Here is a 71,669-nt window from a genome sequence, read left to right on the forward strand (position 1 = left end):
TGATCTTCTGTGTGTACCAACAGAGCCTTGAACCTGAGTCATCAAATAAGAAGAAGTGCATTAACAGTCCCGAAATCCATTTTCTCTGTAACAAAAGCCAGGCATCTGTTTTCCTCCCTGTTTCCTGCTCATCTTAGTTTCATCTAAATGATCTCTTTCCAGCAGGCCTAAAGGGTTTTGATTCACTAAGTTGCTTCTATCTGACTGTTTTTTCTTTCCTTTTTCTTTTCTTTTTTCAGGTGTTCAGCATCTCAAGCCAGGAAAACGTCTCACTCTTTTTCCCTTGAGATCACGTGCGAGGAGGCCAGTTGATCTTTAGCCCTCTTTCCGCTCCGCTCCACATCCTGAAGCGAGGCCTGTTGGACTTTGGAGCTTGTAAACTGAGTCAGAGCATTTTCCCTTGTGGGACTGAGAGAACATACTGTATTACCCTTTTCACAATGTTGAAAATGGGGTCCAGTTTATTTTCCTGGACAGCACTGTGAGCAAGCGGTGAGAAGGGCTCTGCTGAGTTGCCTTATCAAATGTGAGCAGGTTCCCTGGTACCTGAATAGAAGCCTGTCTCCACAGCAACCTGTTTCCATACTGGTTAGTTACAGTTTTACGTGGCTTTTCCGATAATAATAAAACATGGATAAATGTGGCTAAAACAGAGCTGGAGTAGAAACGAATGATCAGATAATGGCACTCCAGTATACAGGATGATTTTATGCAGGTACTGTAATACCGCTCTAACTGGTTTTAACTCACATCTTTTCTTCCTTATGAGATCTCACTGTCTCAGGAAATTATATAACCAAGAAATTATATCTTATCTATGCCATAACTTTTCAAACTAACCTCCAGTGCTTGTCCTTTCCATTTTCCACAAGGAAGCAGTTTTTGGCCCAAACTACAAAATTTCACAAGTAGTCAAACATGCCCCTGTTCACACCCTTGAACTAAGAAATTTATGTCAGCTTGTGGTTATGACAAAAAAAAAAGTAAGTACATGCAAATCAAAGTGAGCACCTTAGGAGACAAATTAGTTTCATCCCTAGTCTTATTTTTACTGCTCTTTCTTTCCTTGTCTTATGAGTCCATTTTCATCCAATCCCCACGACATCATCCAATCCACAGCATCTCTCCTTGCATATTTGTGAAAAATATTTGCTACACTGAAGTGCACTCCAAACCAATTAGTGAGGAGAGTGCAGACGTCACTACCCTCTTCTAGGATGGAAATTCAATGCTAAGCAAGGAAGAAAGAAAGCAGCTTACAAATGAGTTCTCTGAGGACTTTCATGAGCCTGTTCCTCATCCTTAATAACCTGGTTTTCGAAAGGAAGTATTTTGGTCCCATTATAATTTTAATCATATAGCCTTTATGTTCCTCTGGCCTTTTTTGTCCATAGATATGAGATGATGGAGAAAAGTTTGGTGGCATGCATCGGTGGGGTTTACACGGAGAGCTGAAAAGACGGCAAATAACTGCATGAATTCAGTTCAGTTCAATTCAATTCAATTTAATTACATTTTATTTATATAGTGATAAATCACAACAAAAATCACCTCAAGCCGCTTTATATTTAAGGTAAAGACCCTACAATAATATAAAGAAAGCTCCAACAATCATATGATCTCATATAAACAAGCACTTGGAGACAGTGGGAAGAAAAAACTCCCTTTTAACAGGAAGAAACCTCCAGCAGAACCAGGCTCAGGTAGTGGCTGCTGTGACTGGTTGTGGATGAGGGCGTCAGCAACTAGTCTACTGATAGCCATGTCATCATTCTTACTGCCAAGGTTGGTTTTTCCTCTCTCTTTCTTCTTTCACTATCTGTTATTGTTTGCTTTTGTCTGTGTTCTGGGGCGGTACTTATTGTGGGTTCCCACCTTTGGCTCCACACATGTGGCTGCAATCAACCACCTGTGGTTCATGAGCTATCTGTTAGTCCTTGCTGGATTGCTGGACTACCCAGTTAGTGAAGCCTGTGCTTAAATGGCTATTTGTGTTATTGTGCCTTTGGAATCTGACCTTCCCTGGATTCCCCTACCTGGAGTGTGGTGAGTCGACTCGTTTGAGGGTGTGTGTGTGTGCTGAAGAGAGTTGGTTTTTTGGATGCCTGTTGGGGATTACAGTTATCAATATTTAATGTTTCCCTCCATTTCCTGATAGTTACAATAACTGTAAAGAAAAGCTTTAAAAAGAATTTGATCTTCCTGCCAGTGTCTAAACTGTGTATTTACCATCAGAGCTGGCTGTATGGAAGCAGCAGCGTGGGGAAAAACATTTAAGCACACTTTGATATTTAGTTGCCAGTTTAAAAGCTGGTGGAATTTATAGAGAACTTCTTGCTGTTGTAAATACCAGCCAGCGTGTAAGGGCCTTCCATCTGTGAGTAAAGCGTTTCATATTAAATGGGTAAATAGGCACAGAATGAAGCTCAGAAGTTTCTGATTAAAGGCCCAAGAATTCCACCTGCAAAACTTTTTGTATGAATTGCATTTAAGTGAACAGCTGTTTTTAGCTTGGATGTCGCCCTTGTGGAGAAGTGTATATATTTTATTTCATTTTTATTGAAATGGTAAAATAAAGCTTCCCCTTTTGGCAGGATTAAAGAGCTGGATTGTTGACCTTGAACCATCCATTAGTTATGCTGTTATAGGCTCAGGCTGCTGGGAGACATCTCTCCTCCTCTGTTTTTACTCCCTGTGTGTTGATATATGACTAGAGCATGTCATTTTCTCTCTCTCACATAGATTGTATTTTCTCTTGTTTGTGTCCTTGTACTCGTCTTTTGGTGTCTTCTCATTCTCGTCATTCTCAAGCAGGTACAATAGATGGTTTGGTAGCAGAACTAGCTTCTGGTGGATTTCTTACACTTCAAAAAAATCTCTTCCTCCCCACCATCACGTTCTGAGTGCTTGTTCACAAGAATCATGACTGGTGTTCTCTTAGAAAAAGAAGCACATTGGGGATTATGTTTGTGAACTGGTGCCACATAAATAAAGTTAAATAGAACTGAATTGAAAGCATTAGTGATTTGTACTGATAAAGCAACGGAGACTTAAACAGAAACATTACTATGTCTGTATTGACTGGCTGTTAAATTTCTTCCCCTCCCAAATGCAACGAGATGCTTGGTGTTAAGTTTCCGTATTTTCCCTGAACGCCCCATCGGCAAGTGTCACGTGTGTCAAAGAGACTGTTTTATGTGCCCTCGGAGGTGAGACTCAGGCAGTGTGCATATTCATTGAACTAAGTTAATTCCTCGGGTCACTCAATAAATATTTTTTTTAGTTTATTTTGAGTTTTTCACAATTTAATTGCACATTTAAAAAGTCGTAAATATCACATGTGAATATCAAGGGTTTAATGAGACGTAACAACATAGCTTAGATATACAGACATCAATATCTCGAACTTTAATGTTAGCATATTATTGAACATGGTATCGATTAATTTGGAAATTCACATAAGAGGAAAACTGCTTTCTTTTTTTCGATTCGAAAGTAAGATTTATTTATATTTCGGCTTCCTTTAGCGTTGTGATGAGCCTGTAAGGCAAAACTCGGGGTCAAATCTATAACGTATACCTGTTCATTTCAGTAAGGCGAGCTAGCTACCTAACGGCTGTCGGCGCTGTTGCTAACACATGCTAACTACACCCGCTCTCCAGCTTGATGTGACTGAGAGCTGGTAGCCAGCGCACTGGTTTGCTTTGTATGATGCCGACTTCAGTGTAACTGTCCATGCTAGCGAGCTAAGTGTGTGAGGAACGTGAAAGAGGAGAGGCTTGGCAGCACCCTCTAACACCACCACCACCGGCAGCATCCGCGGGTAATCTTGACTACGGCTGTCTATTGTCGCTAGCTGAAGTTCCTCCTCCGTTTGTGGATGAGGTAGTTTAGCTAGCTTAGACGCACCGGGGAGGCAGTGGATACATGTCTATCTCTCGACCACGAGGCGAGCTGCGAAAGGCAAATCTTGCAGTTCATGTTTCGCCAAGAGGTCGGTGTGGCGTCTTTTATTCCATCCTGTTCGTATCTTTTCCAACACGAGAAGAGGAATATGTCCAGATATAACATATACAGCCTGCTGGACTGGATCTACGGCGGGGTGGACCCCAAGTTTGAGGGCAACGGGGGCCCCGAGTGTGCTGCCTTCCTCGCTCCACAGCAGCGCATCAGCGAGAGTCTGGTCATCGTCCTCATCTCCCTGGTGGAGATTCTGGTGGCACTGAAGAAAATAAACCTCTCCAAAGAGCTCAGAGTAGCCGGGAAAGACTGCATAAGGGCAAAGGAGGATAGTCTAGGCAAGAACCTGTTGCTGGTTGCCCTGTGCATGACTTTCGGAGTGGAGGTTGGCTTCAAGTTTGCAACCAAGACTTTGATATATCTGCTGAATCCTTGCCATGTCGTCACCATGGTGCAGGTAAGCATGACACAGGAGGGAAAGAGCTGATGTGTGCCTGTTAGGATTACGAGTATAACTAGTGGGGATTTATTAGAAGACGTCATCTTCTCTTCCGAGCTGTCCTGTCAGAGCTGATGGGTTGATGGGGTATAAATTGTAGTGTGCTGGCTGGACTTCGAAGGCCTGGTTTTCATTAACTGGTTATTGACCTGATCTCACCCATCTCCAGCTCTGGTGGAGCACCGTGATCGATATTTTGCAATCACTGTCTCCTAATGGCTTTATGGCGCCTTGAGATACACGAGCATGCTTTTTATTGAGCCATGCGAGGCTTAGAACAGGGGAAGAAATTATGAACTAATGTATGTAGCACATTTAAATCTTTTTAATAAAGTAATAGAAGCAAATTGATTCTAAAAACCTCAGTGAATTCGGTGGGAAAGTACAAGTTTGAGCCTCGTTTAGGAGTCTTGTTTGGACATCATTGTCCCGTGTGTTAGGGAGTTGGTCCAGTGCTGCCATGAAAGAAGACATCTCAAGTTCAGCCCTTGGCTGTGAAACCAGAGCTGTGCCCCCTCTTTGTCTCCAAATATTATTTTATGAAGCTGTTGTATCAACAGCCTGTAACCCAGCCTGAGGTCGATGTCAAACTCTTCACATGGCTTTTTGACATTTTTTTTTCTTTTTTTCTTTTTCTTTTTTGAATCCGCCAGTATAGGGAGCTGTGTCTTTGCTTTTATGTGTTAAATAACACTTAGATCATAAGTCAAACTATGCAGTACCTGCATGTTTACACATGCAGGCTACTTGATCTTCATGGTGCATGACTGCCATGTGACAAGTCGCTGCAAACTATTCATCATGAAAATTGAAGAGTAGAGCAAATTTGATGTGCTCAAAGATGATGGATTTTTCAGGTTACAGGGAGGTAGCATGACAACCAGTGGACACTGAAGAATTGCTGGCTGTGATGAAAAATTGACTGACTGTAGTAAAATGTCCTTGATGTAAGGGCAAGATCGACAGCAGTGTATGTATTGTTGGTGTTAAAATGGGCGTGATCAAATGAGGAAATGGGTTTTAAAAGGAAGTTGTACAGCTTTCACAACTTGTGAAAATCATCTACATATAGATTTTTTTTTTTTTTTTTTTTTTTTTTTTTTTTTTTTTCCCCCCCCATCCAGAGGAGGAGTGGGTGAGGGAGTGTTGGTGTTGGCACCGGCACCAACTGATTATTTGTAGCAGGTGCTTGCTGGAGCTTGAATCTGATGTGGGGAGAAAAAAAGCTGGAAAAGAGAAGGCATCATGCATTCCTGCATTCTTGCTTTATTAAAGGTAGTGCCTGGGGGCTCGGCTATCTTTGTTGAACACTCTTCTAAAGAAATAGTGGCTTATTAATTTTTTTTATTTTTATTTTTTTTGTTTCATGCATGCATGAGCGCCTATCATGATCACACATTCCTCATGTTGCATCTCTAGTGTATGGGTGTGGTTTTAATCCCTTTCAGGCCTGATGGAAACCTCAGATAAAAACATCTAAAGAGCAATGCGGAGCTCTCCAAGCGCCCATTTATTTCCTGTCTCATTTGAGCTTCTTAAAGCTGTGCATCTGGAAACAATAGTGAGTTTCAGTTCACTCTTAAGTCCACTCATTGAGGAATGAACACCACCTCTGTGCTGTTGCAAAGAACATATCCTCTCGTCGCTACACTGCGTCAGTTTGCGTGCCTTTCAGTGTTGTTATGCAGCAGCTGGTTTTCATGACTGTTAACCAAATCCACATTCTGAAGAGGACTGGCGTTATTCTTGAAAGCACAAATTTGGTGTGCTAGTGAGTTTGATATTTTTATTCACCGAGCACAAAGCAATGCGACTTTGGGAAAATGTGCCGCTTGTTGGCACAGTCATAGTATCTGTAGGTGGATGAATAGAGGCGGTGTCAGTAGGAGCGTTTACAGAGCAGCAAGTATGAGCAAATATCAAGGTGAGAAAGCCCCACAGGGGATGGAGTTTAGTTTGTGATGACTGAGTGCTTCACATCCAGCAGCACGGGGTTTTAGTACGTTTTCCACCACATAGTACCACAGCAGTCATCGTGGCACGCTGAGGGTCTTCCAACTGATCAGTTTACTGTCGTGTATTTCCGTTTGAGGCCAGCGGATATGGGTGTGGCTCCATAAACAACTAAATCAAATAATGGGTATATCAAGTTGGAGAAATCGATATATGGAGGGGCACGCGCTTTCTGTTTCTCCTACGGCTTGTGATTGGTGCTAATACGAAGACAATATGAACTTCCCCTGCCGTTTTATAGATTTCTAGTCAGAACTAGCTTGCAGAAAGATGAAGAACAAAGAGCTTGAACATAACAGCCAGTTTCTGTTTTTGTTTTTGCTTTTGTTGCAGTTGTTGTTTTAGGGGACCTATTACACAAATTTCCAGGTTCACAGTTGTTCCATGTTCTGCTTATGATGGACCTCTGTGCAAACTGTTCATCGGTCCCACCTTACTGGGGATTTACACTTCAATGGGGAATCAAAAAGGTCCACAAACACCGTGTTTGTTTCCATCACGTATAAAACACCAGGACACGACCACCTGGTAGTTAATGCATAATGCAACACACAAGCATAAATGGCAGCACTGACATTTATGCTTGTAACCGCTTATGTAGGTTAGGTTGTATGTTCTACATAGATTCCGTGTAGAAGTCTAAACTGAAACAAGCCATTCTGTTATTATCAACATAATGACATTTTTTCATTGGATATGTCTCATGAATATGTCTGTATGTGAGCCACCTGCAGCCCACTATCCCCTTAAGTGAATCAAACCAGTGAAACTTTAAGAGTGAAAGTGTTTACACAGCAAGTCCCACAAATATCTTCATATAAAAAGAGGAGGTTTCAATAACAAGTCTGTTTTTCTACATAATTGAGAAATTCTGCTGTAGTAAATGAAAGAAATCTATCAGCATTTCTGAGCTGTAGCTCTAAGGTGTCCAAAATCTATACACTCCTTCCAGTGGGCCAGATTGGAGTCTTTTGCAGGCCAGTTCTGGCCCCTGGGCCTTATATTTGACACCCCTGGCGTAGAGCCTTGGATTCAGTCTGAGCTCTTTGCTTGTCATCTTGAGTCTTCGGGGTTAAAGGAATTTACATCCATACAGTGTAACGTTTATACACTGTCCAAATGAGGCATCGCCTGCCACTGGCTTCTCCTTTTTTCTTTTTCTTTTTTTTTTTCATAAGTTAAAGACGCATGACCTTCTTTTATCAAGTGAACTTTCTTCCCTTGTAGATCTCGCCAGGCACAGCTCGCAGCTAACAGATATCACGTGGGCATGTGATAAATGTTGCTGTAGGCTGCAGGAAACGTCAAGTCATCTGTCTGCAAAGCAGGTATCTTGCAATTCTGCAGCAGCTTTGAATGGATGCGTGTAGGTTGCCGATAAATTGATGTACTGCACTATTAACAATCTGTGTATGGCAAAAATAATCAGCACCATTATAACAGATCATCGGCCTCATCATTAGGTATAGCCACATTTAATGTAGCAGCTGTCGCAATAACCCTGAGCATCACAGTATGTTTACTCACGTGCATTACACTCGAAACCCCGCAGCATATCACTCTATGGTTGCACTCGTTAAAAGGAAGTCTGAAAGACTTCATTGCTGATAAGTCAATCTATAAATAAGTCCTTTATCTTTCTATGCTAACAACTTTCAGCTGTACCCTTACCTTGACACAAGTTGGTACACACTGTGAAGGTAGTTTAAATTTCCCCATCGTATTCACCCATGCTGAACTATATTTGTCTCTAAGGTCGTGTTCTCAAATTTTTTTTGTTCATTTATTTTGTCTTGTTGAATGACTGCTTTCCCTTTTTCTCCCTGTAATTCCAGAAAATACTTTGAGTCAACACTACTTAATTATTGTTATATTTTTTTCTGGCCTTTTCCTGCTCCATTGCTAGTAGAAGGGCAACAGGAACCTGGCAATATTCGGGGCACAATGTTCCAGCAAGCTGTACCTTGAGATAAAATTGTATTTCAGCTGTAAAATTAATAGGGAGAAGCAGCAGTTAGACTTAACAGTGTCTTTATTAGTACAACAAGAGCATCAAGGCTGGTTTGACTCATTACTGTGATTAGACATGTGGAGATAATTCTATTAACTGTTTTTTTTGGGGGGGGGGGGGGGTATTATTGGTGCTATCTGAGCTTTCTTTGCAGTCTAGACAAAGGTGGCTGACCACTGACCTGGTCAGTGAGCACTCTAGTGCTTGTTATGGCTTCAGTTTTTTTCCCTGGCATTTATTTACATAGTCATATTTATTTCCTCATATTAGTTCTCCACATTGTGGACACTCTGCTCCCTTTAGCCATGGGTGCACCACTGCTCTGCACAGCCAACAGCAACATGCCTGGTTCTCCGCTCATCCACTTAAATATAAAATATTAAATATGGAGTTAACTATAGTTCCCTGTATGTAATCCTATCAATTGCTTCATCTAGCTAGTTCTGGCTAACTTTACGGCCTTAATATCAAAATATGTTTAAGCAAATAACCTGTTGCTAGGTTTTTTTCATTGATTTCTATGGGTGTCAAAATGACTCTTTTAGCAGTTCTGTTTCCCGCACACCCTGAAATTCACTATATGATGAATGAACCCATTTTAGAGAGTGAAATCTGACATGCTGGTATTTTTATTTCTAACAGAATTACTTGGATTTGAAAATTACAAGGTTTCTATGATATCGGATCATTTTGATGCACTTGGTCAGCTACTCAGCACACCCAGCAAGACGATTATAAAACACAATAGCGCCATACTTGTTTAGAAAGGTAGACAGTGGGTGTGGTTGACGACTACAAAAACAACCACTTGCAATGCGTTGCTTATGGAGCACATGAAGCACTGTGTCATGTGTTCCCTACAGAGAAATCCTACAGCTGTAAACTGTGTAATAGACCCCAAAGAACAAACTGGACTTATTACAGATTAGCTTCACCAACTTTAGCTTCAGTGCATCTGAGGAGTGGGACCAGTTCCAGTGTTGTTAATCCATCCTACAGCTCAGGTAACAAAACAGGCTCTCGTATTAATTATGAAAAACTTGCTTCACACAATTCCGTCAGCACACTAAATAGTTAACCAGCCCAGTTTGTTTCCTTTCAGCGGCAGAGCGAAATTCACACTGCATACCAATCTTTCTTTTGTCACTGAAGTCGCCTCCTGGAAGGTTCATGGTCACAGCTCTGTCAATGTTCACAGCAATCAGCAAGTCATTTCCTGTCAGTGCCAATTAACTCAATGAGCATCAAAGAACACGCCAGTGACGACGCCCGGGAGAGAACTGCGTTTCCCATTTGGACCCATCAGACACCTGAACCAGGAAATAAAAAATATCTAGTACCTACTTGTTAATTGATGGCCTTTCTCAGAGAGCGCAAATATGATTCATTTCTGTAGCTTTTAGTTTGTTCAGTGAATAAATGAACATCAGATCTGGCATTAACTGACACTTAATTTTTACTGTGCATACCTGATTTGCATGTTTTTGTACTTCCAACACAGCAGATTTTTAAAAAAAAAAAAAAAAAAAAAAAAAAAAGTATAATCTATTTAATAGAAGCCCAGGACTACTTTGAAAATACACAGCACTCACTGGATTACACTTAAGTAGTCCTTCTCACCTATAAATAGGATCATGACTTCTTGGGCCAGTGTTCCACGCAGGGATCAATCCTAGTTGTAGGCTTAAGTGGGATTTTGAATTCGATTAATCAGAACGTCTTTCCCTGAATACTTCTTGGATCAGACCCAACCTTAGCATAGTTTCAAATGAACTCAACTTATTTTGATTGAGGAATATTGGTGTCCATCCAAGGTTGGAGTGCCAGCATGACCACATGATTTTTCTTTTTTTGATTTTTTTTTTTTTTCTTTTCTTTTCTTTTTGCATGCATAAAGTCAACAATCAGAGAAGTGTTTATGGGCTAAATCTTCTTGCTCAGTAATTTGCATGAAATCCATTTCTGAGTCTATTCTCTTGTGTGCCGTTAAAATAGAGCTAATGGCACCGCTGGAGCCAAGACCTTTATTGCTGCCACATACAGAAAAGCATCCACTTACTTCTCTTAAAAATGTGTGCAAATACAACAGTTTATAACATTTGACATTTTATAATATTATGTTAATGTTATTTGCTGAACGTTGACTGTCAGTTTTTTTTTCTTAGTTGGCTCGTACTGAAAAACTATGGGAGTTGTCGTTATAAGAAAAATACTTCAGCGAATGTTGTGAATCATATACTTATTATTTTATCCTTCACGGCATTAGTGTTCAAATAAAACAATACTTTGCAGTGAAGGCTACCCTAAGGCTCTGGCTAACAGTCAAACAATGAGAAGCGACAAACATAAGAGAGACAAATTTAATGTTCTCCTCTGATTCTCTCATGCAAAAAGTGAACACGATCAAGCCATTACAAATAAGTAAAGGATCAAAGGGTAAAGTGACACTAACGCCCAAAGGTTAGCGTTACGCTAGCAATTAACATGTGCCATAAACTGGTGATTGGCTGAAAGGTGATGGAGAAAATGACGGCATCACTGCCACGTTCAGGCAAAATATTAAATCGTCACATAATATCAATTATGATTGACACAGAAGTGTTCATATGAGACTGAATGGGCTAAAGAACCCTTACATAATCTGTACAACCAATTATATGCAACATTTATTTGATAATAGCTCGCAACTCTATGGCATGTTTATTTTATAACGACTTCTTATTCATTTAAAATGAGAGACTTGAGGGCTCCAAGTTGGAGAACGTTGTCTAATTGCTTTGATAGCTCAGACATGAGACAAATTATCAAAGTGACAACGTTTAACTGCCAGCAACGTATCGCCAACCCCTGTTTACAATGGAGGCTGACAGTAATAACATCTGCAGGAACCAACAAACTGTCAGCTTTGGCAAGCACGTTTTATCCAAGGCAAAACATTTTCATGCATTGTTTCTCTTTAATGTGACTTTAATGTGGTGTTTTACAACGCGAAACATGTCTCACGTGTTAGAATGAGAGGAAAAGATGTAGAAAAGACTGAAGATGTAAATATAACTGTGAAAGTCTGAGTGTTTTTTTTCATAATCCCACACACGCTGCAAATAAAGTTGATAGACATGCCGCAGATCAATCCCGAAGACACATTTAAAACAAAAAACAAACCAAATATAACAACTGTGTGTTTGGAGAATGAATCTCGGGTCAGTTTCTTTTCTGTAATTCTGTTTCCAGCCTTCAGGCAAACCAAGTTTTTCTCGTGTCAGATGGTGTTTTGAACAAATTCCTGTTTGAACTATTCTCGGGGCCCAGTAGCCCAATCACCAAGGACAGATTGCAGGCTGTCTTTTGATCCACTCTCCTTTACAAGAATAAAGTCAGATTGTTGGTAGAAATCATTTTTGGCAATGGAAATATATCAGGAAGTCACTTCTCCCTGGCTTCACCTTTGTTTTCAAATGCTGCCTACCTTTTCTTGTGAAAGCTGACTTCCAAGCAGTGAGCTGTAAACTGAGATTGTTTAGCATGAAATCAGGTCATTAATGCACCAAACACCCAGCAGCTCTAATGCCTCAAATTCCATTCTAATTGTGGACCTATCCTCTTGTCTGAACCTCTTCTATGTATTTTTTTTTTTTTTCTTCTTGATTTGGACTAAGGAGACCTCACAGTTGCCTTTGGGATGTTCTGTTCAATGCTTCTGCTTTTATGTTAGCACAAACTTGTTAAAGCAGTTCATTTTCTCTTGCAGAACACGGAGCTGGAAGCTCTTAAAAGCCTTCGAGCTGTTCCATAACAACCATATGAGCTTAATGCAATAATGTCGTTGCTCATTTCTCTCTGCTTTCCTCAACAGATCTTCCTGCTGGCCTGCCCGCCATGTAAAACAGCTATGGTTGTGTTCAGGTGAGTGTACGTGTACTCCTGGGTTCTTCCTGTTTAGTGTTTTCAACTTGTCGTCTACATTTAAATTAAACTGTATAGATCTGAATTGGCAAAATATAGAGTTTTTAGTGCAGACAGTAGAAAGGCCACGACTGCCATATGAGCCACTTGTCCTGCTGAATGTAATGTCTAGTGACTGGGCAGACAAAGCTCATGGTTTTTGTTTTCATATAATCTGAATTGTGGTTGACGTTGATTGTAATTACTTGTTGGTTTCCCCCATAGTAAGCAGTTGTATAGTAATGTATTTGTTTGGGTTTATAGTCTCCTCTTCAACAACTCATCCGGACTGAGCGGTTAATTATTCAGGAGAAATGACTCTGGTTTTGCCGGTGGGGAACACGATGTGGGATTTACTCAGAAATAAATACAAGCAGGGTCACTTTCTGTTCCAGTAGCCTACGGGAGCCTCACAGTGAAGACAGTGTACCGAGTCATAGCAACTTTATGAAACCACAAAAAGCTGGTTCTTACATGGAATAGAAATATGAAACATTCCCCAATAAATATCCGATCGTTTGAAGAATTACTGAACTGCCAACATTATTTATCCACCAGGTCAAGATGTTCTTTCAGATAGTAAGCTAGTTCATTTGTTGTCGTAACAACATGTATTAATTTGTTTCATTTATGTAAGAGATACAGTCATAACCTTTATTCAAGACGTTTGTCTTTTGTTTGTGTAAACATGGCATTTTACTCTGGTGGTGGTTTGGAATCAGGGCAAACCTCAAGTTCATTTCACCACATTTAGAGTTTCAAAGTAACTGCTGTGTAAAATCCCCTAATTCTGCTGCCCACCAAAGAGGGTTTGTTATATGCTGTGCAATGAGCACAGCATATAACAAACAAGTTTCAAATATATCCTTTTTTATTATTTATTTATTATTTTTACATTTGACATTTTTGATGTCCTGCATTTCCTGTGACTGCTTCACAGTAACAGTCACCATGGCTTTCTGTATGATAGTGTAATAGTTACTACATAAAGTAGAAGTTTACGCTACAACAGTATCAGAGGTTCAGGTCTTGGCCCATGTATTAATATGACATGGAGTGACATGCAATTAATTACAGTGGTGGAAAAATATAAGGTCGCTAATGCTCGTTACGCTTTGTAAATTTTGAATTTGAATGAACTGCTTTTCAGAAGCATGCAGCAGCCCCCGAGAGTGACAGCCGGACTTATTTGAAGCGGCATTACTTCGGCACTGCTGTTTTCCCGGCGACCTTGTCTGTCACAACAGTTATTTTGGCTCATTTGACAAAAAGAGCAGTCACAGGAGATAGATGGAGCTCCACACTCTGACACACAAGCTCCTTGGCTTCTGTTCTGTATGTGGAGCCTCTTAACGTCAATGTTAGTTCAAAAGACACATTTTTCCTTATGCTGAGTTTATTTATACAGGTTTACTAAATAAGCATCGCAGCTCCCACTAGGAGCAGATAGGCTATATGTGTGCACTGGATGGTGCAACTAAAAGCTTAAAACCAAATTATACTAATTAGTCTGAATGAGTCACATCAAAGCATATGTTCAGAGAGTGATCGCCTGAAACTTTACTGACCTGACTTTACACAATAAGCGCTCCCACAAGAAACTGACCCTGACAAAGAGTAAGAGACAGCTGCTGCTAACAGCATCAGGGAGGAGTCTGATTGGTTTTCTGCAGCATGGGATAGAATCTAAACTGTCCTCCACCTGTTCCTCTGTCCCTTATATCAGCTGTAATTGATTCATATGTCAGTAGTGGCAGAGTTTTCTATGGGTTGAATGCTTTGGGGAGGGCAAATGGCCTGCAGAAGTCAAGAGGGGAGAGTGGTAATAACAGCACTTTTTTCCCCTCTCCTATTCTGTTTTTTCCTCTATTCTTTCATTGATGATAAATCTGAAAGAGAGTCAGTCTGCCCTGATGCTTTAGACAGATTCACACTTGTTAGAAAGCCTTTATTGTTTTAACCGTAGCTCAACCCCGGTAACATCTCTCCTCTGCGCTGCTCTGTCTCTGGAGAGGGAAGAGAGCAAAGTGAAACCAGAAGGGCAGGAGAGAAACTAACATGACTCAGAAAGGTTTACACAGATTAGGTAAATAGTGAGTGACCTTGTTGATAATTTTTAATGTCTTTCATTTTTATTGTTTTCAGGCTGCAGGTCCACATGTTGAATGGCGCATTACTGGCCTTAATGTTCCCTGTAGTCAACACCAGACTCGTAAGTAGACCATGATCTTCAGATCTCATTTATGAGAAGCCCTCTTCTAGCCTTTGTTAGGTCTCCGAGATGAACAAGGTTAAGTGTCGCACTCATTGAGCAGCTAAACAAGTGTTATCACTTACCTCTGAAACGGCAATGTTGTGTTGAAAAAGACTACACTGTGTCTGTGCAGGTATCATTGGTTTTCTCTATAATATTGTAAGCTCGGGAACTTACTGTGTAAAGAGACCTATGATGATTATGTTATGATTTGGCGCCGTATAAAACAATTGAATTAAAATTGAACGCTCTGACTCACTCAAGCTGAACATCTCATGCAGGAGATATTTCACAAATTGAAACTTGATCTGTTTGAATGAAGTCACTTTGGTAAGTTTTAAACTTTAAAAAACACAGCATAGCCATTAAGACTAAGTGCTTTTCCTTTTATAACAGTTCTCACAGAAATAAGGCTGAGCTGTTCTGCCATATCCGCAATTCCCTATCAGATAAACTTGTTTTTCTCAAGCAGGGAATGAAGGCTTACACAACAGTCTTGCATTTTATAACATCAGTAAACTTTATGTCAGTATTTCTTACTGAGCACAGTAAACTATGATTGCACCCTGAACATTATATGCCTGCCAACCAATGGGAAAAGAGGCAGTTTACATCAGTCACTTGTAAATTAAAAAAACACTGTGGACAAAGATCTCATGTGTTTCTTACGTTATACCATTAAAGGGAACCCATATTATGCTTTTCTTTATTTTATGTCTCATATTAAACCTAGCACCTGTTCCCTTTCGTGGTCGACACAGTGGATCATCTGTCTCCATCTAACCCTGTCCCTACCATTCTCCTCGGTCACACCAACCCTTTACATGTCCTCCTGCTTTACATCCATAAATCTTCTCTGTTGCCTTTTCCTGCTGCCTGACAGCAGGACAAACAAAGGGTGTTGCCATATTCAACATCTGTTGTTCAATATTTGTACTATCTGTCCTCTGCACATATCCAAACCATCTCAGCCTTCCCTCTCTAACTTTTGTTTCTAAAATGTCCATAAGATTCACTTGTTTCTAAACTCTGCCCACTCCCAGTGAAATTAATTTTAAAGTCTTGGGCTCTGTGGCTCTTCCTGCTGTCTTTTTGGTTGTGCTACAGTTTCTAAACCAGACATCATAGCAAGTCTGACTGCAATCTTGTAAATCTTCCCTTTCACGTTTGCTGCCATTCTTCTTTCACAAATCACCGTGACACTCGTCTCCACCCACTCCACCCAGAGTTTTTAAAATAACAAAAAAAACAAGGTCAACATATGTATCCCTGAGAAATGAAAGCTCTAACTTCAGACTGCTGTAAACACTGTTCCATACATTTATTTTTTATTTTTATAGATTTTGTATGACAACAGTGATCATTAACAAGGTCATACATTGTTAGAAGAAAGGTGCCTTATAAAGGGAGCTAAAATAGACAGATGGTGTACCTGCTGTTCTTCCATCTCTTTATTCTCTTGAGTAATGTTGTCTGTCATGGTTGCTTGTTAAGCAGTAGCATAGCTGGTGACCGTGAGGCCACAGGTCTTTAAGATTTCTCCTCAGGGCTCAGAGCAAGTTGGGGGCTGTTCTGCTGTATCTGGGTGCTGTAAAAGAATTAAAATGGTTTGTTTGCTTTTCATTTTCTCAGCTGCCATTTGAGAAAGAGATCTATTACATCCAGCACTCCATGATGTACCTGGTGCCTGTTTATCTTTTCAGGAAAGGAGGTAGGTGTTTCTTCATTCTGACTTTTCACATGTCAGCAGAGCAAAGTGATAATATCTCCATGGATGGATTCACTTTTTGTCTGTGGCATTTGAGATGCTGTGGATGCCAGCTTTTTGTTTTGTCTGTTCAGTGTCTGTTACTGAAAAGATTGTTTGGTCATTTCAACTTACATAGATGATACTGAAGAGCAACTATAAAACCAGTTTAACTAAAAGGAGTTATCTAAAGAGCTTGGAAAGAAAAGCGTCTGGACTTGAAGTTGCTTGAAGACGTTTCACCTCTCATCTGAGAAGCATCTTCAGTTCTAAGGTCAAATGGTGTCGAATCCCAGATTTAACATGTGTCCCCCCCAAGGGGGTCATGAACCCCCTTTTGATCCTCTACCTAATCACACGAGCCAAGATGTAAAAACAGGTGTAGGTCACAATCAGCCAAGGTTTCGGGTGAACCCACTATGAAAACCTAGCTCTTTAGACTACAGTGACCTGGATGACATAAAAGGAGTCATATACAACCATATACAGGGGACCCTTTAATACAGCTAACTTTCAAACAGCACTACTAAATTGCTTGATCTCCATATAGCAGATTTCATACTGCTTATGGTTGAAAGTACTGCACCTCTTACACACTACATCTATAGGAACTGCCATTGGTGCTTAATGTCAGAGAAACCCATACTACGAAGCACCAACTGCAGTTTCTGTGCTGATGATAATGTCAGAGGTGCTTTGGGACTATCGTGTCAGCCAGCAGTAATTTTGACAGCAAATTTTGATTTAGTTAGGACCTATTTGGACCATTAAAACACACACACACGCACATAGTTGTACAATTTCCCAGGGGCAGATCAAATGTGCTCATCCAACCTTACAGTACAAGGAGAGCACTTCCAAATTGTCCTTCCTTTCAACACAACTTGATTGTCTGATTGGATTGCATCTCTCCAGAATATTTTCGTAAAATTTTTAATCACTGAAGTCAGTACAGTACATTTCATCATAGTTTTTGCTCTCGTACATTTGTTTTCATTTAGTTATCCTCTTATTTTGGCTTGATGATAAAATTCATAGACAAAACTTAATGGTCAACAAAATTAACACTTGTGTCAGCAGAGCGTTGGTGAATTTAACAGTTGTGAACCCCACTCTGTAACTTGGCATGGGCTGAAGTTTCTGTCGCTCCTAGATGCAATAAGACCTTTTACGGGTAACTGTGAAATTTCATCCCTCCCAGACATTTCAAACGCTAACTTGTTGCAACGGTGGCTTCCTATTACAACAGAGGGAGTACAGAGCTCTTTACAACAACCTATTTTTCTACAAGTGTTTGTAAAGGTAGGCATGTGGTAATGGGCGCCAAAACACCTGAATTTCAAAGATTAGGAGACTGTGTCCCCCTTGTCCATGTGGTGTCCAGACTGACGATGTCTATGGTAAAATTTCTTGCTTACTTGTTATTGAGCCAAGGCGCTTTATTTTGTCTGAATAGACCTACTTAAAGGGGGGAAAAAACAGTGTGTCCAATCCATGTGACTGCACAACTTTGAAAAAATTTCACTGACAGTTATTTTGTTCACATACCATCACTTGAACCTAACCATCAATCCCCATCCCAACCCGTCATGGCAGATGCCTACCCCTCCCTGAGCCGCCTTCTGCCAGAAGTTTCTTCGAGTTTTTCCTTCCCACTGTCGCCAAGTGCTTGCTCTTTTTTTTTCTTTCTCTCATTATTAGGCTTTTCTCTGTTTTTATTGTAGGGTCTTTACTTTACAACGTAAAGCTTGAGGCCACTATTGTTATGATTTGATACTGTATTAGTTAAAGTTCAACTGAATTATTGGACTAATTTTGTGATTATTTGGCAACAGTAGGTCTATTATGCATTAGACATTATTGAAAGCTCAATAAAGCACAATAGAGAGCCTTTGAAAGCTGGATATGGACTTGGGTATAATAAAGCTACCAGGTTATAGTTTCTGATTCTGGACTTGGTGGGTGATGCCTTTGTTTTTTTTGTAGCTCGTGGTGATCCACATTCAGAAACACTCAGTTATGTTTACACTCTGGAAGTTTCACTTCTAGTTTGTTAACTAGTCTTATTTTATTGTTGTGTGCTTCTTTTTGATTTTGCCAATCTCAGTAAACTAGTTAACATGGTTCCTAAAAATTATTTATGCAACGTGTTGTGAATGCAGACAGATTTGAACATGAGCAGAGCTCTTACTGAAGACATCTGAGCTGTTAAAGCCCAGGGGTTGATAAAAGGAACTAAATGAGTGAGTATGAAGCAGAACATCAGTGGGAGCAACGTTTATTCAACTTTATGCAAACCTTGATCTGTAAGCACAGATGACAGTTCATCTTGTTTAGCTGGTAAAACTGACATCGATGCAAATTTTCAAGCTTGTAACCCAGTAATAGAATAGAAGTGCCTGATCATGTTTATTAGTAATGTAACAGTAGAGCTCAAAAGATGCAAATCCAATTCCAGAAAAGTTGGGATGCTGTTTAGCATATAAATAAATTCAGAATGCAATGGTTTGCAGACCTCAAAGCTGTAATTTCTTCACAGTAGAACACATTTTAAATTCACACATTTTACATGTGAAAAATATTAGCTCGTTTTGACTTTGATGGCAACAACAAAAAGTGAAAATGGGCAGTGGTTCTCCATTCTGCGATAAACTTTACAAATTGTGGAAGAATTTCAGAGTAATAGTCCTCATCTACAGTACATCTCTATCATCAAAAATTCAGGAAATCTGGAGAAATCTCTGTGTGCAAAGACACACAGAAAACCAATATTGGAAGCCTGTGATCGTCATTCTCTCAGTCTGCATTTCATTATAAGCAGGAATGATCCTGTCAGACTGTAATTTCTGTCCCATTCACAAATGCAGCTTAAAGCATTAAATTGCATTACATTTACAGCATGCCAATATCTTCAGAATTAAGGTTGTACAATTAGAGCACATTTGATGCGACTTCCTGGTACTTGACCTCCGAATGCCAGCAATGAGGAAACAGGAAAAGCCAGTTTGACACCATATCCTGTTTCTTGTTTTTTCTGTGGTTCCACTTTCTCTCTATAAACTCTGCTGACGTGTTAAGGACACATAAAAGAGGAAGTGTATAGAAATGGCTTTTGGTTCTTCCCTAGTTTACATGTCTTTATCAAACAGGTGGCCAGAACTGGCACATAGGACACATTTTGTGTGCTTGCTGTCTCTTTAACTCAAAGTGTTTCTTTTTGCAGGTGTATACAAGCCTGAGCCTCTGGGAGATATGTGGTGGGCTGTGCTCTCTACAGGCATCCTGTTCTTCTATCACTTCACCTTCCTGCAGTTCCTTGGCCTGGTAAGATAGAGCCCTCTGCTGGACACTGTGTGCTATTTCACTATATTTTTATTACACCATCACTGCCTTAGACAAAAAGTTGTGGTAAACAGGAATATTTTACCATCTTTACAATTTAAAAAAACAAACTTAAATTGCAGGGGTTTATCTTTAAAAAAATAATAACATAAACCTAAAAAATAGTAGTTACACAGGTACAGAGGAAAAAAATATTTCAGCATTGGCCTAGACGGTTAAGGTCTAAGCTTAATGAGCAAGCCCTTGTGAAAATACTACATATTTTTGTTTAGAGTCCACAGTGTAGCTAGAGCTGTTCATCCATTCACCCATCCACTCTGTCATGGGAGGGGTTGGAACCTGTCTCAGCTGACATTAGGCGAGGTACACCCTGAGCAGGTCAACACTATCACAACCATTTACTCTCGTATCCAACGTAAAATGACCAACAAGCATAACTTTGAACTATGGGTGAAAACCCACATGAGGAGAACATGCATAAAAGCTGAAATGCTGACAACTCCATACCTCTGCAAATCAGGGCTATTGGTCAATTTAAAAATTAAGAAAAAATTTATATTTAGATGTAAAATTATGGCCTTTATCTAGAGCTGAAAAACATTAAACACACCGCAGTTGATAAAATAGAGCTTAGTTAAGTACTCTGGGTGATTTCTCATTGAGAAACATGCATTCTTTTCCCCCAGTATGTCCTGGATAGTTAATCATCTGTCCATTTTTGGATTGGTCTGCAGCAGACAGCTAAACAGAGACAGCAGGTATAATCATTGTCATGTTTTTAATCCATGTGTGCCTATAAGGAGTGCCATCAGGCTCATGCATGCCTGAACTGGTCCCCACAGTGATGCACACATGTTAGGTCTGTTTCTGAACATGCGACGTGCTTATGAACACCAACAAACAACCTCTTTTTCCCATTTTACAAAGTTAACACTTAAATTTTTGACATAAATAATTTACAATAACTACATATTAAAACCAAAAGAGCTGATTCAGATCATTTTATGCCAACTTGTATGAGGAAACTGTAGGTGCATTTCCTTTATACTACTCATAAAAAATAATAAGTGAGTAATAAAAATAAAATAAACAGGGTGTCACTGGGGTAGAAGGGGAAGAGTGAGGTTTATTTGTAATAGAAGCAGGAAAATTTGGCAGGCGTAGGCTTCTGAGCGATGAGGGCCAAACTGTGACAGCACAGGCTCAGAGCTTCATGTGGACTGTTGTCAGGACGCTGCTGGTAATACTTATCAAAATTCTTCAAGGAAGGACAACCTGTCTACGAGACGGTTTCATGACAATAAGAGCAACATAGGTAGTGTGAACTCTTCCCATATAAATTACTCATTTTCACTCACATACAGACAGGTATGCGCTCACTGGTCACTTTGTTAATTACACCTTACTAGTACCGGGGCAGACACCCTTTTGCCTTCAGAACTGACTTAATTTTTCATGGCACAGCTTAAAAAAGGAGCTGGAAACATTCCTTAGAGAATTTAGTCCATATTGACAGGATGGCGTCACACAGTTGCTGCAGATGATACAAATATTCTTTTGTATCAAATCCCAAAGGTTCTCTATTAAACTGAGATCTGGTGACTGTGGAGGCCAGTGAGTACAGTGAGCTCATTGTTGAAGAAAGCAGATTACGGGGTACGCTGTGATTATAGAAGGATGGACACGGTCGGCTCCCTGTTTGGCTTGTTCATGTAGGCTGTGGTGTTTGAATCATGCTCACTTTGGTACTAAGGGGCCCGACCTGTGCCAAGAAAATATCCACACCATTACAGCACCAGCAGCCTGAACCACAGAGTCTACCAAAGTCTGACTCTGACTCTACCATCTGAATGACACAGCAAAAATCAAGAGATCAGACCGGGCAGCGTTTTTCTAATCTTCTGTCCAATTTTGTTGTGCCTGTGAGAACTGTAGCTTCAGTTTCCTGTTCTTGGCTGACAGCAGTAGTAGCCCATCCGGTTAAAGGTTTGACATGCTGTGCGTTGAGAGATGCTCTGCTGAATACCTACAGTCCAGCCATTCCCCTCTGACCTCTGGCATCAATGACACATTTTCACCAACAGAGCTGCTGCTCACTGGGTATTTCCTTCTTTTCAGACCATTCTCTGTAAACCCTAGAGATGGCTGCGTGGGAAAATTCCCAGTTAGGTCAGCAGTTAATGAAATACTCAGACCAACCAGTCTGGCACCAACAACCACATTCAAAGCCACTTAAATCACCTTTCTTCCTCATTCTGATGCAACGTTTGAACTCAGGTTGTCTCTACCATGTCTACATGCCTAAATGGTATAAAGCTGCTGCCACGTGATTGGCTGAGATATTTGCATTAATGAGAGGTTTAACAGTTGTACCTAACAAAGTGGCCGGTGAGTGTGTGTGCATTTATATATCTGATATTGTTAGTCATAAATCCTGAGATATTAACACCCAATTATTGGTGATCCACTGCTGCGTATTCAGTCTCCCTGTTTTGATTGTTCACGACTTTACAGTTTATACTCAAAGTTATGCATGACGATCTCCTATTTTGGACCAACATTCAATTTATTTTCTGCTGGATGCAAATCAGAATTATTCCCTAACAGCAAAGCAATTAATCAGCTTTAAGTTACAGGGTGTTTCTGGCACAAAGAGGGCAGAGAGTAGCCGCTTGATTGAAAAGTGATAGCACAGAGTAATCAATGAATTCTGATTGTATTGTCCACAGTGCTGATATTTGTCTTTTCTAGCATGTGCCTAATAAATGATTTTTAAAACCACTGAAAATCTTTAGTAATTACAATGATATGACTCATTCAACAGCCGGTTAATAAGTTATGGAGGATTTCCAGGCAATGAAGTCTGACATCAGGCAATTAAGTGTCTGCTTTTTGGAGCTGAAATCTATTGGAAGATAATGATTGTAAAGATATGTACAGAAAAGTCAACCATAATGTTTCCTTAAAAAAAATAAAATAATGAATTATCCACTGGATAAATTTGGATTCATATTGGCATCAAATTAGGTCTTACTCTGTCTCATCTCTGCTCTCCTCCAGGCGACTGAGGTCAACTTGAATAACATGCTCTGCCCGGCTGTGTCCGATCCATTTTACGGCCCTTGGTACCGGGTTTGGGCGACGGGCCACCAGACCTTGCTGACGCTCATCCACGGGAAGCTCCTCACACTCCTCTCGCAGCACAGCGGCACCGCCTGCAGATACCTGCTGGACACACTCAGACTGCGCAGCAAGAAAGTTGACTGAATGTCCACGAAGGTGTATTCAGACCTAGCCTTTCACTCCTTTTACTCCAAATGCCTGCTTTTAGTGGCGATTTTTTTTTTTTTTTCTTTCTTTTTAAATCAATATTTTAATGCATCTTTTAAGACTTGTTTCACAGAAACAAGCGAGCATTTCAGGGCCAGTGAATCTTCGTGTCATTCTTTTAGCGTTGTAGTTGGCTTGCATGCACAAACGTACCGGGCATTTTAAAGCTGGCACTTAGAATTGGCCAGATTTTAGCCCTCGTTCTATTTTTTGTTTTTTTTTTATTTTCAGAAATATGTCAGCGAATTTGTGGCGATTACTCCAGCTGCTTCTCTTTAAGCTTTGAGGACAGAATAGGGGTCACCCAAATGTCACTACTGATCTCCAGCTGTTACACTTTTCTGATTGTCGTTTTTGGTTGGGTTTTTTTGTTTTTGTTTTTATTAAAGTTGCACTAGGTCATATGTTAGCCAGTTTATTTGCTTCAAACTTGAATTTTGGAGCTGAATGAAAATCTGAGCTGTTGTAAAAGTTACTGCCTGTGTATAGCGTGAGGATTTCTGTTTGACATGTATGAGCACCTCTCAGTGTTGTCACGACTGAAAACTTTCTGGCGTTCTTCTGTTCTCACTTGACTCCACGGCTGTGCAGGTTATGAAAGCGTTGCCGTTGAGGTTTCTTTTGCCTTTCTGTCTCCAGCTTGTTCAGATCATTCCAGTTGTGATAATCAGGGGACAGGAGGGTGTATTACATGCTGCGACTCAAAGCAATGAAAGAGGATCCAGAAAGCTACACTGGGATGTTAATATTATCTCTGTGAAGGAGTTTTTTTGTTTTTTAGTCTGTTTTATTGTGCTGTTAGACCATAATAAGAGAGGTATAATCTTGAGTGGGATGAATTCGGTGTTTCCCAAGATAAAGTGTCTTTCTGGGTTGGATTAATGTATCTTACAAAACATCCGTTCTCTCCACTGCAACTGTAACGAGCCACACTCCAGTTTGTATTTTAAGAAATGCATCTGATGTTCTGCATGAAGTCACTGTGGGTCATTTATTCATGGCCTGTTTGAAAGGAAGTATTAACTGATAAGTTAGAAGATGTCAGTCTTGGTATGTATCATTTCAAATATGAGGGATGTGTGTGTATATTACTGTAGCATATTCTAAACTTCACTGCAAAGAAGGGATAAGAGGAACTTTTGTATTTCTATCAGTTTGAGTGTATGTGCTGTATTGAAAATAAAGGTGATTCTAGCTGATCACAATTCTCGTTGTGTGTATGTTTAAGCATGTATTTTTTGCCTTTTTACCATGTTGCTTGCGTTAGTATTAAATCTGACTTTATTCTGTCGACTACCAACAGATATTACCACTTTGTGTCTCCGTTAATACTGTGATCATGAATTGGAGCTCACCAAATAGACTGGCATTGTGGGAAATGTGCATATTGTTACAAAGAGCTGAGAAGATTAAGAGGATTTGCCATGCAGCTAGCATGGAAGTAAAAAGGTATCTAAGCTCTACACTGCAGAAAATGCCCTGCTTCAAACAATATAAATTATAATTCAGGATTTCACACCACAGCGCTCATGCTGATAATTAGGGCCGTTGTTTTTTGTGTGGGTTTTTTGGACTGTAATGCATATTTTTAAAAGTTTTGCCTCTGTGCACCATCACAGTGGATTTTAAATCAAATGTAATGGAAGGAGAGACTTTCAGCTTTAATTTAAGCTGGGCTAACACAAAATTTGCATCAGTTGTTGAGGAATTTTTGCAGAACTGTGCAGACTCTTTTTGTTGTCTGCCACATTCTAATCTGACTTTATTTTGGAGCGGTTTACACCTTGTTTTTACATTTATGGGGCAGGACGGTGGTTGGCACAGTTGCCTCACACCAAGAAGGTCCTGAGTTCAATTCCACCATCACGCCAGGGCCTTTTTGTGTGGAGTTTGCATGTTCTTCCCGTGCTTGCGTGGGTTCTCTCCGGGTACTCTGGCTTCATCCCACAGTCCAAAGACATGCAGGTGTGAGTGCGAATGTGTGTGTGTGTGTGTGTGTGTGTGTGTGTGTGTGTATATGTGTTAGCCCTGCGACAGACTGGCGACCGGCGACCTGTCCAGGGTGTACCCTGCCTCTCGCCCTAAGACAGCTGGGATAGGCTCCAGCGCCCCCGCGACCCTGAAAAAGGATAAGTGAATGAATGAATCAGGCATGTCTTGATTCTACACTTAGACAATTTTAAAGTCTAAAGAGTGTCCTCATTGGTTCATGATTTGGTTGTTGTTTTTCTGAACCAATGAAAGAATACTGCAGTTGTGTACTTTAGTTGTCTTCTGTGGCCTTACGGTGAGCTGCTCACTGCTTTTCTTCTTTTCAAGAATGTTCCAGATTGTTGATTTGGCCACTCCTACATTATTTTTTTTATATATGAGGGCCTCCCTCATTTGTACTCGTATCTCTTCGGACCTCATTTTGAGAGTTTCAATGAAAAGTTACAAATTACACATTTATCACTTGGATCAACTCTATTATCTGCTTAATTTCTCATGGAATAACAAGGGAACCGGCCTGAACCTGCCCAAGAAATACTTGCTCATCAATTATCCAATTGCTTTTGTCTGACAATGGGAGACTGTATAAAAATGGATGTAATACTCAAGTTAAATATCTTGAATTTATTTATTTTTAGAAAAATTTACCCAGAATGACGTACTAAGTTCATTATTTTTATGAATTGACTTAAAACTCAGACAGAACAGAGAGACCACAAAGATAATGAAGTTTAAGAGCTGATCTAATTAAGCTCAATAGAAATGTGGAATAAATGTCAGTACTTCTATGAATGTGTGTATTTAGGAATGCGATGGAGGTGGCAAAGACCTTGAATCAATCTTAGATTGATTCAAGGTCTTTGCCACCACCTTGACAACCACCGTAGGCCTATTTAAAAACAAGTTTTCTCCCAGGCCCACCAGTATTGTCCGTTACTCTCTCTGCAACCTTGATATCCGTAGGAGCATATTTAACAGGCAGCAAGCACAACTCGACAACAAACAGTGACATGCTAGATTAAATTTGGACAGCCATCCACCAAACATCCTGCCCCTATTACTGTTAATAGGGGCAACCTTTTAATAAGGGTTACACACACGTTTCCTACACTGAGCACAAACTGTAGTAACATAGCCAGTATAAAAGGGAACACCACAGCCACAAACCAGCTGGATTATTCAAACCAAATATCAAACAACGTTGAGAGAGAATCCTAAACAGTGAGCTTGTCAGAGACGGTGGTGCTATGCTACAAGTTACTAACAAAGTGTTCAGCAATCTGTATTGCAAAAAATGGTCTTTTGAGCACAGAGAACAAGCCCAATCAACACACTTCCACCCCTGTCCTTGTCAGTTGGTGTGAAGTGTTTGTACTCCAAACACTGTGCTGAAACATCTCCACTGGTCTCAATTCATGTAGCTACAAACTAGGCAATAAATTTTTTTTTAAAAAGCCATCATCACAAACCAACTGAAGGCTAAGATTAAATAGGGAGACCACAAAATTCATTTTCTTCTCATTTTACATCTCTGCAAGAAGGGAATGAATTTGTCCCAAATTGTCAAACTGTTCTTCAGATAATAAGGCCTTCAGATATACTGCAAAATCCGTTTGCTGCCAAGTTGCAGCATGACTCATGAGCACTCAAGCCTCAGCACTGTACGTTACGGTTGGCTGTTCTCTCTGAGGCCAGACAGGGTAAAAACCTTTAAGTGCAGCATATTGACTGAAGTGAGCTGCAGAGAGTCTTCACAGGCCCGTAGCACCTCATGATTCCAGACAGTCAAGAGTGGAGGTTGATCTAAAACCACCGCAGTGGCTGCGAAGAGACGCTGGATTAAAATACACGTTGCTCTCCTTGAAATACTTGTAAGCAAAGTAACATACTGCTCAGCCAAGGAGGGAACTTTTTGTTTTGTTACGGTGGATTACAGAACTCACACATTTTGTAACTGGCACTGAGATATAATAATTGCTCTGAATTAAATAAAATGAATCCATGAGAAATTGAAAGAGGTGGTGTTTATTGCATTTACAGCACCACCATTAATTTCCCTCACTCACCGATATCATTTGTTCTGGCAGATGGAAGCCCGGAGGCAGACTCAGGAGAGAATGTGATGTGTCGGACAGATTTAATCTCACGCCAGGGTTCATGTGTGCTTACATGCAGGCAGCAGACTGAGCCACTCAACTGTCTCTGAGCACTTAGCCCCAAAGTGTCATGTAACAAGTATTTTCAGATACACCTGCCCAGACTGTGATGGGAGTGGAGCTCAGTCATTTCGGTGGGAGAAATGGCAGAAAGGTATGTGAAAACTCTTATGTTGACAGCTCCACACAAGCCGTGTTGAGCATCAAGCTCAACCCCTAACCCACACATATTTGCTTTTTTTTTTTTTTATGAGAACACAAATATAGAAATCTGTCATGCATTAATAATGATATCCAGTTTCTAAATATAGTGTAGATTCTACATGCATTTTACAACAGTTAGAGAGAACCGCATAGCGCTGCTTTTATGTCTCATTGCAGAGATGCATGACAATAGCAATCGTTCTTTAGTTTGACTTGTATTTTCTCTATATAATTAGTATAAATTATAGCATATGCAGTGCTATGCAAAAGTCTTGACCCGTATTTCTTTATAGTTTGCAAGGAAAATGGGAAATCGGTGCAGCGATTTGTTGAAATGTGCCAACATACTTGGAAATACAAAAAAATGAGTTTGTATAACTCTGACAAGTTTGAAAGTCAATATGTAGTGTGACCGCCTTTATTGTTAAACACAACCTGAACTCTCATTTAGGCAAGATCTCTTGTAATTTCTTTAGGTAGCCTTCAGGAATAGTTCTCCTGGCTTCTCGAAGGACATTCAAAGATACAAAGGAGTATTATGGCCAGATTAAGGAAAAATAATATTATTGTTCATTTTGAGAAAAAGTCAGAGTCAAACTTTAGAATTTAAAGTTTTCGTTTCAAGTCAAACTACTGCCACGGCTGCTCTACGCATGTGACCAGCTCACATGTGGCTTCAACAAACCGTAGATGGATCAGCTGAATTGCCAGAGGCGATTGCTGTTTTGAATTGGAGCTATGTAAATAAAATTGAATTAAACTGGATTGATGCTGCCACTTCTTCTTTTTTCCTGTAATGTCTAGTTTCCTCAGGTTCTAGGGAGACATTGCACACCATGCTCAGAATCAACTTGGTGTAAAAATACAATTTTGTGCCTGTCAAAAGTGTTTTTGTGACAGGTTACTGGTACCTAAAGATAAAATTAAAGCTGGTTCTTTGCTAAGCTATCACTTAGGTTTAGGCACAACACTGGTTCATCCCTTGAATTTTTTATGCTTGAGGGATTCATGGGTCAGCAAAACATTCCTCTGGAAATGGTCAGATACAAAGAAAAGCTGTGTCCAAAAAAAGACAATCAGAAAGCCAGGGGAACTACTGCTCTAGGCCACTTTAAAAAATTGAAAGTGTGGCCTTTGGAGCAAAATATAGAGAAATGAGAGGGGCTCCAGACATTTGCACTGTACTGGATCCTGTTAAAAATAATTGAACTAAAAGGCTAGTTATGCTAGCTGTACTGACCTAACTGCTAAACAGGTGCGTTCTGACTTATTGTAAACTGATAGCTTGTTATAGAGCAATAAGAGTGCAACCAAAGCTAATGTGGATGCCAATCATTTTGTTGGTATTTCATCATAATGTATTGAACAAATGGAGAAAAGTGAAAATTTTGCCACGCTATTTCAATAAATTCTAGTGGAGAATTAGTTATTTCTAGTTACATGTTACATGTCCAAGTTGAAGTTGAAGTGTCGGATAGATCAAAATTGTTACTAGCTATGCATGCTTCAGCCCTTCATCCCATAGGGTGCAGACCATCAACAAGATCTGTAGTTGGGTGTTATTTGGAGTCTTTGCCTTTAGCTGGCTACAAGTAAGGCCCACTTTCTGGGAGTCTGCCTGGAGGTGTAGCTTGACCTTTCTTTCTTTCTTTTCCCTTGAGGAGTTCTATGTCAGGGCCTCTATGTTAATGCTCTAGATTCCATAGCATGTGCCCAATCCAACCTCATCATCTTCTCACTCATTCCAAGCAGGGTCATGTTGTACTTTTGCATTTCTACTCCTGTTGGTGTAGTCTTCCCACTCTTGTACACAGTCTTCCATATCCCACGAATTGGGAGAGTGTCAGAGAAAGAGTGCTTGGTCCAAGAACTCCTGGCTTTCATTACACAACATCATATTCTTCAGATGCCCATTTTAGAGTCTTGGAGTTTTCTACCATTGATGTTTCGGTTTCAAAATATTTTTTTATAGGATAAGGGTCCTGACCTGGAATCAATCCTTGCTCCGAGCTCCAAGCTTCTGCCCTTTAACCTGTCCATCATGGGTGACCATACAAGGCATAGCTCTTGGTGTCCCTATGGCACGCAAGCTCCCTGACCATGACAAGGTGGCAACCCAGAGAATGCAGAGAATCACTGGCTGTTAGCATGAAGAAAACATGATTGGACAAACAGTGGTCCATTATGAAAATAATACTTGTGTATTTGTGAGCTTTGCAATACATTAATGCCATGTTTGTCAAGTTTTCTGTTCTTAATGTTGAAGTAACCAGCTGTTATATGCCTTGAACAAGGCAACACAGTTTCAATTTACACCTAGCGTATCAAGTTGGTGGCACATATTTTTGAGATAGATATCTTTAAATCTTTGTTAGGCACTTTACTATGATAATAATGCTAATATTAGGTAGAGGTTCCTTTTGCTCAAAGGATCCTTAGTTTTGAGCAGATTGTACCATATTCATACCACATCCCTAAGATATTCAAGGGATTCACATGTTGTGACATGTGGGGAGGCCATTAAAGTCCAGTGAATTCATTGCTATGTTCGTGAAACCTGTTGAAGACAACATGATGTATTATCTTGCTTTAGGTATTCATTATAAGACAAAAGCTTACAGAGTAGTAGTCAGCATGTGTTGACTGTAATAATGTTCAAACCATGATTGATTGATATTGAGGGGCCAGAGTGTGCCAGGAAAACCCTGCACCATTTCACCATAACCTGCCTACACTGTTAGCACAAGGCACAGTCAATGAATTTGCACTGTTGAAGCTAAATCTTGATGCTTCAACAGTAATTATCTGCTTTTAAAATTAGGCTTTTGAAAAGGTTTGCACTGCATTTAATCATTAGTTATTATTCATCTATGGCTCTTCTATAGTGTGTCTATTGTCCTATCTTCCTTACTTTACAACAGATAGCTTCCCCCTCCCTGAGCCTGACTCTGCCACAGGATTCTTCCTGTTAAGGGGAGCTTTTCCTTCCCACTGTTGCCAAGTGTTCACTCATACAGGGTTTATCGCTGAGGTTTTCTCTTTTTTTGTAATATATCTTGAGGTGACTGTTGTTTTAATTTAGTGCTATATAAATACGACTGAATTGAACTGAATTGAAAGTAGAGATTTATGAGACCAGACTACACTTTTCCTGCCTTCAACTGTCCAGTTAGAGTGAGACTATGCCTACTGCAGCCCCAGATTTCTGTTTTTGCCTGGTGGGAGTGAAACCTGAAGTGGCGTTCTGATGTAATCTATCTGCCGCATGATTGGCTATGATTTTATGATTACCACATTGTTCTTGGGTTTTAAAGTGTGATCTGGCGCACATTTTCCTAGCAAAGATGGAACTTTACACCCTGGTACAACATAGCAGGACTTCAGGGAAATAATTAAGTTTTAAAAAAGCAGTTATGATTGTGTTGGTAATTTGAGCTTTGGATCATTTCACGATGCCTAGTGGTTGCAAAAGGCAAATATGGCCCAGTTTTGCGTTAAATTATTGGAGCCAGAAATATCACATCTTCATTTAGCCCATTGTCTCAGCATGTACCCAGCATGCTCCATTGCTAGTCCAAACATCATAAAAGTATGTGTTGCCTGAAGTCATTTTGAATAATTATAGAAAGGCACTGATAGAACAGTGCATACTAACATGAGTCTACAGGAAGATTGAAAAGTCATCAAAATTTAAAGGGCCAATTCACATACGCTTACAGCAACTTTATTAGGTATACGTTGTCATCTGGTTGTTGACGACAAAATCTTAACAGCCAATCATACAGGCACGTAGACATGGGCCAGAGAACCTGCCAAAGTTCAAACTGAGCTTTAGAATGAAGAAAGGTGATTTAAGTGGCATTGAACGTGGCTTATGGTACCAGACTGGTAAGATAGAGTATTTCAGAAATTGCTAACTGGGACTTTCCCACATAACAATCTCTAGGGTTTACAGAGAATCGCCTGAAAGAGTGAGCAGCAGTTCTCTGGGTGAAAATGTCCTTGTTGTTGCCAGAGGTCAGAGGAGAATCAACACACAGCATCTCAAACCTTGAAGCAGATGAGCCACTACTCCTCTGTCAGCTAGCAACAGCAGAAGCTACAGATCTCACAGGTGCAACAATACCAGACAATAGAAGACTGCAAAAATGTTGTCTCATCAGGTTAGTTGTGATTTCTGCTGCGACATTCAGATGGTTGGGTAATAATTTGGTGTTAACAGTGAAAGGATGGATCCATCATGTCTTATATCAAGGGTTCAGGCCAGGGGTAGGGAACTCCAGGCCTCAAGAGCCAGTGTCCTGCAGGTTTTAGATGTGTCCTTGATCCAATAAAGCTGATTTAAATGGCTAAATTAGCTCCTCAATATGTCTTGAAGTTCTCCAGGGGCCTGGTAATGAACTAATCATTTGATTCAGGTGTGGTGATCCAGGGTGAGATCTAAAACCTGCAGGACACCTGCTCTCGAGAACTAACGTTCCCTACCCCTGGTTCAGACTATTAGTCATGGCTTAATGGTGTAGGGCAGGGGTGAGGGGAACGCCAGGCCTCAAGGGTTGGTGTCATGCAGGTTTTAGATGTGTCCTTGATCCAACACAGCTGATTTAAATGGCTAAATTACTTCCTCAATATGTCTTGAAGTTCTCCAGAGGCCTGGTAACCAAGTAATCATTTGATTCAGGTGTGTTGACCCAGGGTGATATCTAAAACCTGCAGGACACCGGTCCTCGAGGCCTGAAGTTCAACACCCCTGGTGTAGGGCAGAGGTGTCAAACTCAGGCCTTGAGGGCCGGTGTCCTGCAGGTTTTAGATGTGTCCTTGATCCATCACAGCTAATTTAAAAGCTAAATGACCTCCTCAAGCGCCTTGAGGCGACTTTTGTTGTGTTTTGACGCTATATAAATAAAATTGAATTGAATTGAATTGAACATGTCTTGAAGTTCTCCAGAGTCCTGGTAATGTCATTTGATTCAGGTGTGTTGACCCAGGGTGATATCTAAAACCTGCAGGCCCTCGAGGCCTGGAGTTCGACACCTCTGGTGTAGGGGATGTTTTCTTGGCACACATTAAGCCACTTAGTACCACCACAGCCTATCTGAGTGTTGTTCCTCACCATATCCACCCCTATATGACCACAGAGTACCCATCTTCTGATGGCTGCTTCAGCCAGGATAATGTGCAATGGCACAAAATTAAACCAATCTTAAACATGACAGTGAGTTCACTGTACTCCAGTGGCCTCCAAAGTCACCAGATCTCAATCCACTAGAGCAGCATTGGGATGCAGAGCAATAGTAGATTTGTATCATGGATCTGCAACAACTGTGTCAACATGGACCAAAATCTCAGAGCAATGTTTCCAGCACCGTGGTGAAGCTCATGGATTTTGTTTTTTGAGGATTTGCTTGGAAATTGCCCTCCACCCCATCATAGCAAGGGTAAATGAAACATGTAATGTGCTCTTAGTAAACGTGCCATTCACAGTTTTCATTTGGGAAAACTTCCATGTGAAATGCAAAACAATGAGAACTACTGAGGGCAATTTTGGTGTTTAAAAAGAAAATAAGACGCCAGAACACTCGCAGGGCATCACATTTTTCTGCCAGTTACACCGAATATTATCCAGCTCCATTACTAAAGACCATACAGGTTAACTGGACTCTTGCCCATGCTGCCTTTGAACTGGACCATGTTCCCTGAAAAATAAATGTTTAGGCATACATTAGTTCAACATGCAATTAAAGCAGGACAAACTGTAACTGTCCAAACAGCATAATGCATAGGTGCAGTATGAAGTTTGGACCACCATCAATCAGCTGAAGATACTGGAGGTTAGTTTAGCTAGTTTAATGTACATGCTGCAAGAAAGTAGAATGACACGTTCTCTTTCAAGTTGATTTTGTAATTTTTTTTTATTGAATAAATGATTTTAAAAGGTAACAATGTTTAAAACTACATGATCTTCACAGCCATTGCTTACATACTCAGATAACCCATCTATATATATTCTTTCAACCCTCCCCACACTTGTCTTTTGCAATTTTTTACTAATTTCTTTTTTTATTTTTTTGTGTTTATTTTTTTTATTGAGTCATACTATCATAATAAATGCCCATTTCAAGTCTTGTCACACTAACAGCAATTCAATAGGAAAAAAGGAAGGGTCTAGCTCTACAGGGGTTGGATTTGAAGTTCCCAGTTCATATTATTCCATCAACAATTTGTCAAGTTACTAAAGCAGAAGGGAAAAAAAAAAAGATCCAAAATGTTTTTTGGTTTTTTTTTTAAAGAAATGAAATAAAAGTTGGTATGAGGAGTTACACCAGGTAACCCTCCCAGCCCATCAGGCCACTGCAACAGAAAAAAGTCATTTTGTACAGTGACACGTCTTAAGAAGTCAGTGTCTCAAAAATTCAGAACATAGAAAACCACTAAAATAATTTTGAAACTAGATCCAAAATATTCCTTTGAAAAGAATTTATTTTGATGTACAAAAACAGTCATTTTCCTTTTTTTTCTCTTTTTCTTAGTTTTTTTTTTATAATAAAACTTTCAAACACAAGTTTATTGTAGTTCTTATTTCTTTTGTCATTATTATTATTATCATTATTATTGTTATTGATTCATTTCTTCTTCTTTTTTTTCTAAATTCATCTATCAGTGCGATTGTATACCAGTGCAGCTACTGGGTCCAGAGTAAAGAAAACAGGCTTTTTCATCTTTAATGGCATAAAAAATAAGGAATAAATCCATAGTTCATACAAAGTATAACTGCTGGTCTTTAGGGAAAAAAAAACATTTATAAACCCATAAAGCTAGGAGGCACACCATGGGATTTTCATTTTTGAAAATTATAGCAATAATAATAATAATAATAATAATAATAATGATAATAATAATAATAATGATAAAACAAAACAAGTAACAACAACTTGCAACCATTTTTAACCATCCTTGAGGCCAATTACGGCTTCAGAGATAGAGTCAATGAAAAAAATCATTGAAAAATTGGGTTGCTTAATAAGTCAAGACAGTTGAGAAAAATCGCACATTTAAAAAAAAAGAAAGAAAGAAAGAAAGAAAGAAAGAAAGAAAAAGAAAGAAAGAAAAAGGACAAAACATTTTGTCAATTGCAGGGTTTTTTTTTTTTTTTTTTTGGAAGGACAGGAAGCCAGGCCTGAAGAGCAGCATTTGGGCATGGCCGCTGGCATCTTTGGTTCAGTCAAACATACGAAGGTAACACGAGCTTGAGCATTCCACGAAATATGAGAATGACCACGCAAGGAATGCTGAGGCTGAACTCTAACCCTGGTATGGAACCAAAACACAATCTGCTACAGACAAACTACAAATGTCGTTCCATAAGATCCCATGAGGTATTAATGCTTTAAACAGTTAAACCAGTACAGAAGCAGGACTGTTTTCTGTGTCCTTGCGTAAAATATTAACTCTCCGTCCCATTTTAGGAGATGCTTTCCTTCAACGTGGCTTAAAAAAACAAAACAAAAAAAAACAAAAACAAAAAAAAACACAGGATCGTTCACTAGTCAACAACTCAAACCTTACTCTTTGAGGAGGTCAAACGATTCAGCAGCTAGAAGAAAAACTGAGGATTTGTCGTTTTTAAAAAAAGAAAAGGAAAAAAAAACAGCATCAAATTTTGCAGGAGGAGGCTAAAGACGACCACGACTACTGTCACCATCTGCCGAACGACATACATCACACACCTTGACAAACTAGGCCATGAGGCTGGGCCACAGTGTAGGGAGCGATCAAGGGGAATGAGGTTAACTTGTGACTTCTTGTCCTTTCAAACCTGCAAGGGGTGTTGACTTGCACTGGTAGGAAAAAAACTAAACAAAAACAAACAAAAAACAAACAAAATAAAAACACCTGTTGAACAGATCTGCATATATCAAGGATAGTAAAGGTAAAACATGTAAGATTTTCTCTTAATATATCACTGGTAAATTGTAATAACGACCGCTGACAGTACATTCCATAGCCCCTGTAACATGTTACTTCTGGGACTTTTCCTTCTTCACTATATTCCGTATTTCCCATAGGGAATTGATCCCAAAATAACCCACAGTGAACTTCGTGAAAGCAGAGGTTGCTGGGGGCTACTGTATGAATTGGTGACAATCATACTTCGGTATTAAAATGTGCCGTCATGACTCATTTCACAGGAATGTACTAAAGAGAAAATCTTACATGTATCATCTTTAAGTATGATATGATCAATGAGTCCGCATGACCAGTCACGAGCTGTGACCACCCCAATATGAGGTCAGATAGCACCATATTTGTCTTAAATCTCTTAATGGTTAATAAGAGTGTGTAAGCCATAGATCAAGCATATCATGGATAAAACCATAGGTCTCATACTCATACATACATGCAACAAAATACATTGCATGTGTATACAAAGACATATGTAAAAGAGCATGGTCAATTTGGTTTTGCAGCAGAAAAATTCAGGTTGTGCTGTGTTTAAATGGACCAGGAAATGACCACCTGGCTGTTCCTCCTCGTCATGTAGTGTACAAGAAACAGTTTGAACACCACAGCGGCTGACGTTACCTTTAAGAGCATTGGTTGTTTTGTTTTTGAAGTCGACACAGGCCTTCCAAAAGCCAGCTGGGTGAAAAAACAGAAGGCTGTGGGCATCCAGCTGCCCTCTTAGAGAGAGCACTGGCATTCAAAAGCAGGAAAACGTCATGTTAGGCTCTTTCCTACGCTGTGGTGTGATGATGGAAAAGAAAAGAGCGACAGAGGGACACTCAGGGCATCATCTACTGGTCCATTGTTTTTTTCCTTTCTTTAAATCATTCATTTAAGGCAACACAACTGAAATCTGGGTCATTTCGGGTTACTGTGGATGGAGTGCCAAAAGCCCTTGACATTTTTGCATAAAGAAAAAAATAACCTGTCAGTTAGTAAAGGCTGTTACAAAGAAAGATGTTGGTCAAGTAACAAGAACCTCTCAAAAATTCCAGTTAGCGAACTAAAACCCGAAACAAGCGACCCGCACAGCGATCCTTCACGGCTCAAACGCTCTGACAAGTAAAGCCAACTATCCTAGTGTGTGTGCGGATGAGACTCACAGCAAGTAAATATCTGAATGGGAGATGGCTTGTTGAGTCTTTATGTGTAGGCTTTTTCATATATACGTAGACCTTGACTGCGAGCCACTGAACCCCGTGCAGAGAATCTGTTCCAACTAATTCAACTGTGTTTGCTTCAACCTGACTGCCCATTCAAGCTGACAAAAACGTCACCAGCGCCGTGGACACACAAACAGGATCAGTGGGATCTCACCAAAGAGTGAAGTACCGGAGCAGAATGGCAGTAGTGCGGTTTCAACAACTACGTTGACTGGCTGCACTTCTAAACAGCACAATGACATGAACTTCTACATGACACAAACATGGTAATGAGATCACTTCCTTTGTGCGTGTTCAATGGATCAAAATGACAGCTTTGATACATAATACTTTGTGGACGAGTGACCATTGTTAGCTATAATGTAAAGAGACGAGACAATCTTTCCCCATTAGCGTGGGCAACATACAACACATTCAGCAAATGACTAAACCCGCCTGGTTTGACAAGTATGTCAAGTGATGCGGTCTGTCTCGAAACTGCTTTTGCATTCAGAAGCTGGAGAGTTGATACATCTACCAGAGGTTAACGAATACAAAACCAAACAACGGACTACAAAGTGTGGAATAGAGAGAAGAGATTATGGCTTTGAGTAGTTATAGCATGTCCCTGTCAAGTGACTCCCTGCCAGTAAACTCAGAAACAAACACACACGTTCAACTTAAATCTAAGTATTACTCAGCCATGCTTTTTTGGGGTGTTTTTCCTCCCCTCTGTAGGGACCTGTAGTTGTGCCCGCTCCCCCTCTCCAATGCAGAGAATTTTACACTGTTTATTAATAAATCACGGTGACACGATTATCCCTGGACAAAATGGCTTCCTCCAGCAGTTACTTTAAATTTGAAAGAATTTTAAAAAAAAAAAATGATTAAAACAAAAACCGATAAGGGACACAGCTGTTCATGGTTTAGAGGTTCCACAACAAAACACTACAAATACTCTGAGGGGGAGGTTTCCAAACTCGTTTGTAGGGGAATCTTTAAGTATCATCCAATTTCTACTAGTTTTTTGTCTTGTGGCAGATGTCTATATCCACACACAGAAATCACACACACGATTGTGAGCTCAATCAATAAATATTGCCAGCACAAGCTGGCCAAGAGGCACCACAATCCTACCATCTATACTTTGGAGTATACATATTCCAATACATAGTTCCAACTACAACACTACAAGAGTTTACAAGCTAAAACAAACCTCAGTCTTTTTTTTTGTTTGGTTTTTTTGAGAGGAATCAAGAAGAGACGACAGCCTTTGAAAACTGCAGTTGCCTTGCTACATGGTGTTACATGTTTAAGAGTAGGTTAACGTAAAGATTAAGAAAAAAAAGAAAATTCTTAGTAAATGTAAAAATTTGTAGCAAAGCCTAAACAATAGAAGCGCGAGACTAATCCACTCGAAGAGACTTCCTTCCATCCACAGACTCAAACACCTGATTAGGTTCGCTGAAAAGATTAATAAAATCTAACGTTTGATTAAATTTCAAAAAATATGAATGAATGGGGGGGGTTACAGATATAGGAATACATATGCTGCAAAAACGTAACCACAGGCAAAGAAAAGGAAACGTGTGGATTTCTTGTCAGAATCAAATAACGCTTCGTTGCCACCCGTTGCCATGTCAACGTCTGGGAGACGGCCAGCATGGCAACGGAAACTATCATCATAAAATGGTACAGTAGTAGAAATAGCTAGACCAGGAGGGGGCGGGCTCTCCTGGGAAAAGGTCCGCGGAGAGGTCCAATGATTGGTCATGCGGCTCGCTGTCAGGAATAATGGTTGTAGGGTGGTAGAGGGTGCCCAATGCCATTCTGGTAGTGATGGTGCTGGCGGTGGGCGATGTACTCTGCATAGCCCATCGTCATCTTCTCGCTACGGTACCTGGGGACAAAAAGAGATGTGTTGTAATGTAACTGCTTGAATCCAGTGTTAGGAGAACCATGATCACTCTCACTTTGCTCTTCATATACAGTCCAGTGTCAGTACTAAAATGTTCAGTAGCTATCAAAACTAAAGCAGCAGGCCCACAGATGATACTTTACTTGTATGCGTGATTTCTTTTACTAAATCTGACTCATACAATAACCATAATGCAACTTCCTGGAAAGAGTCAAGTTTAAAACAAAATTTACATAAAAGATGGATGTAGGCAACGTGCATCACACGTTGGCTAGCAAAGTGAACATTTTCTAAACTTCAAGCTCAGCATTTTCACTGTTGCCATCTTAGCTGTTTGAAACCAGACATCAGTAGCATGGGGCAGCTCTGACTCTCAAAGTGACAGACAGTCCACACACTGCAGTATACCATACCATTAGCTTTCCTCTTTTTACTAAAGGGGACCATAAGTTACTAAATGCTGAATATAACACATGTTCAAAGCTTTTAACTAGTACCTGAGAACCAACAGGAAGATATTTACTGAGGATATAGACTGAGGAAAGTCAGGGACATCTTTCCACATATTTCAGTACAATTGGGCATCTTGTTTGCCACCAGGGGTCAACCCTTGCTGGCCATTAAAACACTACAGATTTCTAGCACTTCTGTTAATACAGTCTGCTAATACAGTCTACCATATGGACTTTAGCTGTGTTATGCTAATGAGGGCTAATGTGGCCTCAAGAAGGGATATTCAAGCAGAGGAGAGTCTTTTTTTAGCGTCCACCAAGTGGCAACGAAAACTGCAGCCAGAAATTTGAATTTCACTTAATGGTAGCTCTAAAAGCAAATCAGTCACCGCAAGCTCTAATAGTTTTATACCAGAAATATATTTAATATTTTATATTTACATCTAAATATTTTATAGCCTAGTGCAAGGCAGAATGCATGACTGGTGAAGTTATGATCCTGATTTTTATATTGCTGAAGAGTAAATAGCAGCTAGCCATAGTAACTGGATGCAGCTTGATAGTGTTAGCTGAAACTTTGTCCCCAAAAAAAACAAAACAAAAAACCAAACTCTTGGACAAAACCCCTTGAGCTAAGGTTTTAAAACAGCACTTCACATAACAAAAGGGTGATGTCACTGTGGTTACACCCATCTCTTACACCCTGGGTTTTCTTCTTTTGCTTGCCACTGTCACACTTGAGCCCCAACAAAAGTGGCATGGAAGTTCATGGAACATTTACACATAGTTTCCTCAAGAGCCACAAAAGGTTTAATCAACAGACTCAATATATGCCTTCTCACATATGCACATAGGTACATCCAGACACACTGACGTATACAACTCCATTTGTGCTGGTTCTGCTAAGCCTTGTGCACGTCAGGTAAAAGGATCTAAATGAAAGTGTGCTGCAAGAACAGTACAGCAGTGACGCATTAATGTTTCAGCATTAGATAACTGAATCAATTAAATGTAATCTTACCTGGTTAACTTAATGGTCTTCCTGAAGTCATTTGTGATGGGAGCTTTGTAACCTCCCTTTCGTAGTAAGGAATCTATGGTTTGAATGTGGTCCCAACCTAGTTAAAGTAAAAGGAGTGAAATCTCTTAAAGCAATTCCAAATATTCCCCACTCGGTTCAATACAACTCTGTCTTTATTAAAAGCAGAGGAAGCTAGATTGTTAGAGGCACAACAAAATCTTACCTTGCTCCTTTGCAACCTCTGGTAGGTAGGTGGCGGTGCGTTTTGATCCTTTTTCATTGAAAAATTCTATCCTAATACCGTGAACACCCACCTAGAATTCAAGACAGGCACAAAAATAAATCCCTATAAATCTCTTCATCCAATGAAGACAGAGCTGTGGAGAAACAAGTTATTCCATTCAAAATGTACTTCAAAGTTAATGATGGAATCTGTTTTACATTTTTCATCTAAATGCAATGTACTGCATGGTTGAAGCGCCAGTTTATTACAGGGTATTCTCATTTCTGTTCACATATTATTCTTAATTTTCAGTCTTCTGATGGAAATTAAAACTACAATTAAAAAAATACATGGTACTATTGATCAAAATGTAGCTCCAAATCATATTTCTTTTCACAGATAACAGCTGGTAAAGACATCTACTGATGTTTTGGAAAATGATACAGCACCCAATCAAATTAATCCAATTTTGAAAGCCAGAAAACTTTTTTCATTTTATAAATACAATGCTTTAAAACTATGCTGCCGCTTCAAGAATGCTGGTTATGCCTTCAAGTGACAAACCCAGAAATAACATGTGGACACACTCGTGTACAATAATAGCTTGAAGAATGAGATGCACGTGAGTCTGCATCAAAGCTGCAAAGCACCACAAAAGTGCGGGGGCAACACCCTGTGCTCAGCCATGTTCAAGCAAATAACATCTCTTACCTCCCAGTCAAGGTAATCACCGACGTCTTCAAAGTTGGTGAGAAGAGACACTGAGCAGAAGAGGCGAGGCAGCTCATCCCTTGTCATAGGGGGGAAGCGGCTGTCTTTAAGGGCACTGGAGACATCAAAGTACAAAAGCAAAACAGCATTACAAGAGGTGACTCAGTGCAGGGATCACCGTCCTGGTGCTGGTATGTCACAGATATAGTAGCACACTTTGCAACAGAATGGGTGGGGGGGGAGACTAGTGGTCACCGGATCCAGTGCAGTTCAACACCATTTGTAAAGAGTATATAAAATACCTCACAAGGAGCAGTGTGGTTTTGTTTTTTGACAAACGTCTGGTACTGGGCCTCCATCCTATTGCACCAACAGAGCCTGTGCCTGGTCTTAAGGCAAACTAGTCAAAGTGTCTGACATTATTCTAAGTCCAGGATTATACTTTCCATGTCCACAAGTCTGTGTGATGTAAATTTCATCATCAGACAGTGAATGTGAAGACCCATTAGGATGGCCATCCGGCCTGTTTTGTTTTTGTTAAACTGTCCACAGAGAATTTACATTACAATGTATCAACTGCACATGCACCTCAGGTGGCAGACCTCAAAGAAGTATGACAGGAACGACTATTTAGCCATCAGGTCTCCAGCTGTCCGCATCCACAACAGAGTATAATTGAGGCATTCTCAGTTACGCCACTTGCACTGTTTAGTTGTGACCCAACTTCATTTCTATGACTGGCTATAAAAAAAATCCAAGCCTATTTAGGAGTGGGCATACAGGTGCACAAGCTTGTAACAAAGCATACTTGCAGCCATGTTGAATGTCGGATGCTGCCTTTTCTATAACCAGACTATTTGAGAAAAAGGAAAAGCCATCTCCTGAACATATTTAACATTTACGAGCTAACTTACAGGTTTTAATTCTATATGAGCTATTTATCTGTAGATACTACAAGCATGTCAAAGGAACAGAAGCAGGTCAGCACTGCTGCTTTCCACAGTGGCAAAAACCAGTAAAAGGTGGTTTATTCTCACCAAAAACATGAATTACACCACTGTTTACTGATAACTTTAGTGGAGGACCCATATGTCTGATTACCCCACCTTTCTTGAATTGATTGGGAGGATCTGACACTTTTCCCATGATTGTTTGCTTAACATAAAATCCCCCATTCCCAACAATTTTCTATCCATTTATTTCCTAATCCACTGCTGTTTCTTGACTTTTTTGCCACTTAGACAAGTTTTTGTGCAGATTTCACACTTTTCAATTGTCTTAGGCCTTTTTTCAGCAATTTTGCCTCTTTTTTTTTTGCTGTGGTCATTCATAATCATCACAAACCACAAACGGGGGTAGTTAAGACTTGGTGAATGTGAGTGTCATTCTACAGACATGTCTTAGCAAAGACCAACACAGCAGTTAAGACCAGCTGTTGAAACTTATCCAAGGTACTAACGGAGATAGATTACATGCCAACACATACCACACACAGGCAGTGTAGTTCATGAACAGTGATGCGTGGCACAAATGTCCTAACAACTGCTAGTGAATGTGCACTTTAGTGTTGTTTAGCCTTGTCGCATGGAGAGTGTTATGGCACCTATCATTTAGAAGACAACAGCATTTTTGCATGAGCATAAATGATTATGTAGCTTTGGTGACATTTTGCTTGACAAATGACAAACACAATCGTGGCACTGCACATTCAGAACCTAAACAGCCTTTTTATTTGTCTTCTTTAGACAAAGTTAAATCTTTATGCCGCTTGTTTTTAATACCAAAAGAAAACGTGGTCACAAGATAGGAGCCCTGCATGTGCCTCCAGAACAGCTTCAGTCCATGTTGGCATTGATTCTCTCAGTGTTTGGAAGTCTACTATAGGAACAAAACACTGTCCACAGGCTTCGGCATCTCATAACCGAGGTGAAGAACTAACATCTTTCCAAAAAGCCTACGATTAGTTTTCCTTATTACACCCTTCAGTGACCCTGTGTGTTTTATTAATGTGGGGGAACGTCACTCATGTCACCAGATATCTGCATTCCTGGGGTTCAAGGGTTCACGTTTGTCCTTTAACCACACTACATTTTAATTTTTTTTTTCCAAATAGATGTAATTAATTAAAACCTTCACAGAAAACTGAACAACAATAGTAAATATTGTGGAATATTTTCCAAGCCCCAGGATCTGGAATCAAAGACAAACATCAGTTCCACTCAAAATGCAACACAAATGAAATTTTAAAAATAACCTTCAATATGACTTCAATTTACTCTTTTTTCCCCTCATTTAATAACATTTTGTGCCGTTTCTGAATGTTTCTTCTCTGTGACAGAGGTCTGCAGCTCTGCTCTGAAGCACAAAGTAGTGAGTCCCCATTTTTGCTTACCTGGTAAGGGTGTACTCCCTGAGTCCTGAGTGCAGATTCATGGCAGAAAATGTACCTATACAACCCCTCAACCGCTTGTCTCTGCCTATTTTCCATGTGACAAACAGCGGGCTGAAAAACAACAGACGAACAAGATACCGTGTTAAAGTAGTTGAACATTATTAATGTGTTTACACAAGATGAGAAATGCCTACTCAGGGCTTATAAAAGCTCATTAGAAGGACACATCACCGAGTTTTTTGCAGCTAGTAAGACAGACCTTTTCACATTGGACTGAAATGGGACAAGTGTCTTACATTATGACGGATTAGTTGTCATCAAAGACTTTAGCCCATAGCACTGGGCCATCTGTCCATCCACAACAGAATAACCCAAATCTGTTTTTGAAACAATGATTTTCTACACTTACTACAATTTCCAGCTTTTATGGTAGCTGGGGAAAAAAAAACAAAACAAAACAAAACAAAAAAACGAAAGAAAGAAAGAAAAAAAACACATTGGAAAAAAAAAGAAACCAACTACACCAAGTTTTTTGTTTATTTTTAATTCCTCATTGGACTCACTGTGTGAAAAACACAGAATTACCGAGTTACATGCTGTTTCACTGGAGCCAAGAGTGCATTAGGCAGAGAACAGGACAGTAAAAGGTTCACATCTCCTTTTGGTTTGCATCCATCAAGCATTACTGAGTACAACAGTCAATGCTGGAAGGCATCATGGTATGTCCATGGCAAAACCATGCAAAACAGGGTGTATGGCCCATGGAGAATTATGGAAATAAGAACACACACCCCATCTACCCTGGATACCTTTTTGTCATCTGTCCAATGTGTGTCTGAAACACTATACTTAAAGGCGCTTGCTAAGTAAAAAAAAAAACAAATAAATGCATAAATTTTCTATACACACACTATATATGTATATTGCATCATGTACAGTCATTTGATTATGTAAAGTTTTATTCTCACATGCCACTGTAGGGCTCCAAATGATCTCTTTCCAGATTATAAGCACCAGTCAGATTCTAAGTACAGATAAAAATAATTCAGCATTCAATTCAAAATTCAGCATGACACTTTTACAGTTTAGCTACAAAGGTTTCACAGTATTATTATATCCTTGACAAATTATTCGGTGACAGAAATGGATGATTTTGCACAGGAGTCTTTTCCAGCATGTCTGAGTTCACTCCTAAAATATTGGACATGTGTAAAGACTAAGAAAAAAAGGGTGTGTTTTATCTGAAGATATTTAAATGATATTTTATACAAAACAATATCAAATTGACTCATGGTTCAATGAAGTTTTATTTATCTCAAAAAACAAAATACATTTAAAAAACTAAAACTAAACTAAAAGTGGCTTCAACTGGCAACAGAAGTGAGCCCTTTCTGAATGAATTTCTTCTGTTAGATGGTAATGTAGTCAAAAAAGGAGCCATTATTCATTTATTCTGGTAACACAGTGGATCAGTACACTCAGAAACTTAACATGATTTCTACATTTTAATTTGTTTTCAAATTGTAAACCTTAAATTTCAGTGGCTGCTTCACTTCACAAAAATTTTACAAAATTTGTATCCAACATAACATTTTTATTAAACAATGCCTACTCATTTAACATTGCTCATTCCTACTAGGGTCCACTATGCGTGTAGTTCCCAAAGCGCATATGGATGCATCTCAAAACTGGCTCTCTGCTTTACTAACAACACACGCCGAGTCTATTTATGACGGGTCAAGCTGCACAAACCAGATGGTGAGGGCAGGAAGTCAGATGCAGGAACGGCACAGAGCATCCGGTCTGGAATTTCAAATTAACCCCACCCAGACTAAAGGGTCTGGCATGATTTGAAAGAACTGAACAAAACGGTCACAGGCACAAGCACCCCATATTCCTGCTGTGTCAGCTAGCTAGTCTAAATTAGCTGACTAGCCTTGCTAACATGACTGTGGCAGCAGCTGGTGGATGGCGTAATTTATTAGTCTCCGTGCAGTAAAAAAATACAGCAGATGTATTTTAAATACACTCAAATATTTCATTTCATTTAAAGCGGATGCTAAATAGCTGTAAATCCAAAACTAAATAAACAGAAAAAAATATGCAGACAATGTTTAATGTTGTTTGATCATTGAAATGGATGCACAGGACACACAACAAACTCATGTTTAGGTCTTCAGAACACACATTTTTATCCCTCAAATTTTTGATACCATTACAACAAATGTGACTTTGCAGAGCTGATCGACTAACTGCGCAGAGCAGTGCATCTATGTCATATGCAGCAGCATTGTTGCAGCAGTTAAATAATTCAAACTGACAATGGCCCCAAGAGAAGGGCATGTCAAGGGCATCCAAGACCATGAGTTCCTAAAGCCTGTGGGAGGTTTTCTGTGTGGCCATTAGCATGCTACATTCCTAGACACGAGTACATGTCTGGGTTTAATTTGAAGGTTAAGCACAAGCCCAATGCTCAGCCTTAAAGACTGGCCAGCTCGAGTTAAATATGGACAAGATTTGTGCCTTTCAGAGAGGCTCCCAAATGTAAATATTGCATGATCACTTCAGTAAATTTATTCTGCTGTGGAGAATATACCCTTACTGCAATATTTAGAAAGTCAGCATCAAATACTTGCCATTTATTAAACTGCATGACACTTTGCTGGACACAGAAATATTCAGTAAATATGGGATTTAACAAGGTCTGTGCCCCTTTGCTGGCATTTCAAGTACTCATACTCTCCTTGTAGTGATGCACTTATCCTGATTACCAACGCAATGTAGCTTAATGTTTGAGGCTTTATTGCTAAGAGTGGACAAGAGGCTGTGGAGTAATTTGTACTAATTTTTTTTCACAGTTTTTCCTTCTACATAGTCTCTTATTGGGAGGTACAACAGAAAATGTGTGCATGAGTGTATTATCACTGGAAACACCCATATAGGCTGCAAGACCAGTATGGGGGCCAACATGAGGAGAATTCTCTTATGAAGGATTTTTGCAGATGTCAGTACAAAGTCCTGGAATTAATGAGCAAAAGAATGACTACAACTTAAATATGAAAAATAAACATTTTTTAGTTTTACCATCAAGAATGTATTTCTTATTTAGCTTATTGTGCATTAGGTAAGTCTAGCAACATGAACTCTGGCCTAATAAGCTCTATCTATTTTGTCAGGGACATGTCAGGTGACACCCACCACTGAGTTTTGAGCAATCTGTATATTTGAATATGTAAGCATTTCTACCTACAGTTTCCTGACATGCAGTTGAGAGAGACTTGGAAATGTCTGACAGACTTTGAGGATACCCTTTTATGATTAAAAATTCCCGCAAGCTGGATTTCCTTTCAGAGATCAAGAATTCAAAATCAGCATCTCTGCATATTCAACACAATAAATGCAAATAAACACATGCAAAAAGCAGTGTGTGTGTTACATATGTATTACAGTGTAGACAGGGGACCGTTTGTCATGGTAGGTAATGATTTCCATAAACACTGGAATGTTTGAGCTGGTAGATACAAACAACCGACAGCATGCATACACCCCACATGTATACAGTAATGTAATTTACTGTCTGTCTAATGAGATAAGTATGCCTCTGTGTCACGTGACAGTACAATGGAAAGACAAGATTTCTCATTCTTTTAATAATGATCACACAAGATCAACAAGTTATTTCAAAGTCATCTGGCCTATTATATTTATAATGGTTAATGAAATTGTTGGGTACGGCTGCAAATGTAAACAACCGTCTTACAGGCTTATATGTTGGGTTAAACAACCGCAAACCAGACGCTATAACATAAGGTGGAGACAAAATGTCTCGGTTGAGGGCGCAGGAATGCATTTAGGAGCAGGAAACATACATTTATTGATTTTTTTTAAACAGTTAATACGAAAAATATCTCGCTCAATGAATGCTTCGCATGGTTAAACAGCGAAACATTTAAACTACTTTTTAGCTGTCTTTTTCTAACGCCGCCACTGCTCTTCTTTTAACGCCGGTTAAATTAAGCAAAGATTAGTGCTGCTAAGTACTTAGCAAGCACCACCTTTTCTTTGTTGTTTGGTGCCAAAATCGGGTATTTTTATGTGTTTCTACACTGGTCTTGTCCACACCACACAAAAACTTATTGTAAAACCCGCCGGCTGGTTTCCTAGTCATGATAGCCGAGGCTCTCAGCATATTTACCATTAATTTAATTCCTAAAAGCTTGTTAATACTTCGTTACCAAGCTAATGTAGCTCAAAGCTAACAAAGCTAAGCCTAGTATGTGGCAAAGCAGAGTTCATTCAGGGCGACTTAAAATATTCTTGATATTAACATACAAAATATTAAAAGTTAACACGTTGTGTCGTATGTTTCACGTAACGAAGCTACCGGTGTTAAACTAAAAAAAAGTCAACGACGTTATCTTCGTTCAAACCTCTATGATTTTAGACTAAGTGGCTAGCTGGTAACAGCTAAAGCTAGTAGCAAACACCCTTAGCTTACGTTAGCAGTGTTATTAAGAGTTGGTCTGACAGCACTGTAAATGGTTTCTTTCGCAAAGTGCCGACAGGAAATATAAGAGGGACCTTTCACTCTATCCAGTGACAGAAAAGATTACTTTATAAGCACTATATCAAATTCGCTGTAGCGTTAGTGGTCGGCTAGTTTAGCGACAGGCCAGTGTAGAGTCTCTTCGACAAGGCCCGATATTCCAACTTGGCCAATTCAAGCTGTATTCGCGAGGTTTTCGGTGTAAATTCACGAGAAGCAAAAGGGTGTTTCGAAGTGACAGTTTGTGTTCTCAAAACTGAACAGAACCCGGAGCTGAACCCACTAAGTGTGCTGCCACATACATTTTCTGGGAGAATACCACAGTGAGCTTTTGACATGCAGCAAACAACAGCAGACAAAAAAATACTCACTAGGGATCATTTGTAAACCTGGGTGTTCTCGGAGGTTGGTATCCGTACAGATGGCAATAAAGCACGTCAAAACAGAAGCAGCACATCTCCGCCGAAACGACCATTTTTCTGCCTCCACTTCCCGAACCAGGTCCTGGGCTGAGATTCGGGGAGAGGCCGGATGTATTATATCCGGCCGGGGCTGGGGACAGAGCGTTTGTGCCGCTGCTACCACTACTACTACTGCTGCCGCTAACGTTACCCCCGGGTCCCCCAGGCCGTTGGCTCGGCTCACGTTCGCCGCCGCTGCAACTGTCGCGGAGGAGCCAATCCCCAGCTCCGAGCCACAATGTCCGGTTCCTGCCACCCCGCTTCCCGCCCCCACCCGCCGGGACCCCCTGATCCGGGCGATCCCGACAGTTTCTGCTTCTTCACCCCGCAGCACCCGGCCGCCATCTTGGAACAATCTGCACCGACACACCGCTTCCGACCCATAACCGTCACCGCGGGAAGGGTGGGGGGGAACGCCGACCAGACGTAGAAATCCCACTGCGTTGATACGTACGACGGACAATACTCCACTTTCACTCTTTTATTTTTTGTCGGACGACGAAATAACCGATGTGGCGAGAAGACTGCAGTGTCACCCTAGCGTTGCCTTTAAAAATGCGTGACTTTGCTACGGAAAATCCATAGCTGGGATAAGCGGTTTTTTTTCTCGAGTAGTCAGCCAGTCCAGCTTTGGATCTCGGTGTTCCAGTGGATCACCTATAACGTCAACTCCCAGCCTATTAGCCCCCCGTTCTCCCTAACACGACACCATCCGCATCCGAGGCGATCACAGCCAGTCCCCCTTAAAACACACAAGTTCAGGGTGTGCACGGTCCGAACAGGCCGCAGATGACAGTAGCCAAGCGGTCCAGATGTGAAGCCGACAGCCAGTGCGCTGTAGCCCCGCTGCACACCTCTCCAAGTGGAAGCCGGGAGCTTGAGTACGCAGGACCCATAAGCTTCAGCACAAATTGCGCACAGTGTCTTGGACAGCGTAGCCCCTCATTGCACCAGCTTGTTTGCTACTGCCTCACGAACTTCTAATTACACAACAGGCCCAGTATGTTGGAATTCCAGACGCTGGGATAGCGCAGAGTAAAATGGCATCTGACAATGCAGGGTTGTCATGGCACAATGAAACGCGTCAGCGCCCAGCAAGTCATATCAGTAACGTTAGCCCACAGTTTGCACCTGCATGATGCCTCTTTCTTGAATCTGGTGAGAAGGAGGGGGGAAGAAATCTCAATAACACCCCCGCGTCAAACGGACAGCTGAAAGTTTTCAGTATAGGTTTGTTTGGAGGTTGTCATCCGTTCATGGGGATACACAGGGAAGAGCATTCTAGTCCGTGAGCCGCGAGAAATCCTCTGGATTTGACGAGCCTCGCTCCGCATCCGTCTCTCAGCTGCTACAATTCGGTGCTGTTCGGGTAAAAGCCCTGTGATCAGTCTGTGGGCACGGGCATCGGTGTCGTCGGCACACCGGAACCGGATTCAGAAAACGTGTTGCGCCCACTTGCTACACATAATGCGTAGCTTCTGGGGGTATCAGATTTGCAATTCAGAAGAAGTGCACGGGGCCGTGGAAGCATGCGCGCTCTTGACGTCCATGCGTGTGTATGTGTATATGCGTGCGTGCATGGTAAAGTATCGGTGCCGACGCCCCCCCAAGTTATAAAAGGCATAGGAGCCGACTGACTGCTGTAAACTGATTTGACAGTGTCTGGATTTCACAGCGCTGTGAGTTCAGATAAAGTTACGCACACCAATGCACGTTCTTTTGAGACACTGCCTCTAATGTAATCTGTTCCGAGTGGCCGGTATGAAATGTGGCACACAGGCATATCATATGGCCGCTCTCGGGGTTGCTGCTGCTAGAAATGCCGTGGCTTCATCTCATCCAGGACCCTGGAAGAGTAAACAAATAAATACGTCCACACACGTCTAATGTCGAGTTCTGTGTCCTCTGAATCGTTCTCTTACCCCACCTCCCTCCCATTCTGCCCTTCAGTCAGGAATTGATATATCAATAAAGAACGGAGTGAGTAGACATTAAACACACCGCATGCACAGGAGAGGGAATGCTTAGATGCATTTGGAAAAGGAAATCTTTTTTTCTAAGGATAGACAAACGATGTACAGTGAAATTAGCACACTTAAGGCTCCTTCACTCCCGTATATTCAAAATACTTGCAGTCAGCTACACCCATACTCCTGCCATTAGGTTCACTTTCATTTGAAGGAGGATCCCTGATGTCTGTCATATTTATGACAAGTATTATTCAGACCATTTGCTGCTTTGAATCAGAGTCAAAAAACATATTTTTACTTAGATGCTTTGACCAGATTCCATTAAATTTGTTTTTCCATTGTACCTTGTAAAGAGATTACATGCAAAATTTACATGTGATCATACTAATTAAAGTCAGCATTTTGGGCTTTGTGTGTGTGTGTGTGTGTGTGTGGGGGGGGGGGGGGGGGGGGGGGGGGGTTCTTATCAAAGCCTACTTTATAATGTAAAAATCCAGAAAAATATAATATTCTCATAGATATGTGAACATAACAAGAATAACAGGCGACAGTAATATCATTATGACCACAGTGACAACTCAGCAAAACACAGAAGTCAAACCACTTATTTACCGAGCCAATTCATTGTTTTTTGTTTTTATACAGCTGTATGTACTTAGGCAGTGACATGCAAGTTTTTGTTTCCTCTGTGCAGTTATTCCCCCGTTTTACTCCCTTGACTGTAATACTGAAATATTTACCATAGGTTCTTGCAGCCTGCTTGTTAAATATATAGTTTTATGATACTACATGATGTTTTTGCCTGACTTGAAACAAATTCTTTATATTTGTGCATTTGGACAGTTTTAAGCTCAACCAGGTCATTAAATTAAAATGTTCATCTTTAATTTACTTAACTATTTTCCCAATGCATTCAGAAGTTGTTCCAAATTATTATCACAACATAGAAGTTTGGTGTCATCTGCAAATAATATTGTTTGTAGTGCTCTGGAAATTACACCATGTCATAAAATGAACAGGAATGGTCCTAATACAGATCCATGAGGAACCCCCCAGTTTTAAGTTGTTTGTTAATGTTATTAATTTGAACAAAAGATGTGTTTGAAAAAAGGAGAAAAAGATGCACATCTGTCAGTATAAATTTATTTAATTCCATTTTATACACGGTATATTATCATTCACCCAAACAGAATAAACAACAGTTTTCAGAATCTTTTAAATTTAAGTGTATCAGTTTCAGTTTTAACCAAAGCTGAATTACTAAATTTATATGACAAAACAATTTCTATTTGACTCAAAGAAAATTCATATCTGGCCAACTTTCTAACTCTGAATAGTTAAAATGTCAAAAAACAAACAAACAAAAAACCTAGAAATAGTGCAATTATCAATTATATTCTGAAATAACCATTTCCAGACAATACATGAATTCAGTTTTTTTTTAAATGCAGGTCATCTTTACCAAATGTCAACATTTAATAAACGTGCAGTTAAATGAAAGCAGATAAAACATATTTACTTCGATACATCTGTGCCACAAAAGAAGCTGCATATTAACCAAGATCGATATCATTTCTTAACTTTGATGCTGCATCAAAACAGCAACAAAAGTCAAAATGTATTACCCTTTTTTGTATAATTTTTCTATTAACTTTTTGACAGTAAGGCGACTTTTTAATTTCATCATCCTTCTTTTTGATTTTACATTCTGCCCAATTGGTAGCTATATGGCTAAAATCACAGCTTACAGAAACATTTCTTATACCCACTTCCATATCAAACTTCCATACGCAGTGAAACTTTACCATTTATTTGGAGTGGTATTTGCATACAAGTCCATTATTCCCTAAATTTAGCTCTGATTTGGGTCCCATCAGACCCCGAGAACAACATTAGGCTTTTTAGCTGATCAACTTTCCAGCAGCCAATTACTTTTTTTTCTGTCAGCTGTTTGTTCTGTGTTACAGTGGGTTTACCAAAGCTTTTTTGCTGAAAACGGTGCTGCTGAAAGCAGAGTTTCTTACAGATTTAGGTGATTTTTTTGTGTTTTTTTCACTTACATAAGCAGCAACATCTACTTTGTCATTTGATATCCTTAACATTATATAGTCATTTGGTGACATTATTACTTGACTTATATTTTTTGTGCCGGATTGTGATATAAGATGACATCCATCCTTTGAGCTCCAAGATAATGTTTTGCAGGTTCAACACTGCTAACTGTGATCTACTAAACATGATAACAGACAGCAGAGGGGTGACTTCAAACTAAGGTTACTCAGTATTTGTTCCTTTTCTGTGCTAGTAAACACATAATACTATAATAATACTATGATGATAATGATAACTACTTTTGCTATATTCAGAGCTAACGACAACATTGTCATGGCTACGGGTACTGACACTCTCTTAACCGGGTGTCATGCCTGAACCCACGACTGTTTGGCATTTCACTGTATGTTTTAAAATAATCATTTATCTTCAACAGTGTCAAAGCCTGTTTTTTAATCTAAAAATACTCGAGTGGCATATTCTCCATTATCAGTTGCTGTTGCTATGTTATCAGTAAACCCTAAGGAACTTTATTGTAACCATGGTCAACAAAAAAAGAAAAACAATGAAAATGATATTATTATAGTATCTACAGAAATTTTTTAAAAATAATTTAAGTAATATTATCAGCTAATTTAATATATAACTGCTTGTTGTGCGTGTTTTTATTTTTTTTATGGCAAATAAATCTCAAAATTCACATTCATTCCAAGTTCCTGAGAGTCCAACTGTAACGACAAAAGCACTAAAAAAGAATAATTACACATTAAAATATTTTCATATGTGCTTAAATGAAACATCAGTATTTCATCCTTAAATATTACTGTCAGCATCAGTTCGCTGCCAGTGTAGCAACCCAACAGTATCCTAAGTTCTTCCAGAGCCAGTGAAATTGATGTCAGTTTCTGTAATGCTGCCTATGCCCAAAGTATTAGTATGCTTATACTTATATTAACATTGACAGTATTTTCCTTGATTTGGCTTCACCTCCTTGGCTGTCAAGTTCAGACATATTTCTGTTTATCAGAGCAGTAACCTACAGACACCCCTCTCATAAAGTGCCTCATGACTGACTCAGCATAAGGCTTCAAGCCTCTTTGAAAATGTACAACTAATTATTGTTGGCTGTGCTGACTGATCCCTTTCCGGCTTTCGCCTCCAAAGAGGCTTTCTTGTGCAGAGTGCTGCAGGTTTTAAGCGTTCTAAGCTTCCATTTTCCTGCTTGGCTGAATTGTTTTGGTTTGGGTTTTTTTTCTGTTGTCCCTTTTATGGGAAAGGAATAAGGAAAAACATGTAACTCTTATATTGGATGTAAATGTAGTCATATTATATACTCACATTTTGTATCTATGCAGGTTGCTAAAAAACACTCAAAAATGATGTGAAGTGTGCATACAAAACAGTTGTTGTAAAAAAAAAAATTGTTTTTAAAGAAAAATGATGGTAAAAAATGCAGATGCCTGCATTTATTGTATTACAGAATAAATGAAGCAAGTGAAAATTGTCTTGTGTTTTCGTAAACCGCAACATATAATTTCACTTATTGTCACATGCACCTCTACACAGTCAGTTAATCTCGCTGGTATCGCAGTGATTAATTTCTGTAGGCAATTGTTCAAGTTCACTCAACTCAACAGATATTTAGCATATTTTTAATTATGAATTCATTTTTGTGAAACAGAAATTAGTTTGATCATATGTTAAACTTTCGGTGGTTAATGGCAAACACCATTATGGGGCTTTTAGCTCAGTAGAGCATGAAGCTGGTATGTACACATGGCTTAGTGCAGCTGAGCAGACTGTATTCTCTTTGAAACCCTGTTCGTGTAACCATTGGAACTGAGGCATGGGTGATGTCATTGCAATGCAATCCACCACGTCCAGATTATCTTTTGAAGCTGCAACAGGAAAGGGGGAAGCAGGCTGAATTTCCTCCCCTTCTAGCTGCAGTCTAAGTGCGTGCACTGTTGTCAAGGTCGAGATGGCTTTAAGTAACCCCCACACTGAGAGAATTTATCACTGGCTCTGCAGTTTTACCTTTTTAAGAAAAATACATGTATCTGCACTAATCGTTATGTGAATATAAATGGAAAGATTAGGCTGTTTTGTTCCGTTCATTTACTGTCTGCTCTATTCCTGGGAGCTGGGACTATCTGGCATGTTGTTATTACGCCTTGTGGTGGAATTTCCCACAGCAGCGAGACTCATTTGCCTCTGAGATCACAACTGAGAGGAGACATGATGATGATGATGATTCACATAAACATGGAGTTAGGTATAGGGGCACCACCAGGGTTTTTTTTAATTTATTTATCAATAGTAAGGATTTATTGGTTCTCAAATTTCCTTCAACATATTGTGACAAATGGCTCAATAGCAAAACAATCACTTAATGGTGAGCAATTGCAAAATACTTCTATTTCATACCACTGTCAGTGTGTCGTAACTGTATGGTTTTAGTAATGGCAGGATAGTGGCTAATTCTTAGGATGAATATAGGACATGCCCATGGTTGATATGTGTTATCATATTTCATTTAATCACACTGCAAAAATTTGATTTAAGGTCAAGAGCTTCAGTCAGAGGAGGGGTGGGGCTGAGTCAGACATCTGTGTTGGCTGGTGAGGATAAGCTCTATTGGTGCTTATGCTTCTCCCAAGGAGTTCCAAGTATTGACAGAGGTCAAAGATTGCATATGGTCCAATTATGTGCTCACTTGTCCCATACATTCAATAAACTGTCTTGATATGTTTGGTTGGACTGGTTATTGTCGTAAAATGATATGTTACTGCATAATATCAGAAACACATAAATGCAATGTGAATCTGTGCCCCGGTTTCTGCTGCTCTTATTGTCGGCTTAGCTCTGTCTTCCCTGCAGAAACCTTGTCATCATCGTTTTATCTGGACTCAGCTGTTTTCCCCCTCTGGCTCCCAGCGTAATGACCTTTCTCTTCCAGCCAGAAGACAAGAGTCACTCCCCCATTTCTCCATTGTAGGCTGAAAAACTCATTTCATCGAGTGGGGTGTTATGTCACTCACCCATCTCTCCTTATATTCCTCCTGTCTTTTTTTGAAAAAACAAAAAAACAAATAGTCCCCTCTTGGGCTTTCATTCTTTCTTTCATTTATTTATTTGTGTTTATTAATCCTGGCATCTCTGCTTTAGCTACTGAGTCTCGTGTTGCCTGGACAGTAAAACTCTAGTGCTCTCCTCACTGTGCCTGTGGTTAATTACTTTTAATTATGGCTATTTAAATATTAAATAAGTATTTCGTTTACTAATCGCACCTTCAAGTATATTTCCAAGTTCAAAAACACTGAGGAGAAAGGGTGAAACGGATAACACAGAACAACGTACTAACACTGTACTCTTCCGTTTATCCTGTAGAGGTCGGTAGCGTTGCGTTTCTGCATTGATTCTGCAGTAAAGTTACAAGTAGAAGAAGAAACAGGAGGCGGAGCTGAGTGTTTGAAAGTGGCGGGCAGTAACAACTCCTCTTAGGGACCTAAGTACTTGAGCAAAATTGAAAAAGTCGAGCAAGTTAGCTTTAATAATTTGCGATATTTAAGACTTAATATTCTTTTGAGAGCGTCTATCAGGCAGAATCAACGAATGCAGTTTTCGCGATACTTAAACATTGGCTCTGGAGGAAACGTGTGAAGGTAACGTTAATGTCAATGTTTGCTGATAACTCCCGCTAGTTAGCTACGGTCAGCTGAGCTAATTAACAGTCATCTTGGTGCATTTTTGGTAGTGCTTTCTGTTCTGGAAAAGTAGCACCGCTAACTATGAAGTGTGAATTTCCCGAGTGGACGTAAAGTATGGCTTCTGTTTGTGTCCTCCAAACAAATAGTAAAAAATTTACCGTCAAAGATATAACCCCCTCCGTGGAAAATGGTAGATTTCCACTAGGACAGGGAGTCATGAGTCATTGCACAGCTCTGTTTTGTTCTGATTAATGTCCAGAAGGGCTGAAAGCTGTGGTGAATAAAGACGGATCACCGAGTCGCAACATAGGAAGTTAATTATGGAGCAATTCTTTAGATACTTACACCACCCATTGTTTTACTAAGTCATTTTCACAAATAAACACACTTCTGTAAAAAAACAAAACAAAAACCGCACAAATGTTTGACACTCAGCCAAGTAAAGTGTGCAACCGTAAACTAGCAGAAGAGATTTCTATTTTATTTCTAGTACGTGTTTTTTTTGTCTGTCAAATTGTCTAGCAAAAGGAAAATCTTACATTTGAACATACAGGGACTCCCCATTGCACCACCTGCCTTAATATTGAGTACTCAACACTGTTTTATTTTGTATACATTATAAAGTTGTTGTTTTTTTAAACATCTCTTTGTTCTACAAATATATAATAACATGCCTTTTTAATCACATCAGTGCCAATATTTTTTGGGTAATCCCTTCTTTTTGTTGTTTTGCAGTTATTCATTGGAATATTGCATCATGACAAACGAGGATGAGAAGGTCATTCCGGTGCGAGTTGCCTTAAGATGTCGCCCACTAGTACCAAAAGAAATCAACGAGGGATGTCAGTCCTGCCTCACTTTCGTCCCTGGGGAGCCACAGGTGCTCAACTGCTTTTCTTTCACAGGCATGCCTCACAATATATCAAAAAAGACCTACACTGTGTGTGTGTGTATGTCTGTTTGTGTTTTTTTGTTTGTCAGGTGTTTTAGTTTTGTACTTACATTGCATGTTGTGTGTAAAAACTGCTGCATGTTTGTTTGGTTTCAGGTGATTGTTGGCACAGAGAAGGCATTCACTTATGATTATGTATTTGAGCCCACTGCTGAACAAGAAGAAGTCTTCAGTACAGCGGTTTCTCCTTTATTGTCTGGGCTTTTCAAAGGTAGCTTTTAACTTGATGCTTTTTAAGAGAATGTCTAAGATTTAATCTTCTTCCTGAGATGTGATTATGTGGGCTCGAAAAATAAAATAGCTTTTTATACATTTTTGTATTCTTTTAAATCTATTGAATAATTTTGCAGCTAATAATGCTCCATCCATCATGCGATGTTATTGTTACTGTAGGCTACCATGCCACAGTTCTTGCCTATGGACAGACGGGATCTGGAAAGACCTTTTCGATGGGCGGAACATATACAACGGCTCAAGAAAATGAGCCATCCGTTGGAGTTATTCCTCGAGTTATCAGGTGCATCTTTGCAGAAAAGGAGCAAAGGACAGACTGTGAATTCTGTCTGGCAGTGTCTTACCTGGAGGTTGGTGAATGTTTTTGGTCTGTGGCGTGTATGTACAATAGCCCTTTAAAGTAAAGTAGTTAAGGTTTTCTTTTGATTGTAGATTTATAATGAAGAAATATTGGACTTGCTGTGTTCACCCAAAGACAAACCTGCTATCAGCATTCGGGAAGACCCTAAAGAAGGCATCAAGGTGAGTGACTTGTATGTTAAAAGCAAATCCAATTTTTTTTCATAGCCCACCTAAACCACATACGTGCATTTTTCTCCATCTTTACTTTAACATTCATTGAAAATGTCCTGCTTTCCAGATTGTCGGCTTAACTGAGAAGCAGGTATTTTCTGCCCCTGAGATGGTGAGCTGTCTGGAGCTTGGAAACTCTGCTCGTACCGTGGGCTCCACAGCCATGAATGCTGCGTCTTCACGTTCCCATGCTATCTTCACCATCACACTGGAACAGCGCAGAGGGACAGATAAGTCAGTTTGGCTGCCTTTTTCCTTGATAAAACATGTTTCATCTAATTGTGCAAACATTTTTTTTTTTCTGATATAGACACTCACAGTGCTCAGATGCAAGGTGACAGGGAAACTGTCATAGTCATTTGAATTCTGTACATTTTCATATTCCTGTTATGGGTATTTGTTATAGATTTGCTCTAAATTTTATAGCTTTAATTTAACATTTGTCCAGTAAAAACTGTTTGCCTTGGGTTGTTATTATATTGTCAATTTTTGATTTACTGGAACCCGCTTTGGACACTGTTTTGTTATTTTGCCTTTGTACATCACCACAGTGTTTTTTAAATGTAATCCTCAACATGAGGCATTTGGTTTTATTTCAAGGGGTTTTATGAAAGAATTTTATGAACTCCTTAGGAATTAAAGTTGTTTTTGTACATAATGCCCCACTGTCAAAGTGTAAAAAGAAACTGGACAAGCTGCTTCATGACTGGGTGTTGCTTGTTGCCTCATTATTTCATAAGCGATTAGGCAGATAAAAGATCTGGAGTTGATTCCAATTGTTGAACTTGCATTTGTTAGTTTTTCACTGAAACTCTGAATAGAGGTCCAATGAGAGGCTGGTGCAAGCAAGGGAGGCCACCATTAGCCTGATAAAAACATAATGAATGCATCATAGAGAGAGAAAATGTACTGAGTTGCTGAATCAACAATCTAGTCCATTCTTCAAAAAAAAAAACTAATCCACTCACCAGCTCAGCAACACCAAAAGGACCACAGAAGGCAACTAAAGTGGAGGATCACAGATTATTTCCTTGATTAAGAAAAGCAACTTGACAAAATCCACCACAACCTAAAACTAGCAGCAAATATTCTTGTTTTTTAACGTCATTACGAGGTGTTTGTGTGTAGAAATTTGAGGTGAAAAATGAATCTAATCCATGTTGGAATAAGACTGTAACATGACAAAAGGTGGAACAAGTGAAGCGCTGTGAATACTTTCCAGATACATTGTATCAGCTAAATTGTTGTTTTACACAGAAGGTGGGCCCAGAATTTAACAGGGTTTCTTTTTTGTAAGCTGTTATAATATTTTCCCTTAAACTGGGTTAGTGTGTCTGTGCACGTCCCCATTCTACAACACCCAACCAGCATTTCCAAATTCTTGGCTACTGCAGTCTGAATATTTGTACAATCCTTTGTTTCAGGGCCGATTCAGTTGTTTCAAAGTTGCATCTTGTGGATCTGGCTGGATCCGAGAGACAAAAGAAAACCAAAGCAGAAGGAGATCGTTTAAAGGAAGGTAACCAAGATCAGTTAAAAGTTGTAAGCCTTTAATGTGTGATTGTCCCGGAGACATGTGCTGCTATGTAAGGTGTAAGTTACTTATTAAGCTACATTTGTGTTTAATAACAGTACTTCTGTTCATGCCGTCCATATTTATGTGCAGGTATCAGCATCAATCGTGGCCTTTTGTCTTTGGGAAATGTGATCAGTGCTTTGGGGGATGAAAGCAAGAAAAACACCTTTGTTCCTTACAGAGACTCTAAGCTCACCCGCCTGCTGCAAGGTAAGCTTTGATTTAGATGTTCAGATGATACATTATGGTCATTAGGTCAGACATAGATACATTCTCACTGTGAGGACTTTCAAAGTCAGTCAGGGTTTTATTAAGGTTTTCAGAAGGCTTAGATGCCTGGTCTCCAGGATTGGTGGTGCTTTTATTTGCCTTTAATCTTGCATTTGAAGAAAAATGCAAGAAATAAGACTCATAATTCACAAACATGAATTTATTTGAGTTAAACTGGATATGTGCTGCCTTTTTTTTTTTAGTGTTTCTTTTTCTCATTATATTCTGTAGCAAAACCAGTTTTATGAAAACCATTTTAAATTTGTCATATATTTTGTCCTGATTCCTTTAAAGTTGTATTTGTGGACTCTGCTGGAGTAGATAATTCCATTTAAAATCATTCTTATTTAGCTTATACCAGACTTTGGTGTGACTCCTCGATTCTTCCACTGTCTGAAACAAGACTTTTAAGGTCCCTTCCCTATGAGGCCTTTAAGCCAGCTATGTTCTGAATGGCTGCATTCTGCAAACAAGGTTTGAACAGCAAGTGGAGGCTGCCATTCTACTTCCAGAAAAACTTGTATGGCTGAGATGATCATAAGATGTTGTCACATAGGTCCGCTTCTACTTACAACAGACACAAACATTATGCCTGTCTTGTAGTATGTGGTATTGTCTTTTTTCCTGCTTGTTTCACTTCCATTACCATGAAAAACTGAAACCTCTTCAGACTCCTTGAACAGGATTCGCATTAAGCTTAGGTAGGGCTGTTCGATATAACGATATATATCGGATGACGATATAAAAACGTCTATCGTTTCATTTTACGCTATCGTTTGTTTCGTGGTGTCGCAAAATAAACTGTTTGCGGCAATATTTTTTTGATCATTTTGATGGTCACTGTAGTGGCTATATTAATTTCTTAAAGTTCTCTCTTTCTCTTATATTTAATATAACCACACTACAGACAGACAAGCGGTTGTTTTATACGTTGTCGTTGGCAACAACGACAGTAAAACCACGGCGTGTCCACTTGTTTATTTTCCACATAACCCTTTCACAATAAAGCTCAAGATCCTATTTAGACTTTTCAAAATAAACTGAATCACGTGAAAGATGCAGAGTATTTACAGATGAGAAGCAAAAAAGAGCCGTCAGGTGCTAAAAAGATAAACCTTAGACTCAAACGTTAGAACAGGCTTTTCCCCCGCAGCACGCTGTGTAATAAATACTCACAAAGAAAACGGCGGCCGTTACAACCTATGTCTAAAAATGTATAGTTTCATGGATCTGTTAAAACACTCGACTCTAGGTCCATGACGCCCAGCTGGAAACACTTCCCGCAAGTCGAGCTGCCCGAGATTCACAGAATTTACAGAAAATGTTACATTTTTGTGATTTATATCGTTATCGGACGATAGATGTCTTAATATCGGGATATGAGATTTTGGTCATATCGCACAGCCCGAAGCTTAGGCTTTTATTTATTTGAGGGAGAAAAGCTGCGGGTGTTCAAAGTGGTAACGATGCATTGTAGAACTTAACTGCACCCCTGTTAACGGTTACATATGTACATGTGTGTTTGTCCTCAGATTCTCTGGGAGGCAACAGCCACACTTTGATGATTGCTTGCATCAGTCCTGCAGACTCCAACATGGAGGAAACCATCAACACGCTGCGATATGCTGACAGAGCTCGCAAGATTAAAAATAAACCAGTTGTCAACATCGACCCCAGAGCTGCAGAAATGAACCGCTTGAAACAACAGGTGCAAAAATGGGTGGTGGCCCTCATTATCATCAGCACTCAAATTACTAGTGTTGCAGTTTTTCATTGAGTGGTTTAGTTTGCAAAAGATTAACGCATGTTTCAAATGTTTTCAATGGTACCCTGGTGTAGGTCCAAGAGCTGCAGGTGATGCTACTCCATGCACGTGGAGGAGTTGCTCCGGTGCTCTCTGGGTAAGACAACTTTCTCAGTGAACCTCAGGGTCCAAATAGGACACCAAATAAATGCATCCAGGATAAACATCACCCATACAGCAAAAGGCCATAATAGTTGCCCCTGTTGCAGGTCAGAGAGCGCGGAGAACGTGACTAAACTGCTGGAACGAAACCGCACTCTGCAGGATGAGAACAATAAACTGAGCAGAGAGCTGAGTGAGGCAGCTGGACAGACGGCCCACATGTTTGAGAAGATCATTATGGTGAGTCTGGTCACAGTAGCATCTGTTAATCCTGTCTAAAGAGGAAGATATTACTGCTGATGAAAACAAAAGGATTGAATTTGACATGAACAAAAACAGTTGAAAATCATTTACAGCTGATCTTTTGACCTTAGTTTCTTTCTTACATTTCCACTGTTTTGCATCATCATAGTTTTTATATGCTGTTTGCTTTATTTTGTAGACGGAGCAAGCAAATGAGAAACTGCAAAGCAAGCTGGAGCAACTGCAGCACCATGCAGCGTGAGTTTGCAAAAGCAAAAAGCCCGCAAAGCTTTAGAAGAGGTCTCAAAAAAGCTTTAACAGTAGCTGTGCTGAAATCTGTTCCTACAAAAAAGCTGTTTCATTTTTTAATTTGACTCAGGATTTCAGCTTGTTGTCGACAAATCCATTGAGTCACGTTGATGTTTGATGGTTTTTCAGATGTACTGTAGATCTGGAGAAAGTGATGAAAACGCTGGAGGACCAGGAGCTCAAGGAGAATGTTGAAGTGATGAAGAATCTGCAAAACATCATCTTGGAGCTCAAAGTATGGATGTCTTCTTACATTACAATCCAGTCCAAGAAATAGAAGTCACGTAATAATGGAGTAAATTGGTGCTTCTTTTTTAAATAGAGAGATTTGGGAAATGGGTTAACGAAAGGTGATGACAGCTTTCTTTTGCTGCTGTGTTATTAAACTATATTTTGCAATTCTTCCATTTTTCCACTAATAAATTTGAATATTATGGTTTACTCTTTGTTTGCTTTGTCAGAATGAGAGTGCGGGCATCGCCGCCTCCATTGATGCAGTGGCTGCAGGAGAGGATTTACCTGAAGTGTCTGGGAATGGCAATAAATGTTCACCAGAGGAATCCCCATCAGTATGTTTTCAGTTTTGTTTTCTTAATGTATCTTCCACGAGTAGCGGCGCATCACATTTCTCTTGTCTCGCCCACACTAATTTGACTGAAGACGGTCTGAACCAGATGTAATTTTTGATGTTTTCCAACTCTAATACTTTTCAAATAGGATGCCACTGCCCTAAAGGACTCCCCAGAGGCCTTCACAGCGCATCATGCATTGCGGCAAGCCCAGCTCTCCAAGGAGCTGATTGAGCTTAACAAAGTCTTAAGCCTGAAAGAAGCATTTGTTAAAAAAATGTGCCAAAATGACAGCCAGCTGGAGCCGATGCAATCTGAGCATCAGGTAAGCATTACAGAGTCACTTAACTGTCATCTCACTACAGTAGACAAGTTTAAGAGAGGTGTTACTGACTGCCTAGTTACAGTTTATTATTGGCATTTTTAAACTTTGCAGACATTTCTGCTTGAATAACAAATTCCAAATGGTTTTATTAGTAGAGGCTGTCACATACACAGATCTCAAAGTGTAGTGCAAATACGTGTAAGCCATATTTCAAAATATCATGAAATGGTAGACACATTTTAATCTTTCGGACTCTCTTTCAGAAAAATGTACAAACTCTACAGTCTGCTGTGGATTCACTGCAGAAGGAGAAAGAGGAACTCGTTTTGGCACTTCAGTCTGCAAAGAAAGACACCAACCAGGCTAAGTAGGAAACCCCTTTCTTTGTTTTGGTGCTTGTTGTGATATACGCGCAGGTTCTTATACTTGACCTGACATCCACCACCCTCGTCCAGGCTCAGCGAACAACGGAGGAAGAGACTGCAGGAGCTTGAGAGCCAGCTGGTAGACATGAAGAAGAAACTTCTCGAGCAGTCCAAACTGTTGAAACTCAAAGAGTCGTCTGTTCAGAAAGTTAGCAAGCTCATGGAGGAAATACAGGTAACGGTTTATTTTCCTTTAATGGTGTGTTGAATATTTTGTGCTGCGTGGGTTTTGTTTTGTTTTTTAAACTGATCTTTAAATTGTAGTACGAGACATGCTTACAAAACAACACAGTTGGGAATTGTGATATAAACCACAGTTGAGATGCTTAATCTAAAACTGAGTCCTGTAAAAGCGGGGTGTAGGGCTGGGCTATTAGTTAAATGTTATTTCTAATTGTGCTTTTTGGCTTTAAGCGATTATGAAAACAAGACAGTTGATTTTTTATTTATTTATTTTTTTTTAAAGATTGCTTTATGTCATATTTAGCTCTTTTTTTTTTCTTTTTTTTTTTTCCTGTTTTTTCAAATTTGACCCCTTTCTTTGCCGTTTCTGTGTGTTTATAATGATTTGGCTATTTTTAATGGGAGAAATATTTCTTATTATTTAGAGCAGCTTTTTTTTCCTACTTTTTCCTCCATAAAATCGCAAACTCACAAACAGTTTATTTGGCTTCAGCCATGATGACAAGTCTTGATGAACAAAGGCTCTCTTTCTATCTAGTGGAAGCTAAAATTGTAGCAAGATCACAAGTTGTGAACCTTTGGAAGGATCGTTAACTGCCGCCTGCAGCTGATTTGTCTGCAGATCACACACGAGAGCCTGTGGTCGTATCTCCATATTAGACAATTATAGTTTTTGTTTCTATTGAAAATCTTTGGCAGAGTTTTCAGATATTGTTTTTATAGTCAGAAACTAATTAAGTCAATGTGATGAGAGCCACCACGTAACTGATGAGTCATTTTTGGATCATCAAGCAGCCTCAGTAATAGATGTAATCTATTGTCTTTGTTAAGTAACATATTTCTCTTCTGGCACTTTGTGAGCATGCAGTACAGAAACCTTTTGTCACATGGCGTCATCCTGTGTACTCTGAGCTTTGTTTTTCTTTCAAGTGTATGAGTAACCACAGACACAAGTTTCAAATGTCGCTGTGTCCTCACAGGCTATGAAGACCCAACGTACACAGCTAATGCGGCAGATGAGAGAGGACTCTGAGAAATTCAGGCAGTGGAAGAACAAAAAGGACAGGGAGGTACTGCAGCTGAAGGAGAAGGTGAGCAGAGATAAGACTCTTATGAAGACATAAAAGGGATGATTTCAGTTGTTGCACTCTCCAGCCTTTTCTTGTCAAAAACCTGTTTATTCTGTAGGTTCTTTGACTTCTGTAATCCGTTTATTTTGTATTTTTCGCAGGATCGTAAACGCCAGTATGAGCTGCTTAAACTGGAGAGAGATTTTCAGAAACAAGCCAACATCCTGCGTCGTAAAACCGAAGAGGTGTGGCCCTTCACTGTTGCACAGTTTTTGTTTTTTACCATTTGAAATTTTTGTGTTCATAGAGTTGAAGAATCACTGGAAAAGGTTTGTAGCTATTTATGAGGTGCTCTTTTTTTTCTTTTTTTTTTGCTTAAAGGCTGCAGCTGCAAACAAGAGATTAAAAGATGCTCTACAGAAGAGAAGTGAGGTAGCAGAGAAGCGCAAAGATGCCCAGAACAAAGGCATGGAGGGAGCAGCTGCGAGAGTGAAGGTAGAAAAATATGATTCTTGAGAAATGGTCAAATATTTTGTGTTAGAGATAACTCGGACTTAAAGTTTCACAATATGAACTGTTTTCCTTTTCTGTCATCAGACATGGCTTCTCAACGAGGTGGAGGTGATGGTTAGCACAGAGGAGGCCCGGCGCCATCTCAATGATCTTCTGGAGGACAGGAAGGTTTTGGCTCAGGAGATCAACCACCTCAAACAGCAGCTGGAGGCTGGGGAGAGGCCGGCTCCCAAAATCAGGGTGAGCTGACACATCTGTACAGTTGTTACACCAAATGAAACATGCAGCAGGGCCCTGTTTCAGTGCCAGGTTTGGCTAATAACTCTGAGTTTGTTAACCCTGGGATTAGGGAAATGCTGGGTTTAAGCTGTGAGCTGGTTACTGTGGAAACAGACTCTTTGACAGGCTTTCTTTTGCAAACTTTGGTGTTTCTCTCTGACTCTGCCCTCTGGCTACACCTGAACCAGCTGTCTGACACTGTTTAATATCCTCATTCACAAAGTCACTATCAAAGGTCAGAGTTGAGCCAATTAATCTACAGAAGTTTACATTTTTACACACGCTGAAATCTCAACTATACGTTAGCTTGCTGTTTGCTTGATGTTGTTTTTAAAGTAACATGAGCAGTTGAATAATAAATGAATGATAGAAGGACAGAGACAGCTGTCATTACATTGTATATTTATAACCAGTTCAGGATAAAATCTTTAGTCTCTGTCTAACTCTGTTTCTCTAGATAGAGACAGATCTGTGTAAGTGTTTAGACCTGTAACACGCTGATTAATAACCAACCATTTGTTGTGTTGTAATCGCTCACAATGATGGAAAAATGTCTGTCACAGTTGAGGTCTTCCAGATGAGGCTGAATGATTCTTAAATATGTTTGTGACCTTTTAAATGCGGACAGCAGCAGGCAGCATTCAATGATTCAGTCTTTAAATGATGTTAAACAACATTTTGAAAGGGTACAATGTGTGAAATTCAAAGACTGAACTCATCTGAACAGATGTGAACCACAGATTCAAACCGGATCAGGACCAGATCCAATTTAGATGTGGCTATTTTCCAGCTCATCGTGTCCATTTCGGATCCATTCACAGTGACTTATTTACATGAGTTACATGCAAAACCAACTTAACTCATAGTTTTAACAGTAACTCTGTAAACATCTCTGCTACGGCTGTAAGAGAGCCATCATCTATCAGTGAACTCTGATTGGCTATAATTATAAACATTGCTCTGGGGATCATTAAAGCAGAGTTTGTCTATAAATCTAATTAAGTGTTTTCTTTTTTAAATAAAATAAAATAATTAAAGTGACATGGATGCAGAGAAATGTGGTTAAATCATTTACTTTATGTCATCTCTCCATGCAGCGTCGGACACTGATCATATCTGAACTGGAGAGCCAGGGGGCGCTGGAAACCCCTCTGACGAAACAGGTGGAGAACCTGGAGACAGAAATTGGCCTCAGGTGAGTCATGAAAACCAGCCAAACAAGACACCTCAGTCTCTCCAAACCAGACAATATAAATACCTAGCTGCCATGACGTTTCCTATTGGTTTGATAAGTTTCATTGGTCTAACTCTGTTTCGAGGCCTCTTCGATGAGCGTTTCTGCTGCTGTCATCTTGGTTACAAAAGTGACGAGGAGGGGTGGGTCTGAAAGCATTGTAGTGGCTAATGACCTGTGATTGAGAAGTCGTAAGTGACTGAGGCCATAAACCTAGCAGCAAAGTGTTTACAGAGGTGAAGTCAGAAAGCTGATTTCCCATAGACATCTATGGAACCAAAAGCCTATGTGCCTAATTGCAACTATCGCCATCTGATGGCCTTCACAAAGAATGCAGGTTTTCGGCACTTGCCGGCTTAATCGGCTTAATTTTTCCAACCTGAAAGTACATCCATATTTTTTACTGTCTGTGGTCCAAACTGTTTGTGTGATTTAATGACTATTTTGAGCAGCCTTTTTTTTTTTTTCTTTGTATGTAAAATAACTTTATTGTCTATTTCTAAGATGCTCTCTGTAATAAGTAATAGCGGATTTAAAAAAAAAAAACAAAAAAAAAAACAACCTGAATTTGTTCACTGATTCTTTCAGGGTTTGTTTGGGTTTTTTTTTCACTTTTCCTTGAAGTATTTATTATTACTTTAGTAGCCTCTCAAGCTTTTAGCAAAAGATGAGTTTGTAGTCCAGTTTATGCCGAACTTGCAACAAACCAAGGGTTCAGAGCTGCAAGGAAACATCTAATGTTGCATTTAAGTACAGTTGTTGCAATTTTAGTAATAACTGTACTTAAATGTGTGAGCTGTCACTTTATCATTTTAATGTTGCAATAAATTCACACACGTCTAATATACTTCTTTTTCTTGGTTCATGCAAATAGTGAAGGTCAGTCATGTAAATGTTGTCAACAACCAGTAACTTGGTTCTCTTTGGTTTCTCAGCCACAGTCGGTATCTTCATTGTTTTTAGGCTGTTTTTCCAGAACAAACCTTCACACATGTTGCAGTTGTGGCCAAAAGTTCTGTACTCAAGCTAAAAGGTCTGCTGTATTAGCAAAATCCTGCCCACGAAACTATGTTTTATTTGGACTAAAATGCTGTGTGTGTTTGTTTTGTGCATATATGCTACACGTTAAAGGTTTTATAAGATCTGCAGAGTGATTTGCACCTTCACAGGAATGCCCAGATAGCGGACCTACAGCAGAAAGTTCTTGCTGCAGACAGCGAGGGACGTTTTAAGCAACGCATAGACAGCATCACCAGTATAGCTGAGTCCAAGTGTGCCCTCAAGGTCCTGATGTCAGAGGTAAATAAAATGAAATAAGAATGCATGCATATATTCCATGACCATAACTGAATTGTTTAATTGTACAATAGTCAAATCACTTAATGGTGTTTGGTTTTAGAAAAGAAAATCTAATATTTTTCTTTTTTAAGTTGGTTTCTGCTAAAACGGCCCATGCCAAGCTGGAGAGCGAGGTGACACAGGAAAAGGCAAATGCACAAGATTTAAGGAAGATGCTGGCTGAAGAAAGAAGTGTCATGTCCACCATGGACATGGAGCACCAGCAGCAGCTGGTTGAACTCGAGCAGAGGCATCAAGAGAAGGTGCTTCATACATGGGCTCACTTTAGACTTAAAAATATTGACCTGTCTCAGCTCCATATATTTACCTTTCTTCCTTGTTTCTTCAGGTTCTTTACCTCCTTAACCAACTCCAGAACAAACCTATCGGTGAAGATTCAGACGAAACAAACCAAACCATCAAGGAGAGTTCAAAGGAGAGGGAGCTCCTGCAGCGCCTCAAAGTTCAGGTTTGTCTGCACAGATTTTACAGCTGTTTGTGGTTGAATTAACCTTAGCTTTCTTTGTTTTAGTATAATTAATGCAGAGTTGTTCCCAGAGCTTATGTTGTAATATCATTATAGGAGGAAGAGCTTGAAAAGCTACGGGAATTAAGCGAGCAGAACCAGAAACTGGTGGAGCAGAATGAAGAGTACAGACGGGTAATGGCGCTTTTTTTTTTTTTTTTTTTGTTCCCCCTCCAATGTCGTCATATTTCTGTTGTCATGACTAGCCAATTGTTTAGCCAGTTAAGTATGGCAGTCTGAGTGTTTTATCTTATTAATTTTTTAAAGCAATTAATCGCAGCAGATGGCCCCGCCCCTCCCTGAGCCTGGTTCTGCCGGAGGTTTCTTCCTGTTAAAAAGGGAGTTTTTCTTTCCCACTGTTGCCAAGTGCTTGCTCAAAAGGGAATTGTCTGATTGTTTGGGTTTTCTCTCTACTATTGTTGGGTCTTTACCTTACAATATAAAGCGCGTTGAGGCGACTGTTGTTATGGTGTTTTATAAATAAAATTAAGTTGAATTATTTAAGTCCCCCGTAAAGAAGTTCATGCAATCCTGATTATGTCCTTACGCACCATCTCTACATATTTTGCATCATACTAGTCTTTGATTGTTATTGAGGAGGGAGCTAAGTGCTGCAGTGGAGACAGAATAGACTACAGCTACTACCTGTATGCTGGAAATGCTGAAAAAAGTGTTTGCCTAGATGAAAAGAAACCCGGTCATAAAAAAAAAAAAGCATTTGTGTAATCACACTCACTGCCAGAGGGATGAAATAAGTTTCACAGTGCAGGTTTGAATAGTGAAAAGCAAAAAAAAGTGTTGCAATTCTCTTCACAAGTTATATGATGAACCTAAACCTACCCCTGTCTGCAGAAACTCTCATTGGTGCACCTGGCAAGTGAGAAGAAAATCCTTGTGCCTAAAACCAACAAAGAAAACAACCCAGATGACTCGTTTGAGTACATCCCTCCAAAGGTACGTTTTTTTTGCAGATTTACTTGAAGTAGCTTCAATTTATGATTATTTGAACATAACGTGGAGCTTTCTTTGTAGCCTAAATCAAGGCGCTTTACCACAGCTAAAGCGCAGCTGAATACGACCATCAACATCGAAGAGCTGATGTCACCCAGTGAGGACGAAAACGAGGAGGAAACAGAAGAGTGGCGACCTGAGAAAAAGGAGAGAGGACGCAGAGTGTCAAAGAAACCGAAACAAACCGGGGTAAGACGGGTAGAGGAGTCTGGCACTTTTTTTTCTTTTTGAATTGAACTCCTTGATCTTATAGAAACAGACTGTCCACGGTGATCTTTGAAAGATCAGAAGAAGAGGAAACAAATCATGTGCACCTTATCAAATCGGCATCATGTTATTTCTTTGAAAATTTCACATATTTCAGACCAAAACAGAAATGAAACTGTGTTTGCATCAGGATAGAAGGCCTATGAACCTGGTTTCTCTTCCTTTAGTGTGCGTGTAAAGGTCGCTGCAGCAACAAGCAGTGCAGGTGCCGCAAAGGGAAGATGACATGTGGGGAGAACTGCCAATGTGATCACGAGAAATGTCGAAATATGGATAACCAGGTGCCCGCTGAGGTAGGTTTCTTCATTCTTGCTCTCTGTTCTTAATTTGGGACACATAATAGGTTGTTGGTGTAGATATAAGATTTCCGTGCAGATTTAGAGCTGCACAAGCACAGCAGTCACTCTTAGCTTTTGGGGTAGAAATATATAAGAATCAGATTTCACACCAGTCTCATGTGTGAAAATGTGCTTAAAATGAACTTTTACTAACTACTTTAGAAGAGAATAACAGCTCATACGCTGCAGGGCTCCATTTTTACTCATTAATTGCATCACAAAGAGTTTAGAGATCATATACTAAAGTCTGGCCTGATTTACTAGAAACAACATGTATTTTTTTAATGCAGGGAAAGAGCAAAACTGGATCCCCACAGTGTTTGGTTGTCAGTTTAATTTCAGGCCCTTTCCTGCACCCTTCTGGGATGGATTTTTATAGTGTGTATTATACAATAAACATGTTTCATAATAGAAAGAAGTGAAAATAAGACTCAGAACTGAAGTGAATGTTAGCCTAAGAGGTGCGTTTCTGTGTAGTCAGATCTAGGGCTGTTCGATATAATGATATCGGATGACGATATAAAAACGACGATATAAATGAAACGTCTAAAAACATTTCATTTTACACTATCGTTTGTTTCATGGTGTCGTAAAATAAACTGTTTACGGCAATATTTTTTCATCGTTTTGATGGTCACTGTAGTGGCTATATTAATTTCTTGAAGTTCTCTCTTTCTCTTATATTTAATATAACCACACTACGGATGGACAAGCGCCTGTTTTTATGCGTTGTGGTTAGCAACAGCGACAGTAACACCATCACGTGTCCACTTGTTTATTTTCCACATAAACCTTTCACAATAAAGCTCAAGATCCTGTTGGGACTTTTCAAAATAAACTGAATCACGTGAAAGAGCAGATTATTTACGGATGAGAAGTAAAAAAGAGCCGCCAGGTGCTAAAAAATAAACCTTAGACTCAAACGTTAGAACAGGCTTTTCCCCGCAGCACGCCATGTAATAAATACTCACAAAGAAAACGGCGGCCGTTACAACTTATGTCTAAAAATGTATAGTTTCATGCATCTGTTAAAATACTTGACTCCAGCTACATGACGCGCAGCTAGAAACACTTCCCACAAGTCGAGCTGCCCGAGATTCACAGAATTTACAGAAAATGTTACATTTTTGTGATTTATATCGTTATCCGGACGATAGAATTCTTATATCGGGATATGAGATTTTGGTTGTATTGCACAGCCCTAGTCAGATCTGGCTTTCACTGGCCAGCATATTTCTATCAGTGAGCATTGTTCTGAATTTGGGACTGTTCATCATTTCAGGATGCAAGCTCCACAGAAAGCGCTTCCCGAGACTCGCCATCTCTTCAGGATTCCAGCCCAGGCAACAATACGTTCTTCAAGCCGCCGTCTTGCACTCCCACAAAAAAGGTAAGAAGAAGAGTTGACTGGCATGCAGAGGACTTTGTACAAAGGCTGCGCATGAGTCAATGTGAACATATTTCTCAGTTACATTA

At 39.7% G+C, this 71,669-nt stretch overlaps 3 protein-coding genes across 4 annotated transcripts in view; 2 read left to right on the plus strand and 1 right to left on the minus strand.

The window, feature by feature from the left end:
• Positions 1-1,876: 1,876 nt before the first annotated feature.
• tmem164 (transmembrane protein 164) lies at positions 1,877-24,298 on the plus strand. 2 transcript variants are annotated; one of them, XM_005471946.4, is made up of 6 exons: positions 1,877-2,046; positions 12,337-12,386; positions 14,571-14,637; positions 16,312-16,390; positions 19,650-19,750; positions 22,829-24,298. In XM_005471946.4, the coding sequence occupies exons 2-6, from the start codon at positions 12,373-12,375 to the stop codon at positions 23,033-23,035; spliced, it is 468 nt and encodes a 155-aa protein (XP_005472003.1). In that variant the 5' UTR covers positions 1,877-2,046; positions 12,337-12,372; the 3' UTR covers positions 23,036-24,298. The 2 variants fall into 2 exon arrangements, with proteins under 2 accessions (XP_005472003.1, XP_003450528.2); XM_003450480.5 differs by lacking the exon at positions 1,877-2,046 and adding an exon at positions 3,529-4,417.
• Positions 24,299-33,343: 9,045 nt separating this feature from the next.
• ammecr1 (AMMECR nuclear protein 1) lies at positions 33,344-50,333 on the minus strand. Its single transcript, XM_003450479.5, is given in 8 exon segments — positions 33,344-38,496; positions 39,988-40,084; positions 40,211-40,301; positions 40,922-41,036; positions 43,314-43,424; positions 48,231-48,460; positions 48,463-48,591; positions 48,594-50,333. Coding segments are annotated over 8 exon segments (999 nt in total). The 5' UTR covers positions 48,705-50,333; the 3' UTR covers positions 33,344-38,381.
• Positions 50,334-55,777: 5,444 nt separating this feature from the next.
• Positions 55,778-71,669, plus strand: part of kif4 (kinesin family member 4) — a 17,760-nt gene continuing 1,868 nt past the window's right edge. The window contains exons 1-30 of the mRNA XM_003450445.4: positions 55,778-56,007; positions 56,788-56,932; positions 57,101-57,215; positions 57,398-57,588; positions 57,671-57,760; positions 57,879-58,045; positions 59,236-59,330; positions 59,478-59,597; positions 61,190-61,365; positions 61,497-61,558; positions 61,671-61,803; positions 62,006-62,064; positions 62,245-62,350; positions 62,577-62,684; positions 62,833-63,009; positions 63,273-63,376; positions 63,465-63,609; positions 64,598-64,708; positions 64,849-64,932; positions 65,069-65,182; positions 65,285-65,440; positions 66,577-66,674; positions 67,883-68,012; positions 68,144-68,314; positions 68,401-68,520; positions 68,635-68,712; positions 69,430-69,531; positions 69,610-69,777; positions 70,023-70,148; positions 71,476-71,583. Of these exons, the coding sequence (XP_003450493.1) occupies positions 56,810-56,932; positions 57,101-57,215; positions 57,398-57,588; positions 57,671-57,760; positions 57,879-58,045; positions 59,236-59,330; positions 59,478-59,597; positions 61,190-61,365; positions 61,497-61,558; positions 61,671-61,803; positions 62,006-62,064; positions 62,245-62,350; positions 62,577-62,684; positions 62,833-63,009; positions 63,273-63,376; positions 63,465-63,609; positions 64,598-64,708; positions 64,849-64,932; positions 65,069-65,182; positions 65,285-65,440; positions 66,577-66,674; positions 67,883-68,012; positions 68,144-68,314; positions 68,401-68,520; positions 68,635-68,712; positions 69,430-69,531; positions 69,610-69,777; positions 70,023-70,148; positions 71,476-71,583 (3,537 nt within the window). The 5' untranslated portion in view covers positions 55,778-56,007; positions 56,788-56,809. The remainder of the gene's footprint in view (positions 56,008-56,787; positions 56,933-57,100; positions 57,216-57,397; positions 57,589-57,670; positions 57,761-57,878; positions 58,046-59,235; positions 59,331-59,477; positions 59,598-61,189; positions 61,366-61,496; positions 61,559-61,670; positions 61,804-62,005; positions 62,065-62,244; positions 62,351-62,576; positions 62,685-62,832; positions 63,010-63,272; positions 63,377-63,464; positions 63,610-64,597; positions 64,709-64,848; positions 64,933-65,068; positions 65,183-65,284; positions 65,441-66,576; positions 66,675-67,882; positions 68,013-68,143; positions 68,315-68,400; positions 68,521-68,634; positions 68,713-69,429; positions 69,532-69,609; positions 69,778-70,022; positions 70,149-71,475; positions 71,584-71,669) is intronic.

The sequence above is a fragment of the Oreochromis niloticus genome, linkage group LG10 (genome assembly GCF_001858045.2).
Source record: "Oreochromis niloticus isolate F11D_XX linkage group LG10, O_niloticus_UMD_NMBU, whole genome shotgun sequence".
NCBI classification, from domain to species: Eukaryota; Metazoa; Chordata; class Actinopteri; order Cichliformes; family Cichlidae; genus Oreochromis; species Oreochromis niloticus.

Bases quoted from the DNA above. Each gene is read 5' to 3' on its own strand.
- tmem164 (XM_003450480.5), top strand. From the start codon at position 3,980: ATGTTTCGCCAAGAGGTCGGTGTGGCGTCTTTTATTCCATCCTGTTCG. The intron at 12,387-14,570 runs GTGAGTGTACGT...TATTGTTTTCAG, and splicing joins ACAGCTATGGTTGTGTTCAG to GCTGCAGGTCCACATGTTGA. The intron at 14,638-16,311 runs GTAAGTAGACCA...TCATTTTCTCAG, and splicing joins CTGTAGTCAACACCAGACTC to CTGCCATTTGAGAAAGAGAT.